We start from the raw sequence: 60,948 nt of genomic DNA, 5'->3' as shown, positions 1-60,948 counted from the left end.
GCTTGTTACTTTAGTTTGGTAGTTGTCTTACTCAGATTGAAAAAAAGTTGATTTTGTTTTCTAGCTAGAAGGAAAAGGTGGGGAGAAATGATCATCTCTTGGCAACTGGCAGTCGACCAGACTTGAGCTGCTGAGTTTACATGCCTTCTGTCTAGTATCATTAATAATTCTTGCTTTGTTTTTACATGTGCAGCAGGGATTCCATACGTGGCAAGGAGTCTGCTGTGAGGTCTGGGCAAAATGGCGAGCCTTCTGCGTATTGCTGTTAGTGGGTGCTCAACTCCTGTTTTTGGCAATGTGTTACCACCTAAGGTGCGTTCTGCAAAGATGCCATGTTTGCGAATGTTTAGAACCCACCAGATGCTCACGTCTCAGGCAGCTCCAAAGCCAGGTAAATTGATTAAACTATTGTAAATAATCTTTTATTTTAAAACATGAAGGTAGCTTCAGTTTTTATTTCAGATACGCATTAGTACAGAAAAGACTTAAAATAAAAAGAATGCTCTTAAATCATGTCAGCAGCCTACTTGAGTCAGTTGCAGTACAATTTTACCCTGGTTTTAAAGGGCTTATGCAGAAGGTGTTTGTGTTTATTATGAATACTTTGGATCAAAATAGTTTTTATGGGTAGGGGGTCAGAGCTCCTGCTGAAACTTACCTTGCTTGAGGGAAGTATTTAAACAAATGCTTTTCTTAGTTAAAATCCTGAATTCCCCATGAATCTTGGTAGTGCAACTCTTTGTGTGCATGCAGGGGAAAATACAGCCCTCACAAAGAGAGCATCTGCAAGCATGACTATATGTAGATCTAATTATCCTATCTAAAAAATCTCTTAACTTTGTTCAGGAAACTCTTACGTTGTACCACCTTGAAGAACTTTTGACCTACATCTTCACGTATAGGGTTTGTTGGTATATTTGCACTAATTACATTTTAGTGCGGGTAATGGACAGGTTCAGGTATTTTCAGGGGGAAAAAAAAAGGAGGGGGGAATGGGGGCATCCTTAGTTCTAGTTTATGATGTGACTGTGGTGTATGAAAATGGGAACTGACATTTTTTTGCCTTATCCTATGCTGTGGAGAGCCTGACAGCTAGAAGACTGGAGAATATATAAAACTGGTTTAATGATATTTTTCCCCATTATCCTATATGGGTCATGTCTCCCTGAAGGAATTTAGAGACCCTGCTTCAGTGCAGATCTAGAGTCTTCTCAGTCTGCGACAGATTAATGAGTTAGACTGATTGTACATGTGATGTTCGGTTCTTCCAAACATATGCAGTAGGTAACTGCATTAGATGTTTTAGAATATTAGAGAAGTAGTGCTGTTTGTGAACAGAAGTGTCTGGTTGTGAAAACATGGGACATAGGATTAGAGTGTATAACTCTGAGAAGCCTTTGTTGCATGGAATTTCTGGCACTATTAACTGGTGCATTTTGGGGTCCTGTCAAATCGGTGAGCCAATGTTTTGGAGCTTCTGAAGACATGTGATGAAAGGAAGAGTGTCTTTACTCTGAGAGCTCCTGGTAGTCTGTATCACATGGCTTTTTAACACAGTGGCATGGTGAAACCTGAATTTCTTCACTCTGACTGCCAGATTTGTGATGCTCCAAATTTTTTTTTCCATATTAAGTATCTGAATGAAAAAGACATCTGTCTCTCTTGCTATGGCAAATTGTCCCTTGGTTGGGAGTGTTAACCTGGGACGTAGGAAGCTAGGTTCAAAGTTCTTTCTCAGATGTCCCAGGTAAGTGCCCTTGTTGTTGTTTGAGTTTGGAATCAATGTTTGTATTTGACTTTGACCACAAATTTGATCACGAAACTGAAAGATCTCTTCCATTTTACTGAAATCAGTATGCTTGTCTGTGTGTGTGTGCATTTTCTTGTTTTTATGAATCACTTTTCAGAAATTTTTCCACAAGGACAGAGGATTCTGATTAGTGTCATGTGTTTAATCATTCAGTGCTGTCCCTTCAGATCTGTTGTGTGGAAGCCCTTATTTAAGGGCGAGTAGTATTCATGCAATGCAGTTATTTAATGCTGAGAATTACAAGTTTGATAAGGCTTTTGGTTGATAATTAAGCTGTCCTTATAGTTCATTTTGATAACATGACGTTTGTCATTCAGCAGAGGACAAATCAAGGATAAAACAGCCATTGAATGACAAATTAGTAGCAGTACTGCTGCCTATGTATACTTTTTAAGTGCTCTTGAATCAAAATTTAACAGCATATAAAATAACTACATTTTATTCTTACTTTTAGAAATTATCTTTGATTATAGTGAGACTTGGTATAATGACTGTAATACTAAGCAGAGTAAGTATTCTGAAAAGACTAATGTCACAGTAATTCTTCTTAAGCCTGTAGTTACTACTTCCATTCTCTCAGATTAGCTTTCATTTAGTCTAGGATATGTTATGTACAAGAATAACAGCTGCATGAGGAGTGAAGAGGTTTGGAGTCAGTTGAAAAGTAAACTTGGAGGATGGATACTTTTCTTATTGGTATTTATTTTGCTGCTATTTTCTTTGTTTCTTAGAAACAGGAATTTTCATACAGGAGTAAACAAGTATTCCTGTAACCTGTCTCAAATAGTTGCTAGCACCAGATGCTTCAGAACCGGATGCAAAACTTTCACAAGCCATGGGGAAGGTGCTTACAGAGTGACTGACTCAGGTTTCCAGTATACTTCCAGACTCGTTTGTCCTGCAGCTCTGTGACTTCTACCCCTCCCTATCTTGGGATTTTTAATGTCCTTTTTATTTTGATGCTTCTTTCTTAAAATTTCCCTTTTTTTTTTCTAAACCTTGGAGGACTTTTAAGCCTGTAACACTTTATTGTCAATTAGTTCTCTAGCTAAGCTGTACATTATTTATAAACCATAGACATTCTCCTTTAATTTCCTCGGGTTTTTTGTATCTCCTTGCTTGTGTAAGAAGAGGGATCAGGTGTTTGTTTAATCTTCTGTACCATTCTTTTTTTTTTTTTTTTTTTTTCTTTTTGCCAACATCATATTGCTGTTCTTCGGAATATGTCCTCATCTTCAGAACAGGTGAGATGGTTTGCTTAAAGCTGGTATTAGAGTAACTTAGAAATTAGGCAGGTTACATATCCTGTTTTCGCATCCCAGAATATGTGGCGCATAGTCAAAACTTCTTTCTCTTTTCTCTAAGTCAGTCTCTAATATTGGCTACGGACTACTGAAATCAGGGTAAGGAGATAAAAACCTGTATTTTTCTCTATTTCTCTACATACAAAGTTCTGAGTTTTCTTGACAGTTTTAACTTAGGATCTTCTTTAAACACTCAGTTTGTATATGGAAGTTAAATGGAGAAAATTGCTTTTATAGTTAATTGTTTGATTTCTGAAGCTTGGAGATGTAGACTACTTACTTTGTTTACTTGAAGTTTGAGTCTATGCTTTGAATATGTCCTCATTACACATACAAGATTATGTTAAGGGGGTGAGAAAGAGTGGCTTCTTACTAGTTTTCCTAAATTCTAATTTATGTACATTCCATACTAAGATTCTAAGGCCTGTGAAATGTAGTGATTCTACTTTTGATAGTGGCAGAATCCTTTTGGTGTTGATTCTTTGTATCAAAAAAAGTACTGTGTATCTCCTACTCAGTGAACAATACATTCAAAATCTTCACGTGACTCGAAAAGGTGCTCAAGGTACGTGTATATCCGTCTGTTTTTGGAAAATGTTCTTGATGTCATAAAGCAGTAAGTTAGTTACTAAAACGTACTCCAGTCAGTTCTTAAAGAGATTGTCTGATGTGGAGGCTTAGAAAGGCAACTTGGAAGCTTCGTATTCTCATCCAGTTTTAAACCCACGGCAAGGATAGCAGATGTGCTTTCTCAAAATGAAACCTAAATCAAGATCCTAAGTTTATAATTCTAGATTTCAGCTTTTCAAAACTGAAGACTTCGATGAAATTGCTGAGTTCAACGAACCAAATCTGTGTTCATAGTATACCTTCCTTCAAACATAGTGTTTATCGTACCCTGTCCTGAAGTTTTAACATAGATCTTTGCTTTGCAGTTGTAGACATCTGCTCTGTTTTGGTGCTGAATGATGTGATAGCTCAGGGTAGTCTGCTTGAAAAATGTCCTATACCCGCTCTAGCTAAAGGCTGGCAAACCGACATCTGTTTGCTTCTGTATTCATTTGCTTCTATATTCACTGGTTGCTAGAAATTTGGTAGCAGAACAGAGTAGAAAAGAAGCTGAGAGGCAAATGAGACTTGTTGAATGTTTATCTTGGATTTGATCTCCCAAAGCATTGGAGGAGGGCATAGTCCTCGGTATTGGTCTCTGATCATTCTGCTTACTAAATAAGGTGCAAATACTTTCTATCTTAAAAAGTTTTATATATTTTTTGTTGCATGCAAGATGTAACAATGTGAAAGAAAGAAATGAGGAAACGCATCTGGCACGTCGCGAGTGCGTATTCCTGTCCCATAGCTCCTATCCATTTACTCTTCTACTCTGATACCCCCTACAAAAGCAAGTGAACAAAAAGAAATCAGAAGCATCAATTGTCATGTGAGCCTTAGGAGCTAAAAAAAAAAAATAATTTTTTTTTGCTTGAGAAGTGTATAAGCTTTAGTCAGCTGTCTGTGTGCCTTTAAATTTGCAGTCATCCTTCTGTCCCTTGTATGCTATAATTTATTCCTTCCTTCCAATGCATTTGTGTACTGCAAAAACTTCCAAAAGGAGAAAGGGAAGGTAGCACTCCAGTTCTTATTTTCTCAGTGCTTCTTGAAAAGCTTTTTGCCTTCTAGAGCTGCTTCCTCTCTGAAATTATGATTGGTCTCTGTTATTCTAAATTTCAATCTTCTAGGTTTCGTTTCTGCTTCTAAAAGATCAGAGAGCTCATTTCCACTGAGTTGATTTAGTGAAAGTCAGAAGCAGGACTTTATTGCATAGTAATTAGGAGAAGAGATGAGGAGAAAGTTCTCTTCAAATGACAAGGGTAATTTGTATGAGTGACAGCAACAGTTACTGTAGCTTTCAAGTGGTTAGTGCTGCTGTGATAGGGATGCCCTGAGTTGCACGGTGGTGTTTAGATGTGGTGTATGCTGATGAAGCAGATCTTTGCAAAACATTGTTACCTTTATGGGTCTGTTGTTTTACGTGTGCATTCTTGCTCCTGTTGTGACTTTATGTTCCTTTAAAGCATGTTTTTCTGAATTTGATTTTTGTCTTGTAATCTAAAGAATTTTAAATGTTCTCCAACTTATAAAATATTAAAACACCTGTGTCTTCAAAATATTTGCCACCATTTTATTAGTTTAATTTCAAAGAGAAAGCTGAAATTAAAAAAAAGGTTAAAAGAATTAATGCACTTCTTTGTCTGGTGATCTTTCCTTCTGTCATCCTGTTGGATGTGTTCAGTCAGGTTTTTTTAATGGGTTAGAAGACTGACAAGTACAGGTAGATGTTTAAGTACCGGTTCTTAGCAGCTCTGTATTGTATTTTCAGAACATTATAAGTTGATAGTATATTGAAAGTTGTTAATCTAAAATGTTTTCAGATGTTCAACTTCAAGCACTTTATAGTCCCAGTATTATTTCATAGATAGATTTAGATTTAAAAATATCAAAATAATTCAGTTCCTCAAAGCTCTTACAGTATGGTATGTTTTTAGCTTTGTTTTGCTTGTTTCTATCTTAAAAAACAAACAGGAAAAAAAAGTGAAAAGGAGGCCGTCCTAAAACATGCAACAAGTTACTAGTCTGGTACAATTTTTGTAGCAAAATACATAGTATTGGTGGCCAAATTAAAAGCAGATTTGTAATTTAAAACAAGCCTTTCACACACCCCGACCTTTTTTTTTTGTTTGTTTGTTTTGGGTTTTTTTGCTTGATCTCTGAGTGACTGCTTAGGCTGCTCGAGTTACATTTCATTAATATATATGTGGTGTGTCTCGTGTATAAATGTCACAATCCAGGTTTACATTCTGGATAGACATCAGTGAAAACTGGTGCAGAACTGAGCCTGTGTGCTGGACTGCATGCTGTCTAGTGTAATTGAAGCAATGTGGTAGTTTGATATACAATTATTCTGCTTGAGTCTGTGTATTTTTAAATAATGTATTTAAACACTTGATTGGATCAGAGAAGTTTAACTCTCAGATACTAGACTGGAAGCTGACAAATTGTACATGAAGAAAGTTAGATGTTTGTAATTTGAAACGTTAAGCTAAAACTGATAAATTGCAGCTTCAGCAGTTTCCTGGTGTTATTTAGTAGAGCTTTGAACAAGTTAAGACAAGAAGATAACATTGAAGAGCAGTATAATTGAACAAACTAGTAGATGGATATTCCATTATTCTTCAGCTACTCCTGAATTCGCATTTTTAATTTTGGTAGCAACTCCTAGAGTACCTTATCGACGCAGTTGTGCCTTTCAATGTACTTTGTGGTATGTAAGTTACATTCATTAACAGTGGTCTGAGACAACTGTAATTTGAGAGACATTAAAAACATGTTCAGTTAAAATGCAGTTCAGCAGTTCAAGCTCATTTGTTTATTTCTTTACAGTAAAGTTGAAGTGACTAGAGAGGGATTTAAATTCTTCTTACCCCAGGTAGAATGTGTAAACACCATAACACTGTGTATTGTACAAATCAGAACGCCAGTTACACAGTCAGAACTGTATAAATTCAGATGGGTATGAACTGCACCAAACACTTGTTACTGCTTTTGTGGCTGATTGTGCTGACCTGCTGATACCTGAGAGAACAGTGATCTCTAGCAAGATGGTGTAATTTAAGGAAGTGTAAACTACACTGCTAGAAAATATTCTGCTTCCTCTTCCCTTAGGAGAGAGAATTGCTAAGTGTGACATGTCTGCGTGTGTCTGTACAACACTGAAGAGTGCCATTAATATAAATTCGTTAATCTTTAGTGCAACTAATGCTGTCTTATCTGCCACTCTTACAGGAATTCCTTATAAACAGCTGACTGTAGGTGTCCCCAAGGAGATATTTGAGAACGAGAAGAGAGTGGCTCTATCACCGGCTGGAGTTCAAGCCTTGGTTAAACAAGGCTTCAATGTTGTGGTGGAATCTGGTGCTGGAGAAGCTTCCAAATTTTCTGATGACCATTACAGAGAAGTTGGAGCAAAGATCCAGGGGACCAAGGAAGTCCTGGCTTCTGATTTGATTGTCAAAGTAATTACTTTATTAATATATTTCCTATTACATTCTTTTTAGAGAAACATACAGGTCAATTTTTTCTAATAGTTTGCTATAGTCTGCTAATAGTCTGTTCAGTAAGCTCGCTCCTTTAAATTAATATTTTCCATTCTACATTCTGATTCAATTTTAGTCTGTCCTTTTTTTTTTTTTTTAAATGGCTCTGGTGTGCACTAACAGTAATAAATTAGTAAATAGCAGCATTGAAAAAATTGAGGTTAATTTCTTACCGAATTTTTAACTACCTTGGAGGAGTTGTGTTTTCTACAGTGAGGTAGACTAGTTCTGGACTCTAATCAGATGAGATCCCTGTTCTGAGAAGCTTCTGCTCCAAAATTAGTAACATGCAACTCAAGTTACTCTTGAGAGAGAGTTGCTTGGAATTTTGAAGATGCGAGTTTCTAACTTTTCTCATTCAGACATCCAACAATTCTGCAGCAACAGTGTGTTTCAAAAGCATTTGTGACTAGATGAGTTGTAGTTGATCTGGAAAGACTGCTAAAAGTGAAGTTGCTTGAGGGGTATTAGGTTGTGCAGAGTCCTGAACGAAAAAAGAAAAAGACCTTAAACGTGATGTTGAGGCTTCCTTTAACTGCTCTATTTGAAGTTATCCTGTCAGGATTGAACATAGAATTTCTGTGAGCTAATTTGTGAACAACCCTTTTAAGAAGGTTTCTCTTTGAAAAGTGAGAAACTCAAAAGAAGTGAATACAGCTCAAGATGAGTATCTGCTGGACTTCATGTTTGAAATTCCCTGTATGTAAGGGTGCATTGCAACCTAACTAGTGATTCTTAGCCCGTAGTGCTTAATTGGCACATCTGTCCTGTAATCATTTTGCTTAAAAATGGCGGGGTTTGGGACAGCTGTCTGTCATAAAAGCCAGTAACTGCTGGTTAGAAGCCATCAGATCTTTCTGAAGGTGTGTGCTGACTATTACTGCCCTGTTGCCAGTCTGCCTAGAGCTAATTCTGATATGTGGACTGCAGTTACGAAGTGCAGTTACTCAGTTCAGTTGTGTAAACAGCCTTTGGTACACTTCCTTCCTTGTGCACTTTGAGGATGGGAATGGACAGACTGCAAGCTGGGAGAAAGGAAGTGGAGTGTGTTCTGATTTATTTCCTCTGATTAATTTGGAAACTTCTCTCTTTCTTCAGGTGAGGGCTCCTATATATAACTCGGCTCTAGGTGTACATGAGGCAGATCTTTTTAAGACGGCGGCCACCCTGATTAGTTTTATCTACCCAGCACAAAATCCAGACCTCCTGAAAAAACTTGCAGAAAAAAAAACTACTGTCTTGGCTATGGATCAGGTTCCACGGGTCACCATTGCTCAGGGATACGATGCACTTAGCTCCATGGCCAACATTGCTGGGTATGAATCTTACTGGGGTTTTTGGTGTTGTTTTTTTTTTTTCAGCTTGAGTAAGTATAGCTGGATTAAAAGCTGTGTGCTTTGATGTTAGGCATATCTAAAACCATTCTGCATCTCTATTTTCATACAGCTGTTTCAAGCAGGATGACACTGTTAGAGGTGCAGAACAACTTACATTTCTTACGGTCAGCTTTGCAGCAGATCAGAGCAAGGCTTTTAAAAAAATAAATAAGCAAAATTGAAGGCAGTTCTTCTAACTCCTGGACTGCTTTGTCTAGTGCCTTTTTGATCTGGACTAGGTCAGAGCAGGCTCAAAGATATCCTTAAGACAGCTTGAACACAGATTGTCTGTCATTGGGATCTGATGTTGTTGGGAGCTAACTAACCCAAACGGCACTCAGTATGAATGCAATTGCCATGGCAGATACAAACAAAAGACCAAATGCTCTCAGACGTCTTCGCGCTTTGCCACTAGTATTGTAGTGAATTAAAACGTTGTTGTTGTCAAGCTGACTTCTATTATTAGGTTCTTTCTTGCCTTTTTTTTTTTTTTAATTTTTTGACTTTTTACTTAAATGATGTCTGTGAGGCATAATAAGCCTTGGAGAAGGCTGCCAGATTTTGTGGACACCAGCAGTATACATTCACATACATGTTTAGTTACTTCTCTGTGTTTTTATTCTGTGTAATTTTACTAAAATATAGAAATTCATAATGTATTTAAAGGTACAAAATCTACAAAATTTGTGTTCCAAATTAGAACTAATTTTACGGCATACAGACCTCCATATGTCCCTGCTAGAGAGAGAGAGTGGAACGGGACTGTTGAACCACATCACTTAGTAAAAATGCAAGAAATGTGCACAGTTGTTAAGAAAAGACATAATTGCACAGTAATCTGCATTTTCAGATGGCTCTACTGATGTTAACTTGGCGTCCAGCCACCCATTCTCAGATGGCTACAAAGCAGATGGGGCAAAAGGAGTAGCAAGGCTAAGTTATTTGCCCTAAGCCATATAGCTCTGCAGAGTTAGGGTCAGAGTATCTTTTTTGAATGTGTTCTTGCTCATCTAAGTGAGCTTACTGGAAAATTACTCTGGGTTTTGCAATTGCTTGTTCATGTTTCCTTCCCTAACAAGCCTCAGGTTACAGCCTTTGAAGGTAGCTTCAAAGACGACAGAGTTAACTTTTGGCAAGTTATGCATTTATTGTTCAGGTAAAATTTTATTTGAGAGAGTGAATAGTTGTGGACATCCAGTATATTGCAATCCAGAAATTCTGTCTGAAAATGCATTCCATGATTTAAAAAAGAAAAGCAAGAAATATGAGCAAAGACAGACTATTAAACTTGTGCTCAATAGTAAAATATTAAACTTGCTTTATCCTATGCATGCTATGGTCAAATGTTTATCCTTTTGATTGCTGTCATGAATGGAATTGTACTGAGCCTGGGAAAATACTGATATGTGTTTGTCCTTAATTGACAGTTACAAGGCTGTGGTATTAGCAGCAAATCACTTTGGTCGATTTTTCACGGGTCAGATCACAGCTGCTGGTAAAGTTCCTCCAGCAAAGGTACGTGCAATTAAACAGATAGTCTGGCAGAAGAATATGTGAGTTCCTGAGCACAGCTAACCACTGCTGAAACTGTGTTAAAAGGCTTTTTTTCCTACCTTGCGTCTAGTTCTAGAGACTTTAGAAATCCCTACAGCTATTCCCATATGAATTTTTGTTCACTACCTGTAGCGTAGGGAATAATACAATTTTGGGGGAATAATAGAATAATTTGAGTTTTATTTAAGTTTGCTTAGTTTTAAACATCAGACTAGCTATACTTGAATAGATTTGCCCCCACCTCCCTGCCCCCTGCCCCCCCAGAAGAGGAAAGGCAAGGAAGCAGTTAAGAAAAGTCAGAGATGTTGGCATTTCTGGTGCATTGAAGGCTGTCATGGAAAGGATTGCTTGATTGGAATGGCAGGTGGATTGGGTTGAAGAGAAATGGAAGTAGAATTAGGGAAGGACAAAAAAAAGAAGATAAATTAAGGAGAAAACCTGTACTTACTTACATAAACTGTTAGCGACAGATGAGTTGGCTCTCAGATAAGTGGAGTTAGGAGTTAGAGCTTTTAAACTGTTAGATTTATGGGGCAGCTTTACCGAAGTCATTTTGGGTTCTGTGTCCTAAGGTAACTTGTTTAAATGGCTGGTTAATGAGATGTATCTGCAGTTGTGAAAGCAGTACGGTGGTGCTGCTTTTCTAACCAGCTCTAGTTTTAGTTTATGCTCCAAGCATGATGGTGGTATCATTCTAGGTCTTGATCATTGGAGGAGGAGTTGCTGGCCTGGCTTCTGCAGGAGCAGCTAAATCAATGGGTGCAGTGGTTCGTGGATTTGATACTAGGTAGGTGTGTGAAAATGGTAAAAGTAATCCGAAATTATTTTAAGATTAAGTAGTTTGTGGCTGTATTACAGTGAAAGCACTTGTACTGCATTGAATCGCAATTCTTTTCCTGCCATTTTTATTCCATCATTATTCCCCGATTTTTTTTTTTTATACCCCAAAACAACCAAGCCTTCCAAAGAGTCCTTCTCATTAAATCATTCAGAACTATATGAATAAAAAAATCATTGCTTTATGAAAATGAGAAAGTTAGGGCTTTTGTCCAGAATTTCATGTCTCTCTTCTTCTTGAGGACACAGGGAACATAGTAAAGAAATAATCTTTATGCCCTCGTTTATAGCTTGCTTTTATCCAAGTTCATAGCTGCATACTCTCATTCACCTCTGCTCTCCTGATCCCAGAGAGGCCAGCTAGGAACTCTTTGGAGAGACACTTCTTTCAATCTGCTGAAGGAGAGAAAGAGATCAACTTATTGTATTTATGCAACTCAAGATGAAAGAACACAAACTGCAGCTGAAGCTGCTTTAAATGCTGCTTTCCTCGGGTCTCTTCTGTATGTTCGGAAGGATTATTTTGTCCCATAGCCATTTTTTAGAGCAATAGACTGGGAAAATTACAGAGCACAAACATTTTTCTTCTTACAGCTACAGGGACTGCAAACTTGATTAAATTTTTTTCTATTAAATGGCCTTCTTATATTGAATTTGTATGTGCTTAATGCTGTATTTGCATTAAAGTTACTTATACATGTTTGGTTTTATGCAGAAGTGGCATCTAGTGCTACTTAACTATGTCTAATATGAAAGAATAAAAATGAATATATTATGTGCAATATGAAAAAACCTTCACTCTGGTTTGTTAGAAAATCTGCATATGCCTTAAAACTGGAAAGAGTTTATTTTTCATAAAAGCACGATCAAAATCTGTCTAAAACTTTTCAGATTTTTTAAATTTCCTTCTTAAGCATCCTCTGTACTTTTATCTTGGTGTGCAAGAATGTTTGTGTTGAATCCTCTGCATAGTGTTCACCTAACACTGAAATTTAGTCTCATTATTTACTGTGATACCACGTGATGCAAAATAAATTACAGATTTACAGCATAACTGTAAAAAAAAAAACCAAACCAAACCCCAAAACACCACCACCATCCCCCAAACCCTCCCAAAACCAATTTTCCCTGTGAAAATAAGACTTACTAGTATTCCCCATTTCACAGATTAAAAACAGGGCCACAAGTTGTGTATTTATCACCTATCTCAGGCATCTAAGTTTGGGCTGTAGATTTACCTAGTCATGACAAGAGAAGTGGATGAGCAGAGTTAGTCAACAGTTAAGCTCTCAGCTTTTACTTTACTGGGAGCAACTCTGCTGGCTATGCAGGAAACCGTAGGCTGCCTTTATTCTTTATCCAAGTATCTTCATTAGGGACCTAAAGTTAGTGATGCAGTTACTTTTTTCACTAAATACAGAAAGATGAGGACTTTAGTTACGGTCTCCTTAATCCTAGAATACGTTTTAGATCTCTTGTCTGAAGACTGCTACTAAAAAGACCAGAAGAGTCATGGTGGATTTTTAAAATAGTGGTTATTTCCTCCCCTGCAATTTTCTTTTTGTAGAGCTGCAGCTCTGGAACAGTTCAAGTCTCTTGGTGCTGAGCCTTTGGAAGTAGACTTAAAGGAATCTGGAGAGGGACAAGGTGGTTATGCTAAAGAAATGTCCAAAGAGTTTATTGAAGCTGAAATGAAACTCTTTGCCAAGCAGTGCCAAGATGTTGATATTATCATCACTACAGCGCTTATTCCAGGTATGTTTTACGGGCAAGATGCTAATTTTCATTTATCTTGTATAAGTTGGTATGTTTTGGAGCTGTGCCTGCAGTGAAAACAGAGGTGTTAATGAATTATGTCTGTGTGAGCATGTGCCTTTTCCCTTCCCTGATAAATACCTTGAAAGTGCGTGCCTTTTTTTACAACTTTTGTTTTCACAAACTAGCTGTCTTTGACTTAATATCATCATGTTTTCTTATTAAACAAGGAGTAGGTAGTAATAAACTAAGAATATGTAATTCTCTTGCATATTTATTGCATCACTGCTACTTCTGCTATCCAGCTTGTACACTGAAACAAGTCCAATTGAAACAGTACTTTCTTACGTAATTGAAACGTAGTAATGTAGAGCTTAGGTTTTAGTGCTTTGTATTGCACAACATCTGTATTTTAATTACTTAGGATGTGATGTTTCTTTTGGTGTTTTTTTTTTTTTTGGTTATGACTTGAATTGTAAGATTGGATGTTGTCAGTTTACTGAGGACAAAATTGGACTTGCCAGCATATTTGGTAGACTGACCATGCATACCTTTTTTATGAGCTTGGGAGCAAGAAGTTCTAGCATCTCTTCTCTCTGCATGTACAAACCAACCTTCTGTGACATTTCATCCTAGGTACCAATTACTTGAAAATTTTGCTTACAAAAATAAGGTTGAGAGAGAGAGAGAGAAGGGGAGAATTAATCTCCTGAGCTCTACAGATAAAAAGCCATGTTTTGTGTTTAACTTACTATGCCTCGTCTTGTCAGGCAAAAAAGCTCCCATCTTGTTTAAGAAAGATATGATTGAATCAATGAAGGAAGGTTCAGTCGTTGTGGATTTAGCTGCAGAAGCAGGGGGAAACATTGAGACTACAAAGCCTGGAGAAATGTATGTTCATAAGGTGAGCACTTTAATCTGCAGATTGTTCTCAGTTTGCATGAATTCATGTTGTGTGTTGTAAACTGTATGCTGAAAATGAATAGCTGATTTTGCTATTTGGGCTTAAGTAATCCTTTAGATTTGCATTTGGTCACTAGTCCTATCTCTAACAATTTGAAGATTTTTAAAGAAACAAATACCTTTGTATAGCGTTAATTTGGTTGTTAAGTATGGAATTCTTACTACTTAGATTTTCAAGTCCGGTGATTTGTCTCTGCTGAGTTGAGGGTGTGGTTTGATGTCTGTTTCTTGGTCTGCCTAAAAAGACAGCAGTAGCAATAACTTCTTTGACTTGCTCATCACCTCCCATGACTGGAGGTTAACAGTCCCTGTCATAGGCAAGCTAAACAGGTTCAGACTATGTCAGTGGTTACTTCAGTGCAAAGTCTCTGGCTTAGCTCAATGTAATTTCAGCTTCAGGAGGGTGCTGTCTTTGTATGTCTTTAGCTTAGCCAACGTAAGCGTGTCTGCCCTAGAGTATCCAAACCACTTGTAACCCAAACTAGGAGTAGCATGCATTGGTTCATTAAGGCAAGCAGTTTTGCTCTGGACTGAACTAACTACTTTGGTTTTGCTTCAGTGTTCATTGGCTCAGTTGAGAGCTTGTTTTTCTGCTTTTTGGGTTTTATTTTTGGTACTTGTGAGAATCTGCTAGCAGTTACAGAAATTTGGGTGATGAGATTTAAAATAGCAGATTTCCAAGGTTGTTATTTGGTAATGTAAGGATGTAATGCTGTTATTAGGGAAGGCTGTAGGACATACTGCTGCCATGGTTGTCATTAATATAAGCAGGGCTGTGTGTGTATATATGATGAGTCATGCGTTGTATTTGGCTTTCTGGTTTTCTAGGGCTTTTGATGTCATTGCTTAAAACCTGAAATTAGAGTATGTAGAACAGAAATAAGCAGATACTTGCATGAAGAATTTATATAGAGCACTTTTAGTCAGAGGAGTATTACCCCTGGATATAGTGTACTGGCACTGAGCTGTGGAAAAGAGCAGCAGTGCAGAACTATTAGCAGTGTGCTGGAGCATTGCATTAAGAAGCCAGAGTTCCTGGAAGCATGCATGCATCTTAGCTGTAAGTTGCGGGAGCAGTGTTTTAACATAAGCCTGCTTGAACACAAAGAGTGTATGCCAGCCTCAGCTTCCCATACCTCCCAAAAGCTCAAGAGCCTGATAGCAAGGTATACTTACGTTTGTTCTTTAAACAGTGTGGATATATTATGTTACATCTTTACATAAATGTGAACCTGGGCATGTTACTTGCACAACTAGCTAGCTCTGAGGAAGCTCCCTTCACTCTTCTGTCATATAGAAAGTTGCCTCCAGTGCATGCCCTCCAGAAGGAGTGAGAAGATGCCAAACATTGGGCAGGATAATCTTGTTACCTGCTTGCTTTAAGAAGCTAAGTTCTGAGAGAATGGTAGGATTCAGAGAGGACAAGCTCTTGCACCAATACATCTTCCTCTCTGTGTAGGCTTGTTGCTAATAGCATTTAAGGTGTTGGGTTTGATCATTTTGAATTCTGTAACTGTTGTGAGTAATCCTCCCCTGACTTAATGTTAGAGCTGCAGGTAACAGTTTTAGCTGGGGTTAAAAACAGAAATAAGTGAAACAGTTTGGATATATATTTCCAGAAGGATATATTGGAAGAGATGCTGCTTCTTCAGAGATTGTACTAATCCTTAACATTTTACTTGAATTTTTTTCAGGGTGTTACACACATTGGCTACACAGACCTGCCTAGCAGAATGGCTACTCAGGCCAGTACTCTGTATTCCAATAATATTATCAAACTCCTAAAGGCTATTAGTCCTGACAAAGAGAACTTCTACTTTGATCCAAAAGATGAATTTGATTATGGGACTCTGGATCATGTTATTAGAGGAACTGTAGTCATGAAGGTAAGTCAGTAAATACTCTCCTCTTAATTTGTGAGTACATACTTTCACATTTATCAGTGTTGTCTCTTTAAAATGCATTCAAAAATACTTCATGCCAATAGACTTCAGATGTGGCTTGATGGACAGTGTGGGCAATCGTGTTTGTATTCAGCTGAGTATTCCTCTGTCTCTTTTTATGAAGGGAAACCTGTTTGCTTTTGTTTTCTTGTCATGGTTAAACAAATACCTAACGTCTACTATTAAAAAATAGGAAAAAGACTAAATTTGCATGTTGTATTCATGTGATAAAAGCATAGTTATTTAAAACATGTTTGAAACACTACTACAGGACCAGAAAAACATTCTTCCTTTTTTTTTTTTTAAATAAATACATGTTTGTGTTATTATAAGAGTAACTTCAGAAAAAACTGGTGGAACTAGAATATGCAGGATACTTTAAGCTCTATTAGGAAATAATAAAATACAAACTTAGGGCATGGGCCAGTATGGGCTCTCCTCTTGCAACTACATTAGGAAATAATAATTTGCAATTTAGGTAAGAGATATTAATTTCTGTTGAGTTTTGCTGCATAATGTTATCAACGTTTTGTAATGCTTATGATATCTACTCTGGAGGAGGCCTGCATTGATTTCAGCTCTCCCAGACCACTGAAGTGGTGTGTGCAGCTCAGGTCTGACAGCTCCACCAGTTGTTCCTCCAGAGGCCTGGAGAACAGCAAGATATGTGAAACATCATGCTTGGTACCTAGCTGAGGTCTGGGCAGGCTCTGATTACAGTTCAGACCTGCAGCAGATTTTGCTATTTCCAAGACTTTGTTTTATTTTGCATAAATGTTTTCCGTTTAAGGAACTTTACCTCTTTGTTTTGGTTTCTGCTTTCAAGTGTTGTGCTGTGTTTCCGCCAGGTGCTCTTGGACACTGATATTAAATCTTGTCTGAAAAATGTGTAAACAAGTATGGTTAACTTGGTCAGGCTGTACTGATCATTCAGCCTTGCAAACTTCTGGTGATGCAGAAAAGGAGGATGTTCCTGTGGCGTGGCTGTAGGATGTTAAGACTTATCTGAGTTGCAGGGGTAAGAAGAGTAGGCTCCTGTAACTGTAAAGCATCTGCCATGTTAGGGATAACTGTAAATATCTTTTGTCAGGATGGCAAGGTGATTTTCCCAGCACCTCCACCAAACAACATTCCTCAAGGAGCCCCTGTGAAGCAGAAGACTGTGGCAGAGCTGGAGGCGGAAAAAGCAGCTACTATTACACCTTTTAGAAAAACTATGACTAGTGCATCTGCATACACAGCAGGTAGGCAACTTCCAGAGGTGGAGAACCAGTGTAGAGTGCTCCTCATTTGGCTAATACTTTTAAGTGACTCATCTTACTCATTCAATTTAATAACTAGTTGGGAGAGCAGTTGATTGGCTGGTGTATCCTAGTGCAAAATCAATGTGGTGTAATAATTGCTTTTGAGAGGGAAAATAAAATTTTAGAAAGTTAACCGAAAGTATTACCATTTCAAACAGTGCTGATTCATGCTGTGTGCATGTATGTGTGTTTTGCTTTATTTAAATATCCGTAAAATACTTAAAATTCTGAAGGACTCGTGCTAGGGACTGTGCCCATACCTTGCAGCAGAATCAATTCAATGCCATTGCTTTCTTCAAACTTTAATGTATTGTATGACACTTACATGCCCACAGTCTTCTGAAGTACTAAGAATAGGACATTTTTCTTGACAAATAAATATTGGCTCTTCTTGTCATTTGGTATTCTGTGTGCATCAGAACTTCTGCATGAGATAATTAATGAATTGAGTATTCTTAATTTTAACCTCTGTTCTTCATATGCACGCTTTGAGTCTTCCTAGTAGTATCTCAACATGATTGTGACTCTTCTACATTTTTGCTATAGAACAGGAGAGTGACAAGATTCAGTGTTGGTGTAGAAACCTATCTTTGATGCTTTGTGTGCATGCATAACAAAGATGTGTGTATTATATTTGTGGTTTTATTTTCTATTGTAAAAGAAACACTAGGACTGAAAGAGCCTTGTAGTTGACAAAGATGATCCAGCTGATCTTGGAACAAGTCCATGCACAAAACTCCGTTTTGCTTTTAGCTCAATACTGGACTCCTGTTGTACAAAGTCTAAATGTAAGAAACCACTGAAAAGTTATAGAAAAGTTTTGCTGTGCTTTTCTTCTAGGTTTAACTGGCATGTTAGGACTGGGCATTGTAGCTCCTAATACTGCTTTCACGCAAATGGTAACGACATTTGGCCTAGCTGGAATAGTGGGGTACCATACAGTATGGGGTGTGACTCCTGCTCTTCACTCTCCACTCATGTCAGTGACTAATGCTATCTCAGGTAAGTAGCTTTGAAGTAGGTCCAGCTCCTTTTACTCAAACTTTAGACAGAAATCTGCTGATATGCCTTTTAAAATGCCGAAGAGGCTAGTACTACTTTGCATGTCTGAGTTTACTTTCATAAATAGCAAGGACACCTGAAACATATTCTTTCTGAGAGTATGTTTTCTCAAAAGAAGGGCAAATGTGCTGCTGTGTATTTTTAATTTTTATAAGTAATTTTTCACTCTTAACCTGTTTGCTTTAAAGTTTGTTTTACTTGGAGTGCCGCAGTCTCTCCTTTTGTAGAACACATCTTTCCTCCCATCTCTCCAAAATGTTGCCCTGAAAATAACTTGTCTTTCATATTTTCTGCATTCTTTCTTTCCTCTCCTCAAACTATGTGTTTTGAGAGAGGGGAAGAAGTTCCTAAGTGACTCGTAAGATTCATAACTCTGTAAATATGTAAGGTTTTATATATATGTGTGTGTATATATGTGACAGGTCATGAGTCTGATCTACTTTGTTAAAAGCAAAGTTTCTTTTATTGAACAAGGCTGACTGTGCTTGAGGCACTGTATTTCAAAACTATATTCATATACTAATTTTTTTTTGAAACATGTTTGTATTGCTGAAAAAGACCATGGTAGTCTTTGTTTAAATAGTAATGTGTAGAGTAGGGGTTAAAATTTGAGTTGACTGGTATCTGTTTGACAGCTGAAAGGAAACTTGCTATAGGTATAGAGCCTTTTAAGGTTCAGTAACATTTTTTTCTCTTTTAAATAGGACTAACTGCAGTTGGTGGGCTGGTATTGATGGGAGGAAACTATCTCCCTGAAAACACTCCTCAAAGTCTAGCAGTGCTTTCAGCCTTTATTTCTTCAGTCAATATTGCAGGTATGAATGTTAGGTTTTCTCCTGAGGGTAACTTTAAAGCACTTGTGTAATTCTTTTATTTCTTCTAGCTCTTTAATTGTATTGATTCCAGAAATACTATTCTGGGAATAGGATCTGAGAGCATCCACCAATGAAGAAACACCCCCCAAATTTTCACAGTAGTTATTTTATCTGGTTTACACACCCTGTGGTGTAAACTTTCTTTAGGGTAACATTTAAATGTGCACTTTTCTTTCACAGTATCCTTTGGGTGATGATTATATGAAATATCTTTTCCTGTATATCCCAAGATGGTACTGCATTTGTCCTTCTATTCCTTGTCCTACTTGAAAAATGTACTAGTGGCGTAGAACAAAATTCTGCTTGCTCGAGCTTCAGAAGTCCCAGCTTCATGAATAAAAAAGATAAGAAAGTGAGCAATGTGTCTTGTAAATACTGCTTTTTGCTAGAGTAGATAGGGAAAAGGACACAGTGGTAAACTAAGCTGTATCGTACAGTCAGCGTAGAGTATGGAGCCAGAGCAAGTCCTCCAGGCTTTCCAAGTCCTCCTTTTATGAATTTCCTCCAAGGATTAAAAAAGACAACAGGATCTCACCTTGATTACACCTTTGTTTCCTGGTGGTTTTCCAGATTATTAGCTTTTCAGAAGCTTTATTGGTGTCAGTTGCTAACTTTGTGTGGTAATATGGTTTAACCAAATATTTCTCTTATAGCTTGGCATATGCTTAGTTTCAGATTTTATTTTTGTAAAATTGTTCCTTTACTTTGGCCAGGTGGGTTTCTAGTTACACAGAGAATGCTGGATATGTTCAAACGTCCCACAGATCCTCCTGAGTACAACTACTTGTACCTACTTCCTGGTGGTGTATTTGTAGGAGGCTATGCAGCTGCTCTCAATGGTGGCTACAATATTGAACAGGTAAGAAGATAATTTTGTGGCTCTTAGCCTTCTGTTCACAGCATGGTATGCTTCTTTGCTGCTTACTCTGAGAAGTAAATAGCAAATTAGCCATGGTCTTTTCATCAGCTACGTATTCCCACAAGGCCAATCTGAAGTTGATTAACTTTAAGCTTGCAATCATACCCCAAATGCTGAATCTGCAAATTTTTAAAGCTTCGTTGTTTTTTTTTTTCCCCGTAAGGCAGCAGGTACTTTGTTATTTATTGGATAGTGTTCCTAAATTACAGCTTAAATATTAGAACAATTACAGAAATCAGTCTTTGGTTTAAACGTTTCTGAAAATTCAGCTTGATGTGACAGTTAAAGTAGGTATGACATCTGGATGGGACAAGATTTCAGCACAGAGGGGTGTACAGGGATTGTATCTGTAGCACCTTTTATGGTAAACTTTTGTTTGCATTTGTTTTAATAGTAGGAAAAATCAATGTGTATTGCCTTCTGTGTTTGGAAAAAGTGAATCCAAACGTACCTTTATGCCAGGGACTTGTAATATACTTGAGTTTTTTCAGTTACCTAGACATGTACAGCTCAGTTCATTTAAGTTTGTTTATACTTTTTGAAAACAGGAGTTCAGATGTGCCATAAGCAAATTCTGAAACTGTTCCTATAATGAAGAGGACCATTTAGCTTTGGGTTTGTACTAAAGAAAAACTTGCTTCTGAACTGATGAGGAAAATTGACTTGACTCAACTTTAGTATTGACGGTGCAGATAAACCAAGTTCATAAAGTGGGGAAGAAGTTTTACTAGATACCACATTTTAGTTGGCCAAAGTCACATCCTGTACAACAGTTTCTCACAGTCAAGAGTTTGACTTCAGTGAAGAACTGTGACTTATACACATTCTGGAGAAATCAGCCATTTTGTATAATAATCAGAAAGATTTTTATAACAATTATGCAATTTGTCTCTACTTCATGTATGCATATTGATGTTTTTCTTATTTTACAGATGATGTATCTGGGCTCAGGCTTATGCTGTGTTGGTGCCCTGGCTGGTCTGTCCACCCAAGGAACAGCTCGTCTGGGAAATGCTTTGGGTATGATTGGTGTTGCAGGAGGTTTAGCAGCAACTCTTGGAGGCCTTAAACCCTCACCTGAATTGTTGGCACAGATGTCAGGTGCAATGGCACTTGGTGGTACCATAGGTATGTCTATGATACTATAAACTAACAATATATGCTCTATACATGCATTTGTGCAAGCTGTATATACACAAAATACTGTATAGCTCACAGGTGAATTGACTAACTTACATTTATGGTTGTGTATGTTATTTTGCAAATACGTGAACAAAGACTCATAAGTCCCAGGGCTTTTATTAATGCATCAGGATGTGGTTGAGAATGGGGAGACTGGTGGAAAGCAGGAGCACATCATCTCTGTTAGGGAAACTGGGTATGCAGAGGTGAATGAACTTGCCCAGCTTCATACTTCTGTTAATTCCTGACTGAATGCTGCCAAATTCCCTCTTTCACACTGTGCTTTCGTCACACAAAATGTTGAATTCTCAATATTTAGTGAAGCTTCTAAGAACATGATATGCTTTAATCTTCTCTCTAATTTTCATGGTATCATCATTACACAAAATACACATATGTAGCTTGCAGTTAAATGCCATAGCAATTTCTAGTGTAGAACAAATTTTTCCATTGGAACAGGCGTGTGTGCATGTATTCATTGAACGCTGAACCATGATACGTTAATTTCTAGCTGCACAGATTGGTTGTGTTTTGTAAGACTTCCCTTCTGTCTTCAACTCACTAGGTTTGACGATTGCTAAACGCATCCAGATTACAGATCTGCCTCAGCTAGTGGCTGCTTTCCATAGTTTGGTTGGTTTGGCTGCTGTGCTCACCTGTGTAGCAGAATACATGATTGAATATCCTCACTTCGCTGCTGATCCAGCTGCAAACCTCACCAAGATTGTGGCATACCTTGGCACGTACATTGGTGGAGTGACTTTCAGTGGTTCTCTTGTTGCTTATGGAAAACTGCAAGGTGAGACCTTCCATTCAGAATTAAGTATTTGTTGAAGGGATTGTTTTCCCCCCAGGGTTTAGCTCTGCCTTTAGAGTGCTGTGTAATTGGAAAGAAACCTTGTATTTTGCATCAGGTAAAAGTTTATATGTTTAATTCTTAGGAGTGTACTTTTTTCTTTTTAATTCTATTTAATTTGTGTACAGCTTTAGTTATGAAAGGTTTGTCTTCAGTACTTGGGCATACTACTGCTATTAATGACCAAGTCATGTAAGCTTCCCTCAGTTCATCTTGTCTAGAAGTAAGCGTTGCTTTAGTGTTGTTAAGACACTACCTGACACTGTTTCTCTAACTGATTTCATTGAACTTTTATCATCACAACTTCATATTCCTGAGCAGACATTTTAATTGAAACCCTGGTGTTGCTGGACTCAGTCAGCACTGCTAATATTTATGGGATTTTGTTCTTAGCATTGCAGGCTTCATTTAGGTAGGTAGCTTGCAGTATCAGTTGAGACTTGAAACCATTCAGTTCACTGTCTATTTACCTACTATGCAAACTCCATGCTCCATACCTTTTACTGTTCTAGTAAATATTCCTTCTAAATTAAATACTAATTCCTGATTCTTACGCACCTGAAGGTTTCTTTATTGCATTTATTTTTGGTTTTGTAAGCACACAGTTTTTGAGAGACTGGGATAATACCTGTACTTAGAAGTTCTGGCTAAGAGCTTCCTATTAATAATCCTGTTATTAGCTTTGCAATAGTTCCTTTGGGAAACATCTGTTTGCTTTCTTCAGTGTTTATGACACCAGCCATTGAAGGAGGAAGCATGACATGGATGGAAAGCTGTCTTCTCTAATAATCTTTTGAAGGATTTGTCAGTAGTATGTATTTCTGATGTATTTCTGCTAAGTAGTTACTCATTTATTTCTTCTTGGTTATTTTTTTTTCCTCTTCTCCATCTTACCCTCTCCACCCCCTCAGTGATTTGTGCGCATGTCCCTGGTGAACTTCACCGCGTTTTTCAGCCCACTCTCTTGTTTTTGTTTATTTTCCCCCCCCCTTGCATTTTCAGATCAGGATGATATGAAATAATAAGCTTGTCTGTACTACTGAACTAGAGGTAGTAAGTCACACACTTTTGATTCCTAGTCCTGAGACCATCAGTTCATTCTTTCCCTTGAGTTCAGCTAAATTTAAATGAGACACTTGGTAAGTAATTACTTACACCAAAAGTAACAGATAAAGTTGTGTGATTTTTACTCTTTGCCGTGTTGTTTGGGGGGGAGGGAAGCCTAGGGTGAAAATAAATATGTAATTGTCTTTTTGAACTGAATCACACAAATACCGAACCCTCTTTTCCCCTCAAGTCTCTGCCAGTGTGGGAAGTTGTGGGAAGTTTGTGTGGCTGAGGGTACTGGTGAAATTAAAGCATTTGAAAGCAGGAGTGTTTTATATTTGGGCTTATCTGTGTAGTCATATTTTTCTAAGCACACAGCTTTTGAGACTGAGGTAATACCTGTACTCAGAAGTTCCAGCTAAAAGCTTCCTATTACAGAGTGTCATACACAACATGCAAAGACTTGGGGCCAGAGTGAAAGTATGGTTTTAAAAAAAAAAAAAAGGCTTTTCAACAGGAAGAGAGATTTTTGTGATTATTGCGAAGCACTTCAGCAAGATTAGGAAGTAAAACGAGTTTGAACAGGAGTATTTCCGAATCTAGAGTAAGTTTGAATGTGTTGCAATACTGAGTCAGGACAAGGTCTCAGCTTCAACTAACTTGTTTTATCTTTTGCCCCTCCCTTTTTTGTTTTTTTAATTTTTCTTTTGCTGAGGTATTCAGCCTTCTCTGAACGCAAGAGGCAGGCTCTCCTGCATGTATGTGTCAATCTCTGCATATGCACTTGATTGCAGGTATCCTGAATTCTGCACCACTGCTCTTGCCTGGTCGACATGCATTGAATGCAGGATTGCTGGCTGCCAGCATTGGTGGAATGGTTCCGTACATGATTGATCCTAGTTACACTATGGGAATTACTTGCTTAGGTTCTGTTTCGGCTCTGTCAGCCATAATGGTAAGTTGGGAAATTGTAGGAGGTGAAACAAACAAGCAGTTTGTTCTTCAGCTTTGCAAGTTTTCTCTTAATGATTGTATTTTACCATCCTGAGTCACAATCGTCATAGTGCCTGTATGCTAATTTGCAGTAGCAAGTAGCAACTGACTTTCCTAAATCTAGCTGTAAACCAGAGCTGTTCCAGAGAACAGGCATGTATGTAAATAATTACTTTTTGCAGCTATGACTTAATGGAGCCTTTTATATGACAAACTGATATTTTAAAAGACTTTTTGGAAAGTTTATCCTTAAAATACTTAAGAGCACTGGATCTACAGGTTATCATGATAACTTCATAAGATTATCCCCATGTGTAACTTCCCTCATTAACTCACACCAGCTGTTGCAAAATTTACCCTGAATATTACCATTCTGTAAACTGAGTCTTGCAAAGACTGCTCAATATGAATCCTTTAATGGTGTGAACAGTTCCATGGAGCTGGTAGGATATTTTTGCAAGTGAAAATAGGTGACTAAGCACAGGATGAAGATGGTGGAGTGCCTTTCTGTCATCTCTCAAAAGGCAGAATTGGTAAGTCCAATCCTCGGGCCACACCTTGGTGTCTCCTACATTAAAAATACTTGAATAGGTTATTAAGTAACTTGATATTTATTTTTCAGTGCTGCAGGCAGACTGTTTTCTCTGCATGTTCTCCTTAGTTGTAGCTTATACTGAAGTATTTTCTTTCCTTTTCCAGGGTGTCACTTTGACAGCAGCTATTGGAGGTGCTGACATGCCTGTAGTTATCACTGTGCTGAACAGTTACTCTGGATGGGCTTTGTGTGCTGAGGGCTTCCTACTGAACAACAACTTGCTGACCATTGTTGGTGCACTCATTGGCTCCTCTGGGGCCATCCTCTCTTACATCATGTGTGTGGTAAGAAGTCAGCAGAAATTGTGCTTGTTTTCCAAGTAATGAAAAAATTTATTCAGCATTTTTGCTAGGAAGATAAGCAATCGGAAGACCAAACTGCTGGGTGTTTACAGACTAGAAAATTCTTGATTGAAACTGTTGGACTAGATGTCAGTCATCTCTCTTTGATTTGGAGAGATACGCACTTCACAACTGAGGAAAGCCTTTGCATTTACTTGGGCATTGAGGGTTTGAATCTGGGCTCAAATAGGTATGGTTACTTGTGCTCAGCTGTTTTTTTTAATCATATCACTCTGCAGTGTTGTTAAATTTAAGCTAAATCTAAAATTTATCAGCAGGAGATACTTTTAAGTAGTAAGTTCCTTTAAAAAAAAAGGTTTGGTTCGATTAGAGAGTAATTTAAAGTTTGCTTTTTGGACTGCAGAGAAGTGCCGCTTTCTTCAGAGCAACTACTTCGAAGTACCACGGGGTGGCAGCAGGCTTGCATTAATGTATTGCTGATACTAATGTCTGTGTCCGCAAACTTGAGCTTCGACTCTGTGTGTAAATCATACTGCATTATTAGTAATGGTCTCCTTTTCTCTGGAACACTTGTACAGAAGTCTCTTGTTTTCCCGTGTCTCCCTCCTTTTTGTTTTCAAAGATGGAGAGGTAATGACTTAAAGAAAAGAGTTCACGGTGCAACAGCTGCCAACCTCCTGGTTCTCTGTTGTGTAATTCTGTTTCACTTCTGCTCTTGTGTTCTTGTATGATCAGTGTCGCTGTTCTCCTGTCCTGATGGTCAGTCTTGGCTGTCTTCTTTTACTTCGTCTCTGCTGATAAATAGTGTTGTTACCATGTTAGGAATGTTCAGTATCATTCATTTTCATCTCTCTTGAGGAACAATTTCAGAAAAGCTTAAAACAGTATTTTTGTGCAGCTTCGTGGAGGTGAGTTCAGATGAACAATCCCAGGTATGAATTTTAAAGAATCTTATTCTTTTTTGAACATTTTTGTATCTCCTTATCAAAAGGAAATCAGATTATGTGGCTCGGGACATCTTTCTATATATAAATATATATACGTATATATTTGTATACAGTCAGCAACTTAGTCCATATCAGTAGAAAGATGATGCTTATGGGCAACACAGGTATGAAAAGTTTGTTCTTCAAAGATCAAATTCTTGTAAGTCTTGGTGAAAATACGATCTGTTGGGTACATATTTACCCATAGGCATAGTCACTCTACCTTCATTTTTCTTTTACTATCCCCTTCCTTTTTAAATTTATTTTATTCCTAGCTGCTCTCAGCACTCACAAGAGAGTTTTGAGATACTTGCATCTGTTGATTGGAGGAATCTAGGTAAATAGGAAGCCTGGGGAAGTAATTAGCAAGGTAGTTATGCAGTGACAGAGTGGCTTTCGTCTATGTATTTCTCAAATTTCAGGAAGTTTAGCTTTTGAGGTAGTATTCTAGAAATCTTGTGCTGCTTTACATAAGCTTAGACAATTAAAGTTGATCAGCCAGTAAAATTAAAATTATTTTGTATGATTTCTGCACAATAAGGAGAATAACTTGTTTCTAGGCCAGCATTTTTCTTTTCTGCTTTAATTCCTTTAATGGAAAACATTACTTTTTTAAAAGCATTGTTCTAATCAGGGGATTCAGTATCATTGTCTTGAAGCTGCATTTCAGGTGAAAAAATGGTTTTGCCTGGCCTGTGAGTTCCTGGCCAGTATCACCTGTGTATGCACAGCAATAGAGCGCTTTTTGCTGGTGGTTGGATTGTCTGTGAATGGTGAAGCCTGCACTTTATTCATATATATTTGTGGTCTGTGGTGGTAAAGAAGGTGAAAGAGGCTATGGAAGAGTTTCCACACTGTTCCTGTGCTGGGTGGGTCTTAGCTGCATTGGTTAATTGTTGCTTGATGAGGTCTTGGCTCATTTTGAAGCTTTTTGTACCACTCCTGGTTTTTTTGCCAGACTTCCCTCCTCTTTCCTTGGCTCTTTGGTGCAGAGCCAGGCAAGGGTGCTTCAATCTCATGCTTGCTTTGTGTGGATTCTCAGATTTCTAATAATATTTGAACTTTTTTTTCCTTTGGCGTGGTCTTACTGTTGTCTTTTCGTTTAGATATGCGTAGAAAGTGCTTTGCTTCTTGTAAGCTTAGCATGCACAACATCTGAAGAAGGCATTCTTCTGTCTAGGCTGTCTTACCTGACACTTAACTGCTGTAATATACTAAGTAGTCTGTTTTTCTGTTTGATGGTTTAATATTGTGATACACGTCAAAGGCACTGTATTCTTAGAGGATATGAACTACTGCCTACTGCAGACAGTAGAAAGATGCTGATTTCACAGCATTTGTGCGCCTTCCTTACAGTATCTGAAACAGTGATGATTTATCAGGATAAACAAATGTTCTTCTAACATCTTCGTTGTGCTTATTTGCTAGATAATTAATTTTACAGAATGGCATATCTTCTCAGGCTATAGCAAAAAACCTGTGGAGTTTCATGATTTGAAACGTCAGTGGAAAATGGACACGTGGAAGCATACTTTTGTGGGGGTGTTTCCTCTCGCTTGTATGTGTGCCTCTCCAGATCCATTCTTAAATTTTGCTGTGGTTTGTGAGCGAGCACAGCAGATGTATGACACACATGTTTAATTAAAGAAGCAATTTATCCTGTTCCTTTCCTGCTTCTAAAGTTTTGTTTACTGCAATTACAAGTCTTGCCTGCTTCCAGATATTGCCAGATACTGCTTTGGGACCACACTCACAAGGAGACATGCCAGTGCAAGCATTTAGCCGGTGGCTTTTCCTGGCTGTGTATCTAACAGAACCAAATTTTCAGGATGTGTTCTCCTCTTAAATCTCCTAGTTTAAGATGTCTTGTTCCCCTTTGGTGCTCAGCCAGTAAGTTAATGGCCCCCTTCAGTTCATTACAATTTGTTTTGAGTTAGCATTTGTTTAGTTTTGTGTGGCTACTTAGCTTTGTTGTGTTCTTTCCTGTCTTGATGCTGTAGGAGCTTTGCTTCTGTACTACCTGTAAGAGCTACATGGTTTCCACACTGTCGTATAGCAGTTCTGTGCTTACATGTTGAATCGCTCAAGAACTTAAGAAAATATCTTGCAGAAATTGCATGTGTGTGTATATATATCTGTATGTAAAGAAAAAAAAGTTCTGTCATCAAATATGCGTTCTTTTATATCCCTCCCTTTTAAGAACAGAAAGAGACCAATATTTGCTATTTGTGTTGTTTTGTTCTTTGTCTTGGGGAAATGCTGATGCTCTCATTACATGTGTAATGTAGTGCATTAGAAGCTGATGTTTGGCTGTTGTTGTGTTAATCTGGGTCTCTGTTTTAAGGAGCCTGTTTTAAGAAGTTTTGAGTTGTAAGCCGGCATAACCAGCAGATGAAGCCTATTGTCAGGAAGGCTTCAATATTTTCAGAAGTTTTCTTTGTGGTCATCTCTCCTTTATTTTTGGATTTCATCTTTAGCTGATCAAAAACCTCTGGTCTTTCAGGCTATGAACCGTTCCCTTGCAAATGTGATTCTGGGAGGCTATGGCACCACGTCAACAGCTGGTGGGAAGCCCATGGAAATTACTGGAACCCACACAGAAATCAATGTGGACAATGCAATTGAAATGATAAAGGAAGCCAATAATATTATTATTACTCCAGGTAAGACACTCTTGACTCATACAGCAAGGTGTTCAGAGGATGTATTATTAAAAAAAGAAACCCAAACAAACAAAAATCCAAAACAAAACAAAAAACTGTAGCTTGTCTTCAAGTTGCAACATAGCACCAGCATGTCAAATGTTGACTGGGTCTGTGGGATCTGTTTTTGTTCCCAGGTCAGTCATCATTCTGCTGTGTAGACATGTGTATGGCACTTTATTTTTTCTTGTGTGTGTCTCTTCAAACTTTGTTCTTTTTATTTAGATCTTAAATTCTTCAGGACAAAGACTGTGTTTTGTAAATTATGTTTACAGTTAATTTTGTGTACAGCTGTTGTGGTGTGAGTTTCTAAGGACTACCACAGTACCAGTGGTACTAATAACAAAATATCTGTCTGTTAAGTTACTGAAAGAGAGGATTTTGTTTATACTTCTCATCTACTTGCTCAATTCTGCATTGTTTTATTAGAAAAAAGGCAGAAAAACATCTAAAACTTAGTTAGTATACAATAAGTACTGGAATTAAAGTAGAAAAAATCCTGAAAACCAAAACCCTGAATTGTCTGAAACTATTATGTTGGCTGTAGGCTCATGTGGTTCAATAACACATTCCCTGTTAGGAGAGGTCAGGTAGGGAATAGCTTAAGACTTGTTTTCCTTCAACTGAATGGCACAAGTATTGTGTTAAATTTATTTTAGTGTTGGAATGAGAAGAATGCTAAAAAACAAAATCGTCTTTCATTTTGCTTCAGCTTAAATGAAAACATCAGTGAAGTAGGGTTCTGATTTGGGAAGTTACCTTTGTTTCCAACAAAGCTTGCAAACATCTTCAGGGAGTTTGCCTCTTGCTCCTGTGGTCAAACCTTAAGGACACCATTAATAATTTATACTCTTCATTTTCTTCCTGGGCATTGTTGCTCTGATGAATTAATTCAGACAGAAAGACTGAAAAGATTATTTGCTGCTAAAAGCCGTATTCAACTACTAGACTTGTATTACGTAAATCCAGAATTTTGTTGAGGATAATGGTGGTGAAGTAAGCTGATAGGAACCTGTTTTTCAATTTTTCAGTGTACCTGTCTGAAACATCCTTTTCTCATAGAGAAAGGAACACATACTTTTGTGAAGCTGAAATAAGTTACTTGTAGTGGTTTGACCAGTCAAACTACACACTGTTAGTGGTCAGGAGACCAAAAAGAAGAGATGAATTACAGTGGTCAGGCTAGGAATATATGAGTATCTGGGGGGGCGGGGGGTGGTGTATATATGATTTTTTTGATTATTTATTTTTAGTTATGAGAGCGTCTGTTTGTGTGGAAGGTACACTTACTGTCTGTAACTATTCTGTCTGCACTGAAACAGAAAAATAGCTTAAAATTTGGAAATTCTTTCAGGTTATGGTTTGTGTGCAGCAAAAGCTCAGTATCCCATAGCTGATCTGGTGAAGATGTTGAGAGAACAAGGGAAAAATGTCAGGTAAGTACTTTCCTTGATGAAAAGTATTACAGGTGGGTTTTGGTTTTTTTTTCATTCCATGAAAATCCCCTGAAAATCCCCTACAAGTCTTTGTTTTGGTTTAATTTTTCTTTCAGCAGTCATTGTTATGCTGATCTCTCTCAGAAATACTAGCTGGAGGAATGCTGTAGTCTTATTAACCTATAGCTGAATACCTAGAAATTTCATGCTTAAGTGTAAAAGATCCCTTACTCCATTACACTCTTCTTAAATTTGGTTTTTGGAAGTAGCCCCAGCAGTTGGAGAATAGGGGTTTTTTGTTGTTTTTTTGGTTTGGTTTTGTTTGGTGTCATGCTGAAGTTCAGTTAAAAAGAATGGCTTTAAAATGTAATACTTCTTTATTGTAGCAACAAAATCTTACTTTTTTGAAAGGTAAGTTAGCTCCTTTAGATACATATGCTCTGCCTTTGGGTATAGTAGTATTTTTCTACAAAACAAGAAGGGAAGTTTTTTGTAAAATAAAATTTTAATGTAGCTTTTTGTATTATGTTCAAGAGAATAGTTAGCAGTCTTTTCTAAAGGTGGGGAGGTTGGAGAGCTCTGTGAAAGCAACCGCTTTGTGAAAATATGTTACTGTGAGGAGTAATCACAACAGTTGACTTCAGTGCAGGGAGAATAGTTTTTCTTTATGCTTGTAGTCAGTAGGGAGAGAGCACAGGCCTAACTTAAGTGCTTTGAATTGCCTCCTAGATAAACCTCCATTAAGAGGGATTGTTTACTAGGCTAAAATAGCTTTAATACTTTATTTTTTTTACAGTCCTCATTTCCTAAGGAAATTGACCCCTCTGCTTGGGGAATAGTTAAAGGGGTGCAATGGGAATAGTTGAGGACCCAGGCAGGAAATGAGAGCCTTCTGCAGTATGGAGAAGTGTTTGCTGGGGTCACTCTGGTAAGAAGTGGAAGAGTAGATCAGGTAACAGCCTTTGCACCAAGAACATGGGACTTAACTTCTTTCCTGGGATAACTGACTTGCGTTAGTAGAAGTAATGCTTACGACTACACAGCAACGTTTGTATATTAAAAAAATAATACAGACAGTAACATCCAATTCTGATTGGCATGTTTGAAACAGTGCTGAAAAGAAGTAACCACCCTATAATGTTAGATGCCCTTCTTAGGTTAAAAATCCACAGTCTGCTTTGCCTTTTTACTCTTCTGCTAACCCCTTCTGCACTCTGGAATAGCTAAAGACATTCAGTGTGTATTGATGAGAGGTGTCTTGCAGATGCTCAAGAGCTCCTGTTTTTGGACTGATGTGCTGCGTACGGTGCCTCTGTTAAAAGTAGATCTCCTGTCCATTCCTCGAAATCCTCATAAGTCAATCCATGTGATCTTACGTTAGCAGCAGGACTTCAGCTTTCACAGGATATACTGCCTGATTTCCCTTTGCCTCTTCCAAGCATTAGGGCTGTAGTATCTTCTCTCACACCGTGCTTTGAAGGTTTCTACAGTCTGATTTGTTCAGAAAGTAGCCAGTGAACATAGGAAGGTCTGAGGGTGTAAACTTCTGTCACTATTAGAATGTAACCTGAATCTTCACAAAATCGCAGAATAGTTGAAGTTAGAGATCTCTGGAGATTGTCTAGTTCAGCCAGCCCCCTTGCTCAAACCAGAGTCAACTGGAGCAGGTTGCTTAGGATCTTGTCCAGTTGGGTTTTGAATATCTAGTCTCCAGAGATGGAGACTTGACAGCCTCTCTGGGCAATTGTCCAATGTTCAGTCACCCTTAGAGTAAAACAGGTTTCTCCTGTATTTCAGTTTGCGACCGTTGCCTCTTGTCCGTTCACTGGATACCACTGAGAAGAATCTGGCGCTCTAATTTACACCCCTCCATCAGTATTTATACACAGTGATAACATTCCCTTGAGCCTTCTCTTCTGCAGGCTGAAGAATCTTAGCTCTCAGCCTCTCCTCTTGTGACAGATACTCCAATCTGTTAAGCAACTTAGACCTACTCTTACTGGGTTCCCATAAGTTTTTGCTATTGCAAGCAAGACTGCTATTAGAGTTCTTTGACTATTGCATGGAAGGATTATTGGAGTGCATGTGGCGAGTCCCATGGATTTATTCTGCTAGAGTGCTACTCCAAAAAGCAGAGATAATTCTCAGGTGCCAGTAGTGGCCTCAAGTCCTTTCCATCTTCAGTTTTTCGTAGACATTATAGATAATGAAAGTACTGAAAAGCTAACATCATGCCTCCCTTGCTGATTGTTTGGGAAACTATTTTCTAATTAGTAACTTCGTATTTCAAAATTAGTCAAGGCTCGGTTTTCATTTGAAACACAATATTTGGACAGATGCTGGTTAGCCAGACTCATTCTCTGATTTCCATGTGTTTATTTCAATTAGACAGTGACTTTCCTTTGGAATCAGTACTCTAGCAATTAGTGTTTTTTGGTTTTGTTTTTCTTCTTCCACTATTTTTTTCCAAGCTTATTGAAAAGTCGCATATAAGTTTTTGCAGTGTTTTACAGTATGTATTGTGATGGATAATGGCAGGGTTGTTGTAGGGTTTAGCAGCAATTACTTGTTAGTGTTTACCCAGAGTGTTGCAATTTTGCGTGTAAAATTGCTTTATAGATGTATTTGTTCATGCATACATGAGAAATGAGGGTATGTGCTGGTGTATTTGCTTCCTGGAGCAGTTCTCTTCAGACCTTATTTCTCCATGTTTAGCAGAAGCTCTGTGTGTGTCCAAATTGCATTAAAATTTTTGAAGACCCATTAGTTGTGCAACAAAAGAACCTTTGGCTAGTGCGATGTGCTTTTGGCTTTTGTGTGCTTTTGGCTTTCCTGTCAGTGCTTCTGTGGGGGCAAGCTTTATTTTTTATCAACTTTGGTGAAATAAAAAATTACTGGTTTTGCCTTTTATGTTGGCTTTGCAGGGGAGAAACGTGAATGAATCCTTGAAATAACTGGCTTATACTTAAAGTGAGTCAATTTCAGGAAGGGATCACTGCAGTGGTTACCTAGTATTTTAATGAAATAAATCTGTATTTACAGTTTGTGGTAATTCAGGCCTTTCATCACTTTGCGGGGCTCCCATGGTGTTCATTGAGTGCAGCTGCTGTCCCTCTGGTTTCAGTAGGCCTGGAGTGCCTCGGGACCCTAGTACGCTCACCATCCAGATGTAGTGACACTGTCACACATCCGCTGTGGAGGGGTGCCAGCATGGACATACGATTGTCATCAATTTGTAATGCCCATACTGTGCCAAGAAAAATTGCATCTGTCATATGGTCTTTTTTTGCTTCATGGCTCACGATTGATCCAAAGGAGCTGTTGTTTTCATTTACTTTGCCTATAGCCATAACATTCTCAGTGCAGAGCGCAGATTACATAACATGATGCATAACCTTTGACTAGGGTTTAAATTTAGAAATATGGGAGAGTTTGGAAACTTCAGGCTGTTTTAGTTATTAAATTGTATAGCTAACATCATCGCTTACTTGAGATGGTCTTGCAGCAGATCACATCTTTAATGCATTAGTAAGATCACATAGAAAGCTGGATATTGCTGGGCCTTCATTATAGCTTTCCCTTGTTATGGATGGGTAAAAAACCAAAACTTTTCATAGGCTAGATCCTGTAGTCCCCAGAATCCATTGGCCTTGGAGAGGAAATGCCTGTTCTACAACTTGTTTATTTCTGCAAAGTTACAACTGAGTAAATTGTTGAAAGTTCTCGCCTTACCAAAGTTCTTCAGCCACATGCTGTGTTGTTTGTATGCCCCTAGTTGTGAAATTTTGATTTCTTCTATATAATTAAGTTATATTCTATAGTAATTCTATATATAGATATATAATTATTCTGTAGTATTACAGTACAGTTTAAAATGCTATACATTCTCATATGTGCATGGGTAATTGACGCTGTCCATGTCCACATCAAGCTAACTATCTTAGCTTTTGCCACAGTATGACTTTTGTAAGACTTTTTCTATCAATCTGTTTTGCTTTGCATAGTGGGAGATTCTTGATAAGAAAAATGTATTGCAGGGTGAAAGGGCTCTTAAAATTGTGCTTTGTATAGACTTTCTAAATCTAACTCTTAATTAAATATGATGGTTTTCTGCTAACTCTCATAGTTGAGAGAAATGCAGATTACCTCTTTAACAGCCTTTCAAATTGCTAATGCATTAGTGTTTTGGTTTGGTTTTTTTTAACCTAATTTTTATAGGTGGATATCTTGAAGGACTTGGATTTTTTTCTGATGGTGGAGAATCTGATTACTTTTGAGCACATGGAAACATGGGTTTCTTACATTTTTTGAAAATGTGATAGCATGGATTTAGTGTTGGACCTGCATTTTTGGATCTTTATTGTTACCTCTATGGCTGAGCTCTAGTCAAATGTGTTTGGGGTTCTGTTTTTTTTTTTCCCCCTCCATTGTTCTAAATTGCTTGTGAGTAATAGAACATGTGGATGTGTACCACTTAGACATTTATCTACAAATTAATAAATAAAACTGATTAACTGCAATTGTGTAATTATATCAATTTGAAGTCATTATTCTTTGTTGCTCTACAATAAAATCTAGAAGAATTTTAAAGGATGAGCTGTTAAGATGCTGTCCCAACCAATCCTAACATACTGCATAGCTCAGGTGTGCATAAGATGGAAATTACTGTCACTGCTGAATGGCAGCATAAGAACAATGTCTGTTGGTGGAAGTTTCTGGGAAGCTGAAGTATGCTTACTAGGAGGACACTTAAGTGTGTACATGTGTGCCAGTTCTCAGTTTGTTTCTTATAGTCAAATTAACTGGGTGGGTTCTGAATTATTAATGCTGCAGGTGAGGGGAAAATGGAGTCCAGCAGATCTGTTAGCTCAAGTGCCATATCTGTGCAGCTAGAGAGAACTAGCAAACCTTGCTGTACCTGATGTGCTTCTGCAAGGATGCAGCTATAGCTGTATGCTCCTGGGGGTGTATTGTAGGTATGCCATTGGCTCCATATGGGTCAGTTCAGCTCTGGGTGACCTTACTAGGTCAGTTAGTGATGCTTTGTGGAGGCAGGCTCTTCTTTCTTCCCTACAGTTGGGTTCTTGGGAGGGTTATTGCATTGAGCTAGGGTCCGTGCCATGTATTTGGATCTTGCCCCTGCTGTGATAAACCATAGTGATTGGAAATAGGGAGTCAGTACCAACCCTCACTTAAGTATGCTTAATTTAGCTGATTTAGTTCAGATTAAATTTAACTGACCTGACCCCAGCAGAGCCACTGAGCTTAGTCCATGCTGAAGTACTGTTTCTGGGGACATGTTGCCTCAGGCATGACACCAGGCCTAAGCTAGCTATGTGCTTTGATGCTAGTAATTTACATAGTCATCTATAATGTGTATATTTATACAGAGCATTGTACTGTGATACTTAGAAGTCATGCTACACTGCAACTGTTGTTATATGGCAGGATTCAAGCTGTGGAATATCTGAATGATGCACTTCTCAGTTCATCTAGTTTGGTTTTATGTCGTCCGTCCCGTCCCCCCCCCCCCCCCCCCCCCCCCCAGTTACGTTGAATAACAGATTATTGTTTGTACTGGAAACAGAGGTGGAGAGGTGTCAAAACACAAGTGAAGTGAATGGGGTGGGGAGAAGAGGAGGTGGGGCAAAACCCTTGGGCAAATTATTCTCTATATATACAGCGTCTAAAGTGTTGAGTAAGCTAAATTAGGTACCAGCCAGATGTTACTTACTTAGATCACTCTGTCCAGCTTTGGCATAATGACAGGAATCCTATCTTGACATGGATGAAGTGATCTTGAAACACTTCTGCATTGGGTTAGGTAGGTGTTAGCTCTTTCAGTATTGATTACAAGAATGTTATTTAGCCAGTTGTAATAAAGATAGATGCTGACTTTATGAACTGTATAAAAAGTAATTTCCATTCAGAGATTTTTCAGTAATTTTTCATGCAATAGTTGTCTTTTTCATACTACTATAATTAACTTCATACCACTTTAAGTCACTCCCCCCCCCCCCGCCCCAAATGTAAGTGCTTTCTGTGCTAAAAGTGCTGTCCTAGATATGACATGTATGTCAGGAGTTCTAGATTTTTAGTCTAAATTTAGAAGAAAATTTTGCACTCTTTGTATTACAAGAAAAAGTTGAAAACATGAACTCATTTTTCAGTGTGCTGTGTTGTCTTTCTAAAGCTAAAAAATATCCGAAAGAGGCTGATTAAAAAGGCTGAATACCCTTGGTACTCGTGCTGTTTAGGCGTGAAGTCTTAGTAACAAGGAGGTGTATGCTTACTTCAGTGTATCTGATAGTTGGAGGTGATAAGCAAGCCCCATGGTCAGGGTCAAGAGAAAAAATTCGTGGTGAATTCTGTGTTTCAGTGAACTACCAGAATAATGTTTCAAGTCAGACACAGCATGATTGTGAGTCTTTGTTATGGGTAAAGTGTATGCAGACTGAAAACTTCATGTCATGTAAACAGAAAGTCAAAAAGTGTGAGATTTCTGCTTAATTTAAAAACAAACCAATCAACCTAAGGGAGTTCTTGCATAACTGATATTAAAAGCATATCAGAGAAACTTGGCAATTTTTCACTTTAAAACATTTGTACCATAAACCATGTCTCTCTTAAAATCATTCGTGTGTTGAATTTTTGAATATGAATGAAGTTCATATTTTGAACATCTGGGAGAGCATATGTGACAAAATGTTTCTGCTGTAATACACATAGCTTGAAGAACTGCTGCTGTTGTGAGTCAGGAGCAAGATACACAGCTTTTATTAGACATGTTGTGAGCCATCAAGGATTTTAGCTATCTTTTCCGTGCTTACCTGAATTCTGCTTTCTATTGGACAGGCTAATTTCATTCCAGATATATGTAGATCTTATCTTGTGAAATACCGAAAGACTGAGAGAACCACATATTTTTAACGATTCTTTTTGACACCCTTGCACATCCAGTTTCAAGAGATAGTGGCAGGCTACTGTCATATTTGGTTAACAGGCTCTTAGAAGCAGACTTGGGGGAGTCACTTCAATATTTGCCCAAAAAGCTTTTGTATGAGCAGCTTTCTCAAACTTTGTGAACACGCAGTATGTGGTTTCAAGCAGAGTCTGTCAGAAGTCTCTTAACTACTGATGGTTCATGCCATAACTCTTCCTGAACAAAGATAATTTGTCCCTTTCTTTTCTTCTTTCTTGGCCTCTTGCCAGGAATGGTGAAGTCAAAGGTGAAATTCATTCTCTTGGCAGCTTAAATTTTGTCTTTCCAGCCCTTGAAATAAGATTGTACGTGTATATGATATTTAATAGAAACCTCACGAGTATTTTGTTTTGTGTATTGCCAAAGCAGCTTTGGTCACAAAGATGCTCAAATAATTTTATGAGAGACAAAAGAGAATTTTGTTGGAAAATCTATTTTCACTGCCAGAGGAGTGATGGGTTTTCTGAAGTGTACTTCAGAATAAGAGTTCTCCTGCTGTACTGTAAGTGATTGAATTTGGTACACTTAAGGACTAGCTGTACTACACATGGCTTATATTACTGAGTGGTGTGAAATGTAAGCTGTTAGTGTTTTGTCTGCGTATTTACTCTCCTTTTTCTGATGCTAGGTATTATCCTTTGCAACAGGATCCCAAGTGTTTACTAGCTGAATACAATCTATTCTCTTTGTTTCTTTAAAAGTATTCCTTTTAAAGCTAGCTTTTTATCCTGCTGTTTGACCTAGAGCTTAAAATTGTAGTATATCTAGTATTATGTGCATTAATCATATATCCTTAATTCTGTTGCTGGAGTTCCAATTGTCTCATCTTTGCGTTGTCTTAATGTTGTCTTGCTGATGGAGTGCTCAGTTGCCCTTTTAAGGATGTTTTTGTACAGTGTTGAATTCACAAGTGATCTGTGTTAATTGGACTGTGACTTGTGGACCATCAGTGATGTGTTATCCACTTCCATCGTGGTGGAGTTGAAAATAGAAATATGTGACAATCCATCTGTCATGGCAAGTTGATTTATCAGTCTTTCTCTCCTTTCTGAAGGTCTGAAGTCCTTTTATTGCATTCCTGACTCTCTTGGATTTCTGCTGAGAAATTTCTGTTCAGAAATCCAAGAATTTACAGTTTTCTCTTGAGTATTTTCTGTCTCTTCCAAAGTACATGTAGGCTTCCTTATTAAACATTTAACTTCAGCCATGTACAACATTCATCTGAGGCATTTCTGGTGTGCTTGAGTCAGCATTACATTTGGTGATAGCTCCTGGGCTGGAAAAACAGAAAATGCACAGGACAGTAGACATTGATATGCCCAGTTTATTCAGGGCCAGTAGATAAGCAGAAACGTACAATCTGCCCACAAGAAATAGATTTGATTCTAACCAAAATATGTCTTTGGGAGTTACAGCTAAACCAGTTTAGCATCTCCATTCTGGATTTTGTCAGGTCTTTACTCTTACAGAACTGCATGCATGCCTTAACACCCTCCACTGCCACCCTCTGTGTCTGTCTGAATTTTTAGTAACTCATAAGCAGTGTATTTTCTCTAAGCTGGTTTTGAGCTGCTCTGAAAACATTTCTTAAATTGTTATGCTTAAAATTCTATAGCTTCTTAGCTCTCCACCTTCTCGCTCCCCCTCCTTCCCGCCTCCCCAAGATCAATCATGAGAAGAAACTGGCATGTTAACCTAATTCAGCAAAGCATTGTCTTGTGCTTGAAATGGAGTCCTGCTAATTTTTCTGTTGGATTGGAGTGTTAGACTGTGATAACTATGCATACTCTAGAGATACCTGAGTCAATAAGGTCATTTGCCAAGGGCATTTTTAGGTCTAGGAGTGGTTTTGCTTCAGGAAGGGTGCACAGTCTTTTGGCATTTTCATGAAGCGTGTTATATTGTGGCCGGTTCATTTACTCTGTGGTGCTTTCACTTTTCAATGATGTCAGGGACTGTCCTGATTTTGGCTGGGATAGAGTTAATTTTCTTCCTAGTAGCTGGTATAGTGTTATGTTTTGGATTTAGTATGAGAATAATGTTGATAACACACTGATGTTTTTAGTTGTTGCTAAGTAGTGTTTATACTAAGTCAGGGGTTTTTCAGCTTCTCATGCCCAGCCAGCAAGAAGGCTGGAGGGGCACAAGAAGCTGGGAGGGGACACAGCCAGGACAGCTGACCCAAACTGGCCAAAGGGATATTCCATACCATATGATGTCATGTCTAGTATATAAACTGGGGAGAGTTGGCCGGGCGGGGTGGATTGCTGCTCAGGAGCTAACGGTTGGCGAGTGGTGAGCAATTGCATCATGCATCACTTGTTTTGTATATTCTAATTCTTTTAGTGTTATTATTGTCAATTTATTACTATCATTATCATTATTTTCCTTCCTTTCTGTCCTATTAAACTGTCTTTATCTCAGCCCCCGAGTTTTTGGGGTTTGGTGTGTTTTTGTTTTTTGGTTTTTTTTAATTCTCTCCCCCATCCCACTGAGTGGGGGGGGTGAGCGAGCAGCTGCATGATGCTTAGTTGCTGGCTGGGGTTAAACCACAACAGGGACCTGCAAAGCATATTAATGTGGATGGTGGTTTTGCAGCAAAAAGGCTTATTCATAAAAAACCAAAGGTATCTGTCACAAGGTTTTAAATGTGGTACTGCTTGGAAGGTGGACGTCAGTGCTTGCTGTGTGTGATGTGGCTCAGGCTGATGATTGTAGCCAGACAAAATGGTAAAATAGTCCTATTACTTTCAAAAGTAATTGAAGAAAAGCTTGGTATAAGCTATTGCTGGGTGCAAAATTTACTCCGTTGGTCCATCTTGCAGTGATGTGTTCCCAGGCATTTCTGGCTGGAAGTTCCTTCTGTGTTGTCACTAGAAGTGTCCAGCAGGCTCTCCAAAGCCACTTTGCAGGTGCAACAACTTTCTGAAAGAGTCTTATGATGGAAGGATTGAAAATGTACTCCTAGCTTCTTTGGTTTTACTGAGAAATGAGCATATTCTTTTGCATACCTGTTATGTCAGTCATACTTTTAACTTTACAGAAAAGGAACAGCTGCTCTCCAGGTGGAGAATCAAATCTATGGGCCTTGTTCCCTTTCCCACCCATTCAGTTCCCTGCAACACTGGAAAAGTAATTATAATATTGTTAAGGTTTAACCATTTCATTTTATTAATTCACATATGTGCTTATACTTAACAACTTCTCAGCCTCGTATGTCACAGGTGGCAATTTTACTGTATAAAACAGAGTGGTCACTACTTATTAATGGGGTTGGACCTTCTTTCCTGTTAGGTTTGGTATTCACCCTGTGGCTGGCCGTATGCCTGGTCAGCTGAACGTACTCCTAGCAGAGGCTGGTGTTCCCTATGATATTGTACTGGAAATGGATGAGATCAACGAAGACTTCCCAGGTTAGCATGCAAGCTATAAATTTCCAGTAGATTGGATTTGATCTTGTCAATTTTTATTTGATTCTGTTTTTACATCGAACAAGGATTTTAAAAATAGAAAATCTCAAGCCATTCAGTTTCTTTGTGCCTGTTGTCATACCACTGCAGAGGAGCAATCTCTTACAATCTGAGTGCTCTCCCAGCTGATGGCAAGCGAGCACAGAGGAATACAAGAGATGGCCTGACTCAGAAGCAGAAAACTGAGAAGCAGAGAGTACAGACAGATAAAGCAAAGGGAAATATTGAATGCAGGAGTACACAAAAGAGTAGATATTGAAGAGAGGTTAAATAGGCCTGTGAAACTCGTTTCCTCCAGAACCAACAGTTGGTTTTTGGTTTTTTTAGTTGCTTGTAGCTGTGAAATAAATGACAAATGCTCTGTCTTTATCATCTCTGTTACTGCTCCATACAGGAAAACTACTGTTACTTCTTTAGGTCAGATGTTGTGGATGACTTGACCCTGTCATGTCTTGCAAACCAGTATAGTATTGTACAGACAACTTTTTGCTTTCTTACATCTTTATTTAAAAATCAGAAAGTTGCAGGTAAAAGGTTTTTCAAAAGAATATTCAAAGGAAAAGCCAGGCACAAATAAATTTGAAATTGATGATACTATATGTGTATGAAACCACATTTAAATATCAAAGGATTTAACTTTTGGTCTAACGAATCCCTTGGAATGGGGTTGTGGATGCTTGCAGTTTGCTGGAGGTCGTTGGTAGCACACTTGGACTCTCACATATAACTTGCCTGATAAGTTTGTAAACTATTTGTGAATGTTTGTTGATTGCTTACCATAAGGGGTGGTTCTGCCTCTAAAGATCAGATTTAACACAAAAATGTGCATCAGCCTTAGTGTTCAGGATTCAGATAATTTTTCATCAGTTTTATTTTCTTTGTCTTGCTGCAGAAACTGACTTGGTCCTTGTAATTGGTGCAAATGATACAGTTAATTCAGCAGCTCAGGAAGATCCGAACTCTATCATAGCTGGAATGCCAGTTCTTGAGGTCTGGAAGTCCAAACAGGTGAGATGAACACAGTTGGGTTAGTACCTACCTTAGGTAACATGCTTTTAAAAACATGGTTTATAGGATAAGCTAACAAGATTCTCCTACTCTTCTGTTTCCATGAGAAGCTTTTCTGCAAGTTGTCCAACAAAAGAGTCAGTACTTTTCAAGTATGATGCACTGTTCATGATTTTATAATCATCAGCAAGTGCTTTAGTGAGACTAATGATGACTGCAGTAGAAAAGACCAATGAAGGTGCTTCTACTGAAAAATGTGATTAGAATAAATGATGTTCTGCTCACGTCTGTGGCCCTGAAGCAGTTTTGTACAAATATCTGCTTTTTTAAGTTTATAGGAAATTTGATTTACAACTTTAATACTGAGCTGGAAATACAAAAATGAATAATATGCTTAAATTAAAAAAAAAAGAACAATGAGTGGCTGGGTTGAGTAGAGAGCTTAGTCTGTCCACATTGAACTGACAGTTTAGTTACCTCACCAGTTTTGCTCTTTGAAAGCAACGTTGTCTGATCTAAAGTACATATACTTGAGTTTCCTCGGTGCGAAATCTTTGATCTCTTGTTCTGAACCCAGTTGTAGCCTCCGTTTTCTGTGGGTTAGCCATTCAAGTACTCAGAGTCATAGGCGCATACATTTATCAGCATTTTGTGCCATAGCTATGTGTTGCAGTTTGAGAAATAAACATATACATGGTTAAAGTTGGTAAAGCTTCACAGTTTCTCTGCTGAAGGTGCTGTGGTTAACTAATTTGACATTTAATAGCTAAAACTGGCTGAAATTTATTTTAGGATTTTATTTTATTATTTTATTTTTAAAGTTTCATGTATGAAGTAATACAGGCTAATAGTCTGGAGAAGTACCAGAGAGCATTGCACAAAGTATTGATGTGAACGCTCATCTGAATTGTGTTGCTGTCAGGGAAATGGGTTCTTAAAATAGTTCAAAAATAAAAAAGCCTCAAAAACCTTCTGTGTTACAACCATCAGTGCCCATCTTGCTTGGACTTTATTACATGGAATAAAGTAAAAGCATATGCATGTGTAGTGTCCACAGTCTCTTCATCTGACCTGTAATATTGTGTTTAACAATAACATGTTTCTGAAACTGGTCGGATATCAGTTTGTCTGCTATATTAGAATTTGAAATACAGTTTTGTAGCAGTGAGCACCCTATTTTGCCCAGGGATGTCTCTTCCTCTCCTTTTGTTTATGGAGGTTGGGTTTGTGTTGTCTTTGAGGGGGGATGGTGGTTGGTTTTTGCTGTTTCAAACATGAACTCTTCATGTGCAGGTCATTGTAATGAAGAGATCTTTGGGAGTCGGTTATGCAGCGGTGGACAATCCAATCTTCTACAAACCCAATACTGCCATGTTGTTAGGAGATGCTAAGAAGACTTGTGATGCCCTGCAGGCCAAAGTCAGGGAATCGTATCAAGGCTAAATACTGATTTATATTTTACTCATGATTGTGACTACAGTTTTGTCACAGAAGTCATGGAAAACAAGAGTTAAGAAGAATCTCTTACTGTCATAATGCAGCCGGCATTTGGAGAAGACTGCATTGACTCCTAGGAGATGTAGTTCAGTCAGGGAATGTAGGCTTTTATGAAAAGATGGGCACGTTAGCCCTTCAAACTAAATCTCCCATGAGGCAATGCATTAAAGAACAAAAATGTGCTTTTTAAGGTTAACATTGAGCTGTTAGAAGCAGGAACTAATAACTCGTGGTCATCTTTAAGTAGTTATTGGCTTCCTCCTCCTTACTGTCTGTATTTCTGGCATGGAAATTCACTAAAAAATACTGTGCCAAAATTGTATTCTGTCTTACTGTCAAAGCTGTTCTTTGGCCATTATGGACAAAACAACTATTTCATCGAAACTTAAAGCAAAATTACAAACAGATGCAAGCAGATGCAAATAGATGCTTACATGATTTGAGATTCTACAGATAATATTCTGTTTCTTTTGTGGATTGTATAGATGCTGTGAATCAGGAGCATTTTAGGAAATTACTTCTCTTTCAAATACAGTTCCACTTTTTTGTAGTGCCCACTTACATTATGTAAAACAAAACACGGGATTTCAGGGACCTACCAAGCGATCTTCAAGCCTGACAAGGAAACGTACACTTACTTGCACTGCTTAACTGTTTTAAGCAGTTGCTAAATTCTCCATCTTTTCCAGTTGTTGCCTTTTTAAGTGTCTGGGGAAAAATAAGGTCCAGTTCTGCACAGGCAGAACATCTTGCATACCTGATCTGTTCACAGAATTTGGACCACAGTGTTTCAGTTTATATTCACTTAGACTTTTCACTGTATTTGCTACTTTAAAATTTAGCGATGCTTTCTTAATTAACATTTTTGTGATGCTGGAAAAGGCACTTTTGAACATATTTAAGATGCTGGAGTTTATTAGAATTTTTCTAAATAAATAAGCTATTGTTTGGACAGCACAGAAACATACCAAACTTGAAATCCAGAGTTTTGATTATTTGACTTCTCCCTAATCTAATTAGAAGCGCTGTTAAATTCCCATAATAAGTTCAGCAAAGAATTAAATTATGACATCGATTGCTGTTTTGTTTTTATTATGTTAAGTGTACTTGAGTGGAACTCAAATATTTTCCTAATAAAATGAATTTATCGTGTTTCCATAATGATGTAGCAACTGTCCATGGTGACAAAGGCTAAATAGAAATAGCTGTACTTCTGTTAGAAAGCATTCATATCTGGAGAAGACAAACTACTATGAAGTAAGTCTTGAAATTAATCCGTCTTGATTGATAGAACAAACGTTTTTTTATTACACCATGTATAAAGACCTCATATGAAATATAGTATTTCTACTTAGCTACCTCTGTTTTTATGTGAAGATCACTTAAAACACAGACTTTGAACAGGTAATGCATTAAGAAATGTAACAGTGTATGAAAGAAGCTACCCTTTTTGCAAATCTCTTTTATATAATTTGAAATAATTATCATGTAAGCATTAATATGTTGTACACTGCAGGAAAAGACTTGTAATTAAATTTTAATTTAAAACATCATGGCAGCTATATTTGAATGTAGCATGTATGGCCTCTTGATTTCGTTGTATTCAAATTTTAAGTCTGCAAAAAATAGGGAAATGGGAGAAGGGGAAAGACAAGGAAATAGTCCTCTGTCTCTCTCCCTCGCAACTAAGCAAAAAGGGGATTTGAAAGGATTTAACATCCTAGAGCATTTTTATCTTGTCAAACTTGAAGTATCTGACTGCAGTATGCAATGTGTCTCTGCTTATAGGTAGCTAATATAAAACTTAGCTTTTCTTAAAAAAAAAAAACAACAACAAAACCCACACAGGGGGTAACACTTTTTTCTTTTTCCCTTTGTATTTGGAAAAAAACCCATACTGTTATGTTGGATCAGAGGTACCAGTGTTATCTTTAAAACTGTGCTTTACCATAGAACACCAGGTAATTGTTGAAGTGCTAATAAAAAGTCAATTATTTTTCTTTATTGATCACTGTCTGTTTTCTCTCCTGTTATGTTTCCTAAGTAAGTAGTCTGAGATGCTTTCTGGGAGTTAGAAGATCAAAATGCCACCAAAGGATGTTGAGATTGAAGAATGTAGTGAAAAGGAATCATAGTGAAATATGCATATTTCTTTTCTTTTTTTAATTTGAATGGTTCTTTAAAATACTCATTCTAGGTATGACTCATGTCACCTGACCTTAGCAACTTCACTATGATCTTTTCCAGTAAAAGAAGAGGGTTAGACAACTCCTGAGAGCAGTTGATCCCAGTATGTGTTGCCTTTTTGACTTTAAAAAAAAAAAAAGAAAAAAGAAAAAAACTGTAAGAACTGACTTGGCTGAGTAGTTCATTTTCCATTGGCTGAGGTGCGACATGAATCCTATCCATTTGAGGCTGATACCATGTAAGTTTGCTTCAGTTCTTAGTTACTTAGTTCTACAAGATAGTCAGGTTGATTGTTGTGATGATTTCAGGTTCTACCTTGAAAGTGAATGATAAATGAATAATTTTAGCCATCTGATAGTCTGTTCAGTTGTATCATTGCACAAATCTGACACGCAGCTTCCATATTTACTTCAAGCTTTGGTCAAGCTGAGACTTGAGGTTTCTTTCAGAGGCTGCAGCCTGGCATTGATTCATGAGGTAACCTCTCTTCCCTCTTGATTGAGCAGCCCACCTGGGAAGCATATACCCGCAGTATATGGATTTGTAGTGTGACAAATGGTAAAGCCATAGCCTATGTCCTTTTGTGGGTCTGACTGCTAGTTTGAAGATTCTACCCTCTCTACGCCATCTCCAGCTGCTTATTATCACCTTAGAGGTATTTACTCTAGCCTGCCTCAAGCAGGCTGTGAAAATCTTCTGATCAGATCATGGCAAAACAGTGCAGCAACAAAAGGAGAGGATGGAGGACGCTAATCTCCGTTCAGCTGGTGAAACTTTTCCAGTTTGCAGTGCATGTCCATGGCCGTGAGACACCTTGGATCTTTGTTTTTAATACAAGTTGTTGCACTACTAAAGTTACAGAGGAATTCAGTTTGGAATGATCCTCTAGAGGTAATTTGGTCCAGTCCCCTGCTGAAAACAGATCCAGTTTTGATGAGATTGCTGCAGGCTTTGTTTGGAACATCTCCTGGGTGGAGATTCCACGGCTTCTCTGTTCCCCTATTCCAGTGTTTGATTCTTCCCATTGTGAACAAATTTTTTTTTTTAATATCTAATTGGAATTTCCTTTGTCGCAACTTGTGTGCATTACCTAGCCTAATCCTGGTACTGTCCCCCTCTGAGAAGAGTCTGTTTTCACCACTGTTTCATGGAAAACATCAGGAAGATTCTGCTCTTATCCTTCTAAGGCTGACAAACCCAGTTCTTTCTCCTTGTATGTCATGTGTGAATGGTGGCTCCCAGTTTGGCTCACTTCAGTATGTCAGTGGTTTCTTGTACTGGATGCACTAATCGAGACACAATCTCACAAGTACAAAGTGCAGGGGAATCATCACTTCCCTTGCTTGCGGGTTATATGCTTACTGATGCAGCCCAATACACAGTTGACCTTTGCTGCAAGGTTGTGGTGCTGTTTCATGTTTCATGATGGTCTAGTGGGACCATCTTGTTTTCTGCAGGGCTGTTTTCTAGCTAGTCAGCCCCTACTCTGTCCTGTTGTAGGGGTGGTTCCATCCTGAGTCACGGACTTTGCATTTGCCTTAGAACTTAGTAAGATTCCTGTCAACCTGTTGCTTAGCCTGCTGAGGTCCCTCTGGCAGTCATGCCCTCCAGTATATAATTTGTTCCTCCAATTTGCTAAAATCTGTGAGCTTGTTGTGAGTGCTTTCCTTCCAATTGTTCAGGTCAGTAATAAGGACATTAAAGAGTGTTGACTTCAGTACTGACCCCCTCATGAATGCTGCAGGTACTTCACCACTAGCTGGACTTCATACTGCGATCACAACCATTTGAGTCTGGTCGATACTCCACCTGTGCAAACTGTATGTCACCAGTGCGCCTGGATACCGTGGGATGCCTTGTCAAAGGCCTTGCTAAAAATGAAGCTATGCAACATCCATTGCTCTTCCTGTGTCCACAGGGTCAGCCATCTCCCTGTAGAAGGCAGGCAGGTTAGTCAGGCATGATTTGCCTGTGGTAAAATCGCGCTGCCTGTTCCTAGTTGCCTCGTCTTTCATGAAGTTCCCAGGGGAGTTGGCTATGTAATCTTCCCAGGGTCAAGGTTAGGCTGCCTGGCCTATTGTTTCCCTGTCCTCCCCCTTGCCCTTCTTGAGCCAGCGACTTATTATTCAGATCAGAAATTAAATTCTAACTTTGTAAAAGCTGCAGTTTCTAGCAAATACACTGTTTATTTTCTGTCCTGAGAAGTACAAAGTTCTGGTTTGTGCTGGTAAATTGGCTTTGTAACTTTTTGTAAGTAGGGGAATTTCACTGATTACAAAATGATGAGTTTGCAGTTATGTGATCTATTAATCTGTCAATCTGTTTCTCAAACTCTTGCTTTAGTCTGGAATTTTAGAAACCATATCGTAATCTACTGAGTCATACATATCCTGCTCTGTTGGTTCCTTGTAGCAAGCATGTAATTCTGGTCCATTCAAATAGTAAGATTGGGGACTGAACCTACTTTTGCATTTTAGTTTGAATAAAAAGCTGGCTTTTGGAGTGAATCACAGGTTTTTTCCACTTGCTAAGTTTTGGTTTCTGTTGCAGAGCAGTCTTGGAGCACACAAACTTGGATTATTTTGAAACTAAGCTAGAAGATGCGTTAGAGTTGTGAATGAACATTCAGTCTGTAGGACTAGATTAGAGGTGGTCCACAGTAAACACCCTCAAACATATAGGAGTGGATTTCATATCCTCAGCACCGAGTGCCTTGTTTGCCAGGTTTGATTCTATTGTGCCAAAATAATTGCTAAGGTAGAATTCCAGATCTCTAGAGCATAAGAGAGAATGAGAGAGTGTAATGTGCTTTCTTCCATTCTAAGGCTTAATTATTTGTAATAAGTTAACTTAGAATTTAAATTCAAAAAACCACCCCAAAACAAAAAAGCTTTTTGCCCCATTAGCACATGTATGCTTTTGTGTAAGCTTTCAAATTCTGCAGGAAAACTTTACAGGAAGGAATTTGAATACTGGGAGATCTGGGCACTCTGTTCTGTACCTAAGCAGTGCAGTTCGAATACTCATTTCAAAGGACTTGCAATGAGTATTGTTCCAACAATATCACTAGTGTGGGGTGGTTTTTTAAAAAAAACTAAAAAATTACAAATGGTAATGACTTGCATAATCCAACTGCTCTCTAGCTGCCCAGATATACTACATTAACTGTGTTAGACTAATGTGATACATGGTTCTTCCTGAGAGGAAGATACGCACTTACACAGTTTTCATAAATGGGCTTAGTAATGTTCGAAGCTCCGAGTTCCCAAAAGTTGATGTTTTGAAGTAGTGAAAACAGTCCTAAAACATTAATTTAAGGTATTACTTGAGATATTAAGGGACTAATTTATAGCCCTTATTCCAGGGTGATCATCATAATGACTTCTAAGGGAAGAACTTTTTCTCCAGTTGCAAAGATAATGAGAAATGTTAGCTAATGAGAAGAGAGTGAATGGAAAAAAGTGTTAGAGGACACATAACTATTCTGCTTTCTCTATCTCACAAATGTCTGGAGACGTTTTCCTTGAGAATGAGGGGGATCATGCTCTTCAACTGAACATATGCATAGGTAGCTTGTGTTATTCCCTTAGTGACAGTTGATGAGTTTTACTTTTCCCCATATACTCCAAGACTGCATGTAGCCCTGTACATCACTCTGAAACTTGGCGCTCCACAGTCCGATTTTCTGCATAGTGTATATAAATTATAAATTAATACCTAGTTTTACTTACCTGTTAGAGAAATGACTCTCTGAATTCTGCATTGATAATTTTTAAATTCACACCTTTGGACACTTTTTTTTGAACTCTGTAGGTTGTACTTCTGCAAAGCAGTTTCGGTTAGACAAGGATATGGAAACTAACTGTTAAGCATTATTTACCAACTACAGCTGTCTTTGGAATATTATGTGAACAAGAGGTACAAAATATGTCTGTTACATGTTTTGAAAATAGGGTCAAAGTGGGTCAGACAAGATGGGGAGGAAATTGTATGTCAGAGAAGTAAAGTAGTCATGCTGCAAAGATCAGACCTTTACTTCACCTGTAAGTATAGCTTTGAAAATAAGGTTATATGTGATGCAGTTCTGTTAGATGTGCTGAATATGACATTTACTAATAGTGTGATGTTTTGCAATTAGACATGAGACCAGGAAAAGGCGCTGTGTGTCTCTTGACCTTCTTTTCCTGTCCCTTGTAGACAAAACCCATAAAACTTGTTATTTTCCAAACCTTTCCCTATTAAAGGAAGGAAGCAACAAAGGAACTGGAGGACAAAAGGGCTGAAGGGGCTTCACACTCAGCAATAAGTGTCTTCTGAAAGAAGATTGTGGTTGAACTCTAGCACAGCATGAAATTAAGTTATGCTATTACATGGTCAGTCTAACCCATAATTTAAAAAATCCCTAACAGAATGGAAGCTAACAGCTAGTGAACATAAAAAGCTCAAGCAGATGTTAAAGCTGTCTCATGCAGTAATAACTAGCAGTTGCCCATTCTCCCTATTAAAATATTACAGATGTGGATAGGAAAAACCATTTGGTTTTCTGATTTTACATTCTCAGAAGCTCATTGTTGTCATAGGCCATGGTACAATGAACTTAAGTTTTCAGCTGTTTTATGGTGGATTTGTTAATGTGCGGGCACAACACAGGAAGTTGGCTCTTCTCTAATTTATAGGCACATCAACAATCCTTATTTTTCACCAGCATTCTGTCCCTAGACGTATCCATTGAATGTTAGTTTAGTGAAACATATAATATGAGGTGATCTAATTGTATTTGAATTTTAAAACCAGAGAAGTGTAATCAACATAGTGCAACGTGCTAAGTATTGCTATAATTTTCATGTTACATTCCTGATGTAACATTGACCTTTTTTTAAACTTTCAGAGATATCATAAACCGCACTTTCTACCTGGTCAATTTGATCTGTGAACAGTGTTAAGTTACCCATGGAGCTGCTGAATTTTGTCTGTAGACCTCAGAACCATTTTTTTCTGCAGGATGATGGAGCAAGAGGTATCTGTTGGCTTTTTACCTACTCGTTCCTTTTTTGGTTTGTGTGAAGTCATGGCATTTGGTATTTAAATGCTAACTCTTGCTGAAGGATCTAATTTCTGTTGTACTCCTCTGGAGGTAGTCACCTTTGCATTTTTTGTGGAGTTGATCTTACAGGAAACCATACAGTAGCCCCACCTTACTGTCCTGTATCTGTAACTCTGTTGCCAAGCTAGAAAAGAGAGGCAGCTTCCCATCTGTGCTGTAGACTGACCATTGCGGTTGGTCTTAATGTTACTCCGCTGCTCTAACATTTGTTTTCAAATATAAATCTGCTCATTTTTCTTTACTGTGAGGGTGGTGAGACACTGGAAGAGGTTGCCCAGAGAAGTTGTGGATGTCCCTTCTCTGGAAGTGTTCAAGGCCAGGTTGGATGAGGATTTGAGCAACCTGGTCGAGTGGAAGGTGTCCCTGCCCATGGCAGAGGGGTTGGAACTAGGTGATCGTTAAGGTTGCTTCCAACCCAACCCATTCTATGAGTCTATGATTCATTTGCTCTTTAAGGTAGCTGTAAATCCCTTATGTTCATTAAAGATCTGAATAGAGTGAATATGGCCTGAATGGGAGATGATATGAATGAAAAACTTCAGTTTTAGTTTGGAAACACCGTAGTGTATTACCTTTAGATTAGCATAGTTCTCATCTTAGACACACGTTGCAATTCCTCGGATCTATTAAAATGAGTTTTATTAAAAGGTTGAGCAAAGCAATGTTGGAATAAAGCTCAGGTGACAGTGAAGACCAAAATACAGTTCGAAGAGCTCAGTATAAGAAATGGTGTAACATTGGAGGTAAAAAGACTTGTGCTGGTTGTCGTGCAGATGTGCTGGGTTGGTCTCCCTGATGAACTGCAGTGTACCCCTCTGATAAGAAGGAGGCATCTGAAGTTTTATGTCCTTTGTTGATGACACGACAAAGGAGAAAATTTTCAAGACAGGCTGAGTTGACACTTGTAACAATCAATTCTCTTTCATTCTATTCAGGGACCAGCTCTGTGGCTTTGGGCTGAACGGTTAAATCTCAGTGTTTGAACAGGTGTGATATCCTTCCATCTCAGAAAATGTACAATGGCTTACAAACAGCAACCATTTTTTAAATAAAAGAAGTAGTAGTCTTAGCAACACATTGTTTCTGTGCATGCATTCTTCTCAAAATAATAGTCTTTAAAATTGTCAGCTTTTAAAAAGAAGAAAGCTGGATCTTTTACCAACCAGAACCTGGAACACATATAGTCTCCAGAGTTCTCCCGTGTTGGTTTTGTGTTTGTTAGGTAGTATTCTACCATTAGTTTTCAATAAACCCATGGCAAAGCCTTCCATGAATAAGATAACTTCTCACTGCAAATACCTGTAAAGGCATTTTAGCCTACTTGTCTCTGTAATTCAGAAGTAAGTTCTAGTATTTGGAAGATATGTCTTTGAGAAGGTGTTTTGTTAGAATTGTTCCTGCAGGCAATGCTTTTTTTTTCTCTCAAAAAAGCATGTTGGTGAAGTGCAAAAGTCAGTATTTGAGCCTTAGTTTTCAACCAGTATCTTTTTTATTTTATCTTCAAAAGGAACTGATTTGACTCTCAGCCAGACTTACCTAATAATATGTTAGGTTAGGACAGGAAGTAGCTCAGGTTTTGATCAGTTTGACATTAAGTTTACCATACCTGAAGACTTATGTTCTTTGCAGGAAATACTGAAGCATTCTGTCAGAGTTTAAATTCATTAATATCTTTCCATTTCCAAGCAGAGGTAATTTCAAATCCCTTTTGTCTATTTACCTCCAAAAATTGCTTCCCTCATGGCTTTTACTTTTAAGGGATTTGGGATTTGGGAATTACTCTGATGAACTTGCAGTATAACTTTTATTGGGTTTGTTTTGTGGGTGAAAATTAGTTGCAGTTATTTTCTTAGTTGTCTGCATTTTGTCTTGGAGGAGGTGGCCGTGGTTAACAGGAATGGAAACATGGAAAAGAACTACCATGGTTTGCAAGCATTAAATTGTGTTGAATACAAAGATAATAGGAAGGGAACAGAGACAAATAGGAGCTGGGCATCTAAAGCAGCTTTTTTTTTTTTTGGCAAAAATTTTAAGTTTTATATGGTAAAGTTTCATCAAAATAAAGACACAAGAAGATACTTTATCCAGCCTGCATCTGATGCTGTATCCACAAATTTCAGTGCTCCTAATAGGAATTATTTGTGATTTATGTCAGTATTCACAAGCTGTCAAAATAGAGGCATTTAAGAAATATACATGTTGAGATTTTTATCTTTGAAATACAAAATTCATGTTTTCTGATTATAGATAAAACAAACCATTATCCCCTTACTGGATTCTGTTTCTTGTGTAGAAAATATTTTTGGGGGGCCCAAAATAGGGGATGGTTCAAAAGAAAGCCCCTTAAAGAACAGTATGATTCAGACCTTTGTGTCCCAGGGAAGGTTTGATACTCTGAGAAGGGGAGTCCCGGTTTGCCTCATGACTGCCCTGTGACGGTAATACTTCTACTTTACAAGAGGAGTTAGGATCTTTGTCACCCCAAGCACTACATACGCGTTCAGGGTGTGGAATATGAGTCGCCACAAAATAAGCACATCTTTTAAGGCTGGTGTTTTGCCATCATTTATTAAAATCCTGCAGGAATAAATACTGTTGAGGTCCGAACAGTGGGGGTGTCGTGGTTTAACCCCAGTCAGAAGCCAAGCACCACACAGCCGCTCCCTCGCTCCCCGTCCCCCTCCCCCTGCTCCAGGTGGGATGGGGAGGAGAATCAGGAAAGAAGGCAGAACTCGTGGCTTGAGATAAGAACAGTTTCATAACTAAAGTAAAATACAAAATTAACAACAATAATAATAATGAAATATAATAATACTAATACTACTACTAATAATAGTAATGAAAAGGAATATAACAAAAAAAGGTGGGGGAAAGGAAAAAAAACAGTGATGCACAATGCAATTGCTCACCACCTGCTGACCGATGCCAGAGCCACAATCCACCCCTCCCAGCCAGCTCCCCCCAGTTTATATACTGGAAATTTGGGGATCAAACCCGCGACCTTTTTGCATTATTAGCACCATGCTCTAACCAACTGAACTAACCACTGAGCATGACGTTCCATGGTATGGAATACCCCTTTGGCTAGTTCAGGTCAGCTGCCCCGGCTCTGCTCCCTCCCAGCTTCTTGCACACCTGCTTGCTGGCAGAGCATGGGAAACTGAAAAGTCCTTGGCTTAAGATAAGCACTACTTAGCAACAACTAAAACATCAGAGTGTTATCAACATCATTCTCACACTAAATCCAAAACACAGCACTGTACCAGCTACTAAGAAGAGAGTGAACTCTGTCCCAGCCGAAACCAGGACAGAGGGTAAAGCTCTATTTGTAGGTGTGTTGGTGTATGTACATGTGAGTTGTCAAAATGTAGGTTTCAACTGATATTTATCTCTACAAACACATTTTGCTTGAACATATAAGACTTTACATACACTGCTGCCTGGTTGCGCATTTAGAGATTGTTTTGAAAGCTTGTTCCAGAAATGTCCAAGTTAGCTCTCTTTGGCTTAGCTTGTGTTCCCATTACCACTGAGAAATAATCCTCGTGCAGAACGTGTAATGGAGCAGCTATGACATAGTTTTCTGAAAAAGACCTTTCCTTCTTGGGGAGTTGGTTGTTGCTATTGTTGTTGCTATTGTTTGGTGGCCTGTTGTTGTCATAACAGACTACCAATGAAGGGGAGAGTTGACATCTTTTATTAGGCAACTGATGTAGTTGGGAAAAGAATAGACACATTTTTCAGATCTCGTTTTCTTCTTCTAGTCGGAAATGGCCTTATACTCAGCTTTGAAGGGTGTGTTAGCCTGAAAGCTTGTCTGGTTCTTTTCCCAGCTATATTGTTTGATCTTATATTATTTCTTCTTACAAAACTTGTTTTCTGTGGTATGTCAGGCAAACCTGTACCTTCTAACATTTTTTATTGCTATGGGATCTAAAATTATTAAATATTAATGGGGTATTAAAGCTATCTGGTGTTTTTCTGGCATTTATTCCTCAATGACTTTGCCCATTTTTGTTTTTCTCTAGCAGCAATGTTTGTTAATCTTCTCATTTTAAATACTAAAATCTTGAAAATTCTTAGATAAGAATTTAAAATAGAATACACATGTTACTATTAACACAGCAAAAAAATGTGTCTTACTGTAAGTAAGCAAGCTACAGCAAATAAAAGTAGTTGTGCATGCATGGAGAATAGGTATAGAGGATATTTCAAGGTAGAAAAAAAGGTCAAAGTTTTTTTTAAATACTATATTGTGTTTCCTCGCATTTGATGTCTTTCAGACCAGAGTACTTGATTTGGATATTTTATCAAATACTTCTTTAAAATTAACTAAAATACTTCAGTCTGTTACAGAATTACATAGTTTATAGCATTCTCATATTACTTAACTGGATTCCAGTCTGTATCTTGCTCATTGATAATAAAATAATAGAAAATAAAATAAAATGCCTGCTATCCCAAAGCTGGCTAGTAATCATGCAATGTATTCATTATAGCAGTTTTCATGACACAAATGGTCAGTGGCTGCCTTTTGATGGGACCCGAGCTTCTTTTCTGTGCTGTGTCCTTTTTCAGTGAGTTCTCGTATCAGTGGTAAGAACAACAGCAAGGTCTGGTATGTCCCTGATGCTGTGATGGGGCCTTATGCTTTAGACTGTCTTAGGAGACATCCCATTTTCTTGGGATCGTTCCAGAGTGTCCAGGTTGGAGATCTGCCCAGCCCCATCTTCCCTGGTGTATAAATTCTGCCCATGTGATGTTATTGTGAGAAGCGTTCGGTAAAAACAGCTTAAGGAGATGATTTCCTAGGTCTTTATGTAACATTATCTATGCTGAGCCAGTTAGTATGGAAATGCTTGATTTTTGAGCTCATAAAAATGAGATTGAATGTATTTTGTAAGTATGAAAGTACCTTTGGATATCAGACATTTGTAACAATATTACCGAGGCAAAATGTCTAATGCTGCTTCTGTGTTCCCTTTCCCAGTCCTAACAAAGTCTTTCTGGGATTTTTCAGAAACAAATTCTAAATACAGCTACTCAATTCAGCTGTTGATATATGCTTTTTGTGAGTATTCTATGCAGCACTTTGAGATTTTATGTATATCACAGACAGGTAGCAAATTTCATTGGAGTACCTTTAGGAAATAAATTTTCATTTTGCTTTTTTTGAGGATTAAAACAAGCTGCAATATAAATGGCTTTGCGATCAAATGCCACTGCAAACCTGAACATCAAAATCCTCATTTAAATGTGATCTGGGCTTCCTGTCTGCCTCCCTAATCCTTCTGTCATTCTCCCTTGTGATGTTTTTAGTGAGGGTCTTGAAGAAGTTCTCCTCAGACAGAAAAACTGTTTGACTTGCTATGGGCACTTGGAGAGCAGAAGAAGGGAGGGAGAAAGATATGGATGCTGGAGCACCTGGCTTGAGAGTTGGATAGTAATTGACTGTACCAGCCACTGGATGTCACTTGTTCCACATAAATATATGTAAGAAGTTAATAGTCTGGCATCAGAGAAAATAGTTTACGTGTCTGTTGTGAACATGGAAACGGTGCCTAGGTGAGCACGGGCAGCAGAATTTTTCTTTCTCTGCCTTGTGCTTTTTCATCTGAAAATCAAGAGAGGTTAATTTGAAGTGACATCTTGTTACCTTGGAGCACAAGATGCTTGTAGCTGACTTTTGCCTATGTTACCCTGTAATGCTTCTTAAGTGGGGTTTAGATGTTGTCTTTTGCTATAATGTGTAACCATGAGACAGCCATCAGGAAGATCCTGTTTCTGCTGCTACTATGCTTATATCCATCCCCTCTGTAGCGTTAGCATTGACTTGCACCATGAGTTTAAGTCAACAGAAATGTGGTTTTCTTAACAGTGCTTTTGATCTTCTGTGCATTTGTAGGCTTGTCATAAAGACAAAAAGTCTTAAAGATACACCAAAGGCAGAAAAAGGAAAGATGCAGCCAAAAAAAAAAAAAAAAAGAGAAAAGACAGAAAGGAACAAAACCCAAGAGGAAGTATTATCTTCTTGAGGTAGTGACCATTCACTGCAGAATATCTCACTAAGGAAATTCACATCTTGAAAAAAATGTGGGCAATGTCAACACCAGTCAAATTTTGTCCTTCTGTGTATTGACATACGTAGTTACACTTGATCTGGTCATGTGTTGTGCAAACAGAATTGTGCCTATGTGTACAGCCTGTCTGTTACATCAGCATGCTGACAGCATTATCAAAAGACTGGAATAAAAGGAAGAAGGGTCTTCTCTTGACTAAGCCACAGAGAACTGTGATAAGTCTTTTTCATTTATGAGTCAATGCATATACCAGTAACCCTCAGCCAGAGCAGACTGTCCCATTACTGCTTTTCTGTTCCTGGCTAAATTTTCATCTTTCTAGTAAGTATGTAAGATAATAAAAATATAATGTTCTAAATATATTAACCAAATATAATAAAAATATGTAAAATAAACATGAAAGATAGAAAATGCATAATATAAGCAATACATATATCAAATATCCCATAATTAATGAGTTAATATCATTGCCATCTTTACAATATTAATAATACAGACTTTCTGTAGTATCAGAATGTTCTTTTCTACTGAAATGCTTCCTGTCTAGGTGTCAGCTCTTAAAATTTCACTGGTATTTAGGACGTAGAATGACATCTTGTCCTTAGTGAAGTGAGGTCTACTTCTTCCAATGACTTCAGGCTGAGCAGGTTTTTCCCATGTGTACTGAAGTGCTATGGCATTCTCGCAAAAAAAACCCCAAACCCCAAACAGAACTGTCCCCTGTCATCTGGAAAACAACATATAAAAAATAATCCAGTGAAAAAACAGTTCTGATTTTTATTTCTAACCAAAACCTTTTGTTCAAAATGAAAATACGTGTTGTTGTATCTTACAAAATTCTGTGCATTTGACTTTGAAGAATAGAAGTTCAAGTGTGGATCCAATCTAAAACCTAGCAATTATTGTTAATGATTTTCTCCTACTTGTCATTCCCCTGAAACTTATGACATAAACACTTAAGTGATAGTGTCTTTGCATTAATACATTTTTAATATGTTTATATTTGTAAATTTTTATTATGTTTCACCTATTGATGGTAAATTGCTATCTTAAAGGTTTATTCAGTGCTCTGGAAAACTTTCTAGTTTTTACAGTAATATCTCATTAGTGTGTTTAAAACTGGAATAGTCTTTTTTTTCCTTCTAGTTGTCTGAAGTTTTCGTCGTCTGATGTCATCTGCTATTAAAACTCAAGGGTCACTGCATGGTAGAGCCTCAGGTGGCTGCTGGTTACCAACTCCACAGGCTTTTTCTGTTAAAGAATAGTCTCTTTCCAAGGGTCTTTTAGTCAATCTGATTGTTTTCATGTCTGGTTTTTGATCACATCTTTTATAAAAAGGTTTTGTCTGTTCAGTTCTGTTGTATCTTAAAACTCTACAGTGAAGTTTTCAGTCCTAGTTTTTCATTACTCTATATAGTATTAATTTCTGAACAGCAAAGGCTGCCTCTATCTGATAATTATAAAGCCATATTAGATACCAATGGAGACAACAGAGCTTGTTTACTCTTAATTACGTACAGTTCAAGCAGTGTATAATACACACCTTTGCTAATTTTGTTTTAACAGTTAAACATATTGGTCAAATTTGGTAAATGATGCCCTAAAGGACTGTACTACAGATTACAAGAGCTGAAGCAGTTTCTCAGCTGCTTTCTGGCGCTGAATATTTTAATTAAAAATATGAGTGGAGCTTTTGTAATCACACACATGAGGAATGGAAAAATGAAAAGAAATAAAAAATTCACCTTTAACTTATTACTGTGCACGTCAACAAAATTTTTTTCTTGTAACAGCTATACCATGAAATTTCAAGTGTTCCCAGTAGAATTCAGATAAGGAAGGAGGCAGCTGTTTCTACCATGGCTGTTCATGGAGGTAAGCTTTCATGGGCTAGCTCTGCATCCCAGCTTTCAGAAGAAGCTGTATTCTCAGTTCATCACTTTCTATTATGACTCCACTAGTATTTGGCTGGTGTTTTGTTTCACATTTGAGGAGGAGGGCAGAGGGCTGCTGCAGGTGCACAGTGGCATGTATTATGGCTTCATGTCCTGTTCCCCATTTGCCTTCCGTCCTCTGAACAGTGTGGATTCCACCACAAGCAAGCCATTCCATGTAGTTTTATTTTGGGTTTTTTTTGTGCCACTTTCTACTTCACATGATGAGGAATTCCAAGAGGAAGAGCAAAGAGGAGGTGTCAGGGTTAGTATGTTGTGGAGTTTCCACCTCTCCCTTGCTTTGCCTGATGACTTAGTGAGGGAGAGCTCACTGGGTGTTTTTGTTCATTTGTTTGTGTAGGAGTCCTATGGGTCATCTTTTCATTTTGGGGAATTATCTAGTTCTAAATTACAGATGAGTAGACACAAGCAGATTAATTTTAGGTTGCTTGCTTAGCTTGAATTGTATCAGCTTGTACCAAAGGAGCTCTTCTACAAATTTCATAGAATGTCTCCTATGTCTGATATATAAGATTAAAAACATACTTTAGGGAAACATTTGCTAGCTTTAAATTCATGATATGTGAACTCACAAAGAGTGGTATCCAACAGAAACCCATGTGGTTTATGATACCAAATGTTAATGGTACCAAAAGTATAGCAGATTCTTAGGGCAGTAGTATATTAATCATACAAGAGCCCAGTGCTGTAAATTTTACTGCAGTCAGGTTGCAGGCACTGTAAGTGATGAAATGAAACAGTACCTACTAGAGTTTCTCTTCATGCAAACATTTCAAACAAGCTGAGGCAGAATGAATAATGCATGCATTAGTGTTCTGCAGGGTGATAAATTCATTAATTCTTTTAAAGTGTATGGTGGACCTACTTGTGAATCATGAGAAAAGACTAAGTAGTTGCAACCTGCTGAGTGTCAAAATCTATCTAAAAATGGTAGAAAAACTCATTTAGGCTTTGTTTTGTTCATTCTTTTGAAAACTTGTGTGCCTGTATACTTTAAGCTCCTGGCAGGCTATAAATGAAAACGTTTTTTCCTTTCTTGTACAGCAAATAATGAAACAGTCTTGCCACTGACAACTCACAAAATAAACAGCGAGAAAAAAATCCAGGTAAAATAGTGTAGATAGAAGTAATTTTGTCCAAAGAAAATAGGCAAGAAGACATGACTTTTTCGCTGAGTTCTGGCAAGCGGCAAAACGACTCATGGTATAACAGTGGGTACATTTATGCTCCATGCTAACACCCAGGAGAGCCCTGGGTTCCATGTCCTGATAGTCTTGCCATTAAATTGAGAAAAAAGTCTTTATCTGGAGTCTGAGCATCCGCTGTCTGAGTCTTAAAATGATCCAGGTTGGTGAGATGGCCATAGCGTACTGTGAAAGGGTAACTTCTTGCCTGAGCTGAGCAGAGTTCTCATCTCCCCCACCCTTCTCCCTCCAACGAGGCAGGTCTTGGCATCAACTCTGTGATGTTTGTATGAATGACCCCTTTCCAGTAGAAAACCTTTATGACTCTGGGCTCAACAGAGCAGGTCCAGCTGAGAGCTTCAGCCTGGCGTTAACATACGATCTTAACATGGCCAATATGCAACTGCATACACATAGTCCATGGCTGAACAGCATCTAATGCTAGATTTGCATACTGCATCTCCAGAAGCACAGCCCTCCTGTGGTTTGAGCTCAAGAGGAATTTCTGTCCAGATAGCTGCTATGGTTTGGAGAGGTTTCATTCCTCCCTAGGTCAGCCAATAGGGAAGGACCCGTTTGCACGCAATTTGCGCAAGGCAGGCATTCCTTCTAGTGAAACTGCGTAATAGACACTCAGACGAATACGTTTCAATAGGCAAAGTTTTCTGTAATTAGAAAATAATTATATGACTAATTTCTTAGGAAAATGGGGAAAAAACTATCAATTTTCCCACACTTCGAACTCTAGAATGTGACCTCAATAGGAGAGTTACCTTTGCCAGCAGATTTCTTTTCATGAGCAATACTGTTTGATTTGACATTTGAAACTTGTGCCGAAACCACTGAGGTCAAAAGGTAGAATTAAAAATCTCCTTTTTTTTTTTTTTTTTTTAAAGGAACAGGTATGTGTCTTCATACAGAAGGTAAAGAGATGAAGTCTTTTTGCCTTTCAAAAAGTTACTTATTCAATTGAAGTTTTACAGAAGAAGTAGTTATTTACGCACTGGGCAAATATGTTCTGTTTATCTGCCAAGACAGTTCTTGCACCATAGTAATTCCTTCTGAAGAAACAAATGTCCCCTTTCACATTACAGCTATGCACAGTTTACGTGAATTTTTCCAGGACTCCACTTTAGAAAAACTGTAGTAACACTTACATGTTTTTCTTTTCCCTCATGTGTAAGCTGTGACCTTTTTATCATGGCCCCATGCTTATACAAGCCAAAGCACCAGTAGGTGATAACCTGTAGGTGTTATGAAAAGTACTCTGCTAAACAGGAGCGCTGCAAGTTTTGTCAGAGAAAATAAAGATTTACCACATCAGTGTTAGAAGGGCAGACAGAACAGGATTTAGGAGCTCAGGCTTGATGCCAATGTGGGACTATCTGATCCATGAAATATGTCCAGCCTTGAGTGTTTCCCTTCTTTTGGGTCCCCATGTAACAATGTTGAGAGGCCTGTTACGCTTAAAGCAAGTCTCCTAACATTTGTTGTGCCAAGAATTCTGTTACTGCCTACCAATGAATTCT

General features: G+C 38.1%; 1 protein-coding gene across 1 annotated transcript; it reads left to right on the top strand.

Annotated features, from left to right (window-relative positions):
- The first annotated feature begins 204 nt into the window (after positions 1-204).
- On the top strand, positions 205-44,917 carry NNT (nicotinamide nucleotide transhydrogenase). Its single transcript, XM_050912911.1, has 21 exons — positions 205-391; positions 6,955-7,184; positions 8,364-8,581; positions 10,069-10,156; positions 10,894-10,982; positions 12,600-12,787; positions 13,558-13,691; positions 15,445-15,636; positions 16,784-16,937; positions 17,838-17,999; positions 18,764-18,874; positions 19,648-19,793; positions 20,786-20,981; positions 21,601-21,834; positions 23,733-23,893; positions 24,631-24,810; positions 28,318-28,477; positions 29,871-29,952; positions 40,229-40,347; positions 41,297-41,412; positions 42,706-44,917. The coding sequence occupies exons 1-21, from the start codon at positions 241-243 to the stop codon at positions 42,853-42,855; spliced, it is 3,261 nt and encodes a 1,086-aa protein (XP_050768868.1). The 5' UTR covers positions 205-240; the 3' UTR covers positions 42,856-44,917.
- The last annotated feature ends 16,031 nt before the right edge of the window (positions 44,918-60,948 follow it).

Source organism: Gymnogyps californianus, chromosome Z, assembly GCF_018139145.2.
Source record: "Gymnogyps californianus isolate 813 chromosome Z, ASM1813914v2, whole genome shotgun sequence".
Taxonomy (NCBI): Eukaryota; Metazoa; Chordata; class Aves; order Accipitriformes; family Cathartidae; genus Gymnogyps; species Gymnogyps californianus.
The sequence above is the reverse complement of the archived record's forward strand: the minus strand, read 5'-3'. Positions and strand labels throughout refer to the sequence as shown.

What these genes read in the sequence shown, in the direction of transcription:
- NNT (XM_050912911.1), top strand. Translation starts at nt 241, where the DNA reads ATGGCGAGCCTTCTGCGTATTGCTGTTAGTGGGTGCTCAACTCCTGTT. An exon ending in CGGCTCTGTCAGCCATAATG is followed by an intron (nt 23,894 to 24,630) that starts GTAAGTTGGGAA and finishes TTCCTTTTCCAG; the next exon opens with GGTGTCACTTTGACAGCAGC. An exon ending in AGGTCTGGAAGTCCAAACAG is followed by an intron (nt 41,413 to 42,705) that starts GTGAGATGAACA and finishes CTTCATGTGCAG; the next exon opens with GTCATTGTAATGAAGAGATC.